This window comes from Hakea prostrata, chromosome 3, assembly GCF_041222555.1.
Source record: "Hakea prostrata isolate BN-2017 chromosome 3, UWA_Hpros_2, whole genome shotgun sequence".
Lineage (NCBI taxonomy): Eukaryota > Viridiplantae > Streptophyta > Magnoliopsida > Proteales > Proteaceae > Hakea > Hakea prostrata.
Genome location: NC_142602.1, coordinates 62,471,227 through 62,543,315, shown reverse-complemented (window position 1 = coordinate 62,543,315; position 72,089 = coordinate 62,471,227). Strand labels below are relative to the sequence as shown.

Genomic DNA, 72,089 nt, shown 5'->3' with positions numbered 1-72,089 from the left:
ACAAAGAGTATGAAATTGCAGAGGATTTTCTGAATATCGAAATATTTTTGTAATCCTCATTTCTTCTCTTCTTTTCCTTGACTCCTCACCAATGGTTGACTCATATGTTTGTTCTAGCAAAGTCGCGTCGATCTTGTATAACTTGTTAACAGTCACCTTTGATGACTTTCTTCTTTGATCAAAGATTGTATTCAACTCTTGTAATTATTTTGATACTGGCCTCTTTGGATCTTCTGAAGAAATAAGAAATTACTTTATCTTTGAACTTTGCTAGCCACTTGAATCGCCGTTGCATTAGGTCTTAGTTGTCTAAAACAATGCCTATACTTAAGGATTTCCGGAGAAATACAATAAGTCTGAGAAGGAACTCACTCGGGTTTTAAACCGATGCCTTATACTTAAGGATAATTCAAAAATTCAATAAGTCTCGAAGGAACTCACTCGGGTATCAAACCGATGCCTTGCAAAAGGAACTCACTCGGATTTTCATCCGATGCCCCGACTTAAGAAAGTTTGAAAATTTTTCCATAAGCGTTGCAGTGTTGAAGGACCCACACGAATTTTCATCCGATGCCTTATAGTTGGATCTTGTTCTTGAATGTGGTGTATGATGCCCCCCAATCAAAAGATAGTTTGTTGAAACCAAAAATTGCATTGATTGAGTTGAAAATGATTACATCACGAACAAAATCCAAATCATCCTCAAGGATAAAACTTTTTGAGATGCCTAGCATTCCACGGACGATCCAACTCTTTCTGGGAATCAATGTTCTTCAGCCTGTAAGCTCCTGAACCGACCGGTTTCACAACCATATAAGGTCCTTCCCAGGAAGGGTCTAACTTTCTTTGGTGACGTGGGTCGGAAGCTAGGGTGTTTCTCAACACCAAATCTCCGGCTAAGTACCGACGATTCTTCACTCGAGTATTATAATGAGACGCTATCCTTCTTTGATAATGTTGAGTTCGTGCTATTGCCTTTGCCCGAACTTCGTCCAACAAATCAAGACTATCAAGCAGTCCTTGTTCATTTGCTTTTTCCTCGAACTCACGATCCCTTAACGTCCCCGCCATTATCTCCACAGGTGCCAATGCTTCGGATCCATATGCCAACCTGAATGGAGTTTCTCCTGTAGGTGTTCGAACCGTAGTTCTATAAGCCCACAAGACGTTATGTAGTTCTTCGACCCAAGAAGCTTTGTCGCTTCGAGTCTTCTCTTTATTCCTTCCAAAGTAGCGTTCGGTTAGTAACCTCTACCTGGCCATTGCTTTGGGGGTATGCCACTGAGGACATACGATGCTCGATCATATATGTTCCACATAATTGCTCAAATTGTGGACAATGAACCGAATACCATGGTCGGTGACAATTATCTTTGGAATCCCAAAGCGATATATGATTGATTCAAGCACAAATTTCTCCACTTTTTCTCAGTAATTGTCGCCCCGCAGCATCGGCTTCTACCCATTTTGTGAAGTAATCAATTGCTACTATCAGATATTCCCATCCGCCTGATGCCTTGGTGAATTTGCCCATGATATCAATTCCCCACATTGCAAAGGGAATAGGATTTAGAATTGAAGTCATAATTTCCGCCGGGCGCTTCGATACTGTAGCATGAATTTGACAGTTACTACATCGACGAACGTAGTCCAGAGCAGCCTCTTGGATCTTAGGCCAATATAACCCAAGTCTTAGAATTTTGTGGGCCAGGGCTCTGCCACCCATGTGAGCGCCACAAATTCCTTCATGAACCTCAGCCAAAGCTGATTTTGCTCCTTTGGGGCCTATACATCTCATAAGGGGTCCAGCATAAGATCTTTTGTATAGTCTCCCATTCTGAATGACAAATCTAGTTGATCGAATCTTGATCAACCTTGCCTCTATTGGATCCTCGGGTAACTTGTCATCTCTTAGATATTCAATTATTGGATCCATCCAAAGAACGTTCGCTTCAATATAAGAAATTTCTTTCTCATGATAACTTGGAAAAGTTACCTCTTCAATGTAGACTGAAGGGTCTAGATTCTTTTCCTTGGCATTGGCTAGTCGGGATAGCTCATCTGCCATTGAATTTTCATTCCTCGAAATCTGAGATATCTTCAAATTCCGGAATTGGTTCTGAAATGCCTGCACTATCTCCCGATATTTTTGCAAGCGTGGTTCTTTAATGCCATACTCCCCCTGGACTTGGTTGACTATAAGCTGAGAGTCACTATAAATAGTAACATCTGCAATAGCTAATGCTTTTGACAACCGAAGTCCTGCTATCAGGGCCTCATACTCTGCTTCGTTATTACTTGCATCAAATGCGAATCTCAAAGCATATCGAATAATAAATCCTGCTGGACTTTTTAATAGAATTCCAACGCCTGCTCCATCTTTATTACTCGAACCATCCACATATACCTCCCAAGTGGTTGGTATAATGGGATCTTCAATGGTGGGTTCCACCGGTGCAAGTAGTTTCTACTACAAAGTCGGCTAATGCCCGAGCCTTGATTGCGGTTCGAGCTTAAAGCTCACTTGGAACTCACTTAGCTCAACCGACCAGGATACCATCCTTCTAGACAAATCAGGTTTGTTAAGAACTTTACTAAGAGGAAAAGTTGTAAATACCTCAATTGGATGAGCTCGAAAATATGGCCTTAGCTTCCCGGCGGCCATCATGAGAGCCGAGCTCGCTTTTCAATCTGCGAATATCTCGTCTCCGCATCTAGCAACACGTGGCTTACATAGTAAATCGGCCACTGTTTCTTATCTTTCTCCCGAACAAGTACTGCACTGACCGCGGAAAGGGATGTCGCTAGATATAGCTGTAATATTTCCCCCTTCTCTGGCCTGGACAGGATCGGTGGTTGTCCAAGTGCTTCTTTTAATTCCTCGAAAGCTTTTCGGCACTCTTCAATCCACTTTGCTTCCTTATCGCCCTTCAGGTCTTTAAGTGCCTTAAAGAAAGGCAAACATTTTTCTCCGGACTTGGAGATAAATCGATTTAAGGCAGCAACTCTCCCCGTCAAACATTGTACATCCCGAACGGTTTTGGGAGCCTCCATATCAATCAGAGCTTGTATTTTGGCAGTATTTGCCTCAATTCCCCTTTGTGATACCATGAAACCCAAGAATTTGCCCGAGGAGACTCCAAAGGCACATTTTTTGGGGTTCAACTTCATTTGATGTTTCCTCGATCTGAGAAAACCTCAATCAAATCTGCAATGTGATTTGCTTTTGTAAAGCTTTTCACCAGCATGTCGTCAACATATGCTTCAACTTTCTTTCCTATCAGCTCTTTGAAAATCTTGTTGACGGCCCTTTGATATGTTGCTCCTGCATTCTTCAGGCCAAAAGGCATGACCTTGTAATAATAGCTTTCACGATCAGTCATGAAAGCCGTATACTTCTCATCCTCCTTACTCATAAGGATCCGATTATACCTCGAGTAGGCATCCATGAAACTTAAAGTTTCATATCCTGCAGATAGCATCTATCAAGAGGTCAATCCGAGGCAACGGGTAGCAATCTTTTTGGCAAGCTTTGTTTAGATCCGTGTAGTCTGTACACATCCTCCACTTCCCATTCGCCTTTTTCACCATCACCACGTTGGCCAACCAAGTTGGGCACTCGATTGGTTCTATGAAACCAGAATTTTTAAGTTTTTCAACTTCGTTCCGAACGGCTTCATACTTTTCAATAGAGAAATTTATTCTTTTCAGTATCACTGGTTTCGCCTTAGGGTCTATCCAGAGTTTGTGCTCTGCAATGGCTCGATCGATCCCTGGCATGTCCTCAGCAGACCATGCGAATACATCTTTATTCTGTTGAAGAAATAACTTCAACTCATCTTTAAACTCTTCCAGCTGTTCGGACCCGACATAAGTAATCTTTTTCGCATCCTCGGTACCACAGCTGGATTTGCCTCCCGCTTTCTCTCGGTTCGGGCCTTTGCATCTCTCGTCTCTTCCCGATCATCTCGAACTTCTATGGGGGAGGGCAGTAACCTTCCCTCGGACCCTCCTTGTCTTTTAAATAGGCCACATAACACTACCGAGAGATCTTCCGGGTCGAGGAGACTTGACCAATTCCCATATCAGTCGGGAATTTTATCTTCAGGTGCTTTGTCGAAACAATAGCACCTATCTTGGATAAAGATGGTCGCCCGAGAATCATATTATCGGCTGGTAGTTCTCGAACCACCAAAAAGTTGATTCGGACAGTTGTTTCTTTGGGAAAACTTCCAATGGAAAGATCCAACTGAACCGATCCTTCCGCTACTGCAGATGACCCTGCAAAGCCATATAGGTGTGTAGATGAAGGTTTCATCAAGTCCTGATCCACCTTCAATTTTTGATACACTTCGTAGGAAATTAGGTCAGCTGCAGACCGTATCAATCAATACTCTATGCACTTCCCGCCGTGCAATCTCTACCTTGATGACTATCGCATCATCATGAGGTAAACAAACGTCTCTTTCGTCTTCTTTGCTAAAGGTGATAGAATCTTCACCATTCAGCTTCTTCCGCTTCTGCGCTTCTCCGGCTCCAACGAATTTGGATTTGGTTTTTAAACTCCGGAATGATTCGGGCTCTGGACCCCCGAAGATGGTAAGGATCGGTGACCGAGTAGCAGCTTCAATCACCTCCTTGCCTTTTTTGGACTTCGGGGCCTCCCTTGATCGTTCTGAACTAACCGAACGATTCCTTTTAGGGGCAGCCGCCCGTGGCCCACGTGGCTCCTCCCTTCTCTTGCTAACAAAACTGGACAGATGTCCCTGAGATATTAATCTCTCAATATCGCCTTCGATGACGACAGACCATTAGTATAATGACCATAGTCCTTGTGGAATCGGCAATACTTTTCCCGATCCCGCTGCTCTCCGGGTTTCAAAAGAATTTTAGGCGGCCACTTCAAAATATTTTTTCTTTTGAGGATATTCAAAATATCAGCCCGAGGAGCATTCAATGGAGTGTACTCACTTCTGCCGGGGGATCTTTGGCGCCAAGGTTGGGATCTTCCAACCCGATCACGAACATTCTTCTTTGGCTTTCGCTTCGCTCGGGAGCCTTTTGTTCCTTACTTGGAGACTTTATTATCTCCTTGGCGCGCATCTAGAATCTCCATGACTTCAGCCTCGCTTCGGCATCTCTCGTACCAACTCAAGCATAAGTCGTGGGTATATCCTGTAGTAATAACTCCAGGAGTTTCCGATTTGTGAGTCCTGTGAATAGAGCGGTTCTGGCTACCTGTTCATCCAAGTTTTCTATCTCCATCGTCACTTTGTTGAATCTTTTCAAAAACTCTCTGATCGATTCGTTCTTTCCTTGTTTGACAAGAAACAAGGTTTCTTCCGTTTTCTTAACCTCGTATCCCACTCGGAATCGCCCTATGAATTGACGCGCCAATTCGTCAAAGTTTACGATCCTTCCCGAGGGGAGGTTAGAAAACCACTTTTGTGCCGCTCAGTTAGAGATGAACCGAAAACCCCGCATAAAATTTCATCGAATTACCCGAAACGCCATGGTCCGTTGGTAATAGCCGATGTGAGCTGTTGGATCTCCGGAGCCATCGAATGTTGAGAAGGTAGGCAAACGAAAGTTATGGGGAAACCGATATCCCGCAATTGGCTCAGCAAAAGGAGTCTTCCGAATGACTGAGTAAATATCCTCAGTTATTCTTCCCTTAGCCAATTGCCCTAACTTCTCATTGATGTTGGCCAATTCTTGACCAATCTGGGTCGGGTGATCTTCAGCAATACGATCACGACCTCGATTAACACGATCATCACGTGCTACTCGATCATCACGAACAGCCCATCCTTCACGAACGTTTCTCTCGTCACGAACCGCTCGATCATCACGAACGGTTCTTTTCCGACAGTGGGTGAGTGAGTTCTTACCCCAGTATCCAACCTTGTATTTGAATCTGTTGTACTCTCTTGCGGTCTGTCGAACCGATTGCCTCGCCTTGGTTGATCATCAATCCTCCGAAGTTCTCGGTCTCCTTCACGGAAATTCTGATCAACATTCCGGTCTTCAGCCATTCTTTGGTCACGTGGCAATGCACGTCTCCCCGAATCGTGTTGATCGTGTTCTTGTGGTAAAACCACTGCGTCCGGTGAGCAAGCGAAGTGCTTGGCTCACCTCCAAGAGTTGAATCTTTACCTGATCCAATTGATCTTGGATTGTATCGGGAGGAAGATTACGTCCTCCCGGCCTTTATCCACCTCGATAGGATTTTGGCTTTCCGGGGAATATCTGGATTATTCACCCGTGTATCTGAACACCGGAATTGCGTTGTGCAGCAGCTGCTGATCTAGTCACCATGGCTTTTTCAAAACTTTCCCACAGACGGCGCCAATTGATGCGTCCAAAATCTGCTCAGCCCTTGGATCTCCACGTGATGTCCTCGCAAACGAAAGCGTCGGATGTGGCCCGACCGCCGGGGTCGGGAGTCCACCTCCGAAGGCTAAGTCGGTTGATGAACTTAATCACAAACGGCTCTGCTAGAAGCACGGAGCTAATGAATGAAGAAACGGGAAAGGTGATCTAGATAGCGAAACGCCGATAGTTTAGGTCTATCGGTATGTATCCGAACCCGAGTCTCGGTATAGTATTCTTTTTGATCGATTGATCCATCCCTTACCTTGTATGGTAGTGAGGTTTATATAGAGTGTACCTTCGAATCTCCTTCGTTGGATGCACTCGAGCCTTCTTCAGGTAGTCGTTAGATCTTTATCAATAAGATCCGTTGAGCGATAGACTTCTACTAGGTTGGGCTAGTAGAGGACTCCTGAGATAACCGTTAGGTTATGCGATAGCTATCCCTTTGATGATGATTATCCGCAGCCGTCAGTTTGAGTCTGCTGTCATCAGGGTGATTACCCTAATCCATAAGTAAGATTAGGGCACGCTTGCAGCCGAATAATCTTTCTTCTTCAGCAAGCCATCTTCTGGATCCGGTTCGCTCGGGAGCGATTCGGTTTTCTCCGTCTCGACCGGGGTCGAGGGTCGGACCAGGTATGAACCCGGTCAGATCATAAACTCTCCATATCAGTTGGCTATGGTAGCTTCACTGTCCAAGCATTTGGCTATCCTTCAAAGATTTATTAGTTCCCTCTTCTTCTTCTTCCCATCTAAATTATCTATCCATTTCCTCTTTCTCTACTTTTCCATCGTCATCATTAATCATCCCACTATGGCTTTGACAAACAATTTTTAAAGCAACTTTAGTTTTAGAAATATGTGTTGTATCCAATGTGATGTATCCAATATGATTCACCGGTCCACCCAGTTGAGATTGAGCATAATGTCAGGTAAGTTATAAGAAACGGGGGGTTCGACCCACCTAATCGAGAAACCAAGGTACAAATATGGAAATAGAGTGCGAGAAAGTTAACAGCCGGATGGGTAGAGTCATAACAGAATATATTGCGATGATCCCACCCCTCGCAAAATACACGAGGCATATTCGTTATCCTAGGAGGTCCTATCCCAAATAGATTAGGATTGGGAAGTTGGAAGCTAAGCTACCTTATTTGAGAAGGATATGGAATCATAGTTCTATAAGGAAACCATTACCAAACCAAGACCGAACAATCCCAAACAAAGTAGGCCGCCGTCATCCGATGACCCAAGTTGATCAGGTTAATTTTAAGAAAACCCTAAGCCTCTCTCACCTAAGGTAATTCACTCAATTCATATTCAATTAAGGCTCTATATGTCTTTAGAGTCTTCTTAATGTTGCATACGAGTAGTAACTTGATCGTTGGAGGTAGTCTCCCAACAAACCAAGGTCGTTCGCACTCATCTTCTCTATTTTGCGGGTTAACTCGTTGATCCAAGGTGACGAGGTCAAATTTGGATGTATCAATGTGAAACCTTTCTTACATCAAAATAAAATGAATTTCCATAAACTACACTATATCTTTACTGTTTTGGAAGAAAAAAAACCCTAAATTACACTATACCGATCTGCAAATTTGCGCCCACCTGCAAGGAATAGATCGCAAAGAAACAAAACTTCTTATGGCCATAATAAATAGATAGACAATCAATTCCAAACAATTTCCACTGACTCAATTGTAAAAACTCTGTATTCATCATCAGTGACAACCAAAGATCTCGATGCTTCAGACGTATGTGAACAGAGAAAAAATTGATTCTTTGGTTTTCCATGGAAGTTCGTCTTTATTTTAGATTTCCAATAGGAGCAAGAAATCAAGCCCATTCTGACTAATAGCAGAACTTCTTCTTCTTTTTTTATTTGTTTGTTTGTTTGTTTTTGTGTGTGTGTGTGGAACTATACCATTCAAGTTACTATAGTCTCCCACTATTTCTTGTTAATGCAAATTCAAAAATTAACAAATCCCACAACTGATGAGTTTTGTTGTGATTTAAAACATGGTGGCAATTTTGAGTTATAAAATCTCCACCATCTCTATTAAAATATATGTATCGAGATGGATTCAATATCACAAAAAGAGGTGTTTATTTGTGTTCTTTCAAATCTACTTGTTTTCTTGCAGTCCATTTATTTCCATGTTCCAAATCAACGAACTACAATAGAAAAGGCTAACGATCGACTTCTTTCTCAAAGAGAAGTCACAAAGAGCAAGAAAAGGGAATCCAAAATTTTCACAATTGCCTTTTTTGTATTCCTTACATCTATTTATCTTTTCTCTTTCCCTTAACCCCATCAGCTTTATAATTAGTCTTATATAGACTCAATCAAGTGAGGAAGAGTATGGGAGTCCCACTTGGACTCAACCAATTAGAGGAGGAGTTATTTAATAATACTCAACTGCTTTGTACACCCACCTTAGGCACAAAGTGTAGCAGAACCCATACCCTATACGATTAACAATCTCCATCACCCCCTTTCTATTTTAGGCTTCTGAGTTTGAATCATGAGAGGAGGAGCTGGTGGGTGGTTTTTGATAATGATAGGTGATTTCTAGCAAGGCCCCTCATTCTATGCAACCCAACTTAGCAATGAAGAAGATTGGTGAAAATATTCTCCCTTCACCCACATATGTGGTTCAACTTTAAAAATAGGGTTGGATTAGATAAAGGGTAAAATAGTAAATTCAACATACAATTTGTATTTCATTTTTATTTGTGGGTAGTCTTCCCTCCGTCGTTAACAACCAATTATTAAGTTTTGTGGATCTTTTTGTAAGGTCCACACAATTGGGGGAGTATTCATAGTTCCATTGTAAAACTGAAAAAGGGGGGGGGGGGGGGGGCATAGGTAAATAATTTGACTGGACAATTTAAGCATGTGTTCTTTGTTTCTTGCAATTTTTTGGTAAAAGGCTGATTTTTACATATGCATTGAGGTGTGGGGAGGAAATTTTTTTTTTGGGGCTAAGAATCTTGGGGTTATTACATATAGGGATAATTACTTTTGCCTCCCTGTACTTTGATTTTATTACTATTGTATCCCCTGTACTTTTCAAAATTACTAATCCAACCTTTAACTTTGTCTACAATTACTATTGCCCCCCTACCGTTAAGTTCTATTAGTTTACTGATGATGTGGCATTTTTATATTTTCTCAAAAACCCCAAAATACCCTTATACTTATCTCTTTGTTTATTTACCCATTTGTCAAGTTACATTAGTACCCTTAATTAACTGTTATCGTTTTATTCTAAAATAATAATAATAATAATAATAATAATAAAAATAAAAATAAAACTACCAAATAAAGAAAGAATGATTGAATAAAACTCAAATAGAAACCAAAGAAGAAGGAAAATCAAATTCAACTCAAATTGGAAACTGAATATGTCCTAAAATATTTTCAAAATAAATGAAGTTTAGTGAAGGTGGAAAACCAAATTGGATTTGGATTTTGCCCATTTCTTTAATTCAAAATAAATGAAGCTAAGTGAAGGCAGGAAACCAAATTAGATTTGGATTTTGCCCATATTAATTAAAAATAAATGAAGTTTAGGGTAAAATTGACATTTAATATAGTTTATATAAATGGGATAGCATCGGCTTTTGATTTCTTAATTTTAATGAAGGGCAAATTAGACATTACATATTCAAATTTAACGGCTACTTAACACCGTTATAAGGAAGGGGGCAATAGTAATTTCGTAAAGAATAGGGTTTTATTAGTAATAAAATCAAACTACAGGGAGGCAACAGTAATTATCCCTTACATATACTAATAGGGAGAGTGGAACTCTCACCCTTTTTTTTTTTTGGGGATTAAAAACATGAAAGATTAACAATTACATGGTTCATGATGGGTCATGATGGGTCAAAGATACACATTCGATCAGTAGTATTTTTAGATATGACTATATTTTGGTCTATGGTGGTTAGCCGGGATTGTGTGGTAGCACATTCGAAGGTTTCCATTTTAATGTTGCATTTTGGCACCTAACTGGAGTAATTCGGTTGCAGTAGTTACGGGCCATGACTTCTTTGTTACTGGGATCCAATCCTCGAGTAGAGCACAGTTAGTCCATATAGTTGTGATAACTGCATCTTGTGATAGTGTGATATCCTTAACCCAGCTAGCAATCCTGCAAGGATGCCTCTAGTTGCATTTTCCTCATTGATGAAGATTCCTACCATCCCCGACCAACACAATTGTTGGTTTATCAGTCCCTAGCGGCATCTGGTTTGTTTTTGTGTGGGACAAAAGACTTATGCACACATTAGAATTGTGTCACTGTCGAGAGGTAACTCACCAGATATCCTGCAAATGCATATATTATTACTGATAGGTCAACAGTCAAGAGTATAAACTCCTCCACTCCTTGGAGGGTGAGTATTTAACTCCTTCATCCATTTATTGACAACCCATTACTATCATAGAGGATTGGATTGTGTTTTTTTAAAGACCACCTCATTTCTGACCTTCCAGATATTGTAGCTAGTTATCATACAAATCGACATAAACCAAATTAACATGGGTTTATCTAGTTGTGATTGAAAAAAGTAAATGCATAGTTCGATGAGCTCCCTTTAGGGATCCTTTCCACCCTTAACCCTAATGGTCTTGAAGTCCAAATCCTCTAAGAAAATCACAATCAACAAATAAATTGCCAAGTTGATTCGTTGCTTCAACCACACAGTGTAAATAAAGAGTTAGATAGGAGGTGTAATTCAACACAGAAGGCAGCTTCCTTGGAGGATTCGTGAAGAGAAAAATGAAGATGAATATTTTAGAAGCTGAATTGCAGGTGATCTATGAAGGAATTAACGTTGCACGTGAAAAGAATTTCATGCCTTTATATGTGGAATCAGACTCTCTCAAAGCTATTGATCTGTTAAAGTCTAATGCAAGAATACAAGGGAAAGTAGTACGAGTGGTGCATGCAATAAAAGGAAGAAATGGAAAGCTATGAAGGAATTAGATTCCAACATGTGTACTGGGAGTCCAACTACACTGCTGACTGGATCACGAAGAGACCGATTTCTTTAGAGGAACCTTCGCGATTCTTTCTGGATCCACCCAAGAATTGGAGGAGATCCCTCTGGCGGATAAGATTTGCATGCTTGAATAGTTTTCCTTTTCAAGGTTGCTAAACCCCGTTTATATGTTACCAAAAAAAAAAAGAAAAAAAGAGTTAGCTCCGGTACAGTTAGCCAAGTGCTCCTTAACAAGTATCCCTGCATTAAGAAAATGCCAAAAAATTAGTTTAATTTTTGGGTGCACATTTATTTTCCAGAAAAAACTTTCCACCTTCAGCATATAACTATTAGCTGGGTGTGAAACTTTGATAGTTAACTCTCCATATGCCAATTTGGCAGAAAATTGTCTTGTTGTTGAGATACTAGAGTTCATTCTGTCTTGGTTCTCAAAAAGGTTCAACCTATTGATAGTAGCCGCAATATCACTTGGAAGAAGAGCTCTTAAACTGTGTTATAGTAGTACTAACCAATTTCCAAGCACCTTAGAGAAACTTAGGTTCCTGTGAATGAAACTGGTCAAAGCACCCCCTAACCTGGTCCATGGAGCCGTGGGCAACCAAGGATCAAACCAAAAAGAAGTTGTGCATCCATTACCAACTTTTCTAGTTACCATGGTTGCTAAAGTAGGGATAACTTTCCTTAGACTATTCCAGGCAAGAGAACTAGATTTACTGTAAGCTTTTGGTCAAAAACAGTAGTCTTAGGAAAGTATTTGGCTTTAAGGCATCTAGCCCAAATTGAATTATTCTCAGTCAAAAATCTCAACCCTGCTTGAGTAGTAAAGCCTATATGAACAACCCAAAACGGTTGGCATAGAGAATCCATTTTCTTGTAAATAGTCTTAGGAAACAAAAATATTGCATATAGAACACATGTAAAGCTTGTATTACAGATTGTAATAGAATTGCTCTCCCTGCAATGGATAGAGAATTAGCTTCAATTTCCAACCTGCTAGTCTAGTTTTGCATTTTTTTGATGATGGAATCCAAATCCCTTGACCTTGGCCTGCTGTGAAAAAGGGCAGTCCCAAAACAGAAAGCTTTCTTCTGCATTTCTTTAAGAACAAGGATACAAGTAATTTACTTTCTTGGAGATATATTTCTACAAAAGAACTCTCACCCTTTCACCATTAGAGCTTTTGGTTACCGTCAACTAAGTGAAGCCTTCGAGTCAAGTATGTCATTTTCATGCGATGACTAGAAGGCGCAAGCTGTGACACATGGATAATGACTTTGGCTGGCGGCGCAGCCTGTATTGACTGAGTCTACCAGTGTACCAGTATATGCTAAGTTCCTTCAATCCATCTGCAGGAAATCAAGAATTACCAACTTCAGTCCTACCCAAGAATTCCCACCCCATCTAAGCTTGCTGCTGCTGCTGCTGCTGCTGTTCTTTGCTAACTAAGATTAAACCAAATGGCTGATGAATTGATTATTGTCTCAGGAGCAGAAAAAGTTTTGACGAGTTTGATCTCTGTTGCTACCAATGAAATTGCTCAAGCATGGGGTGTAAAGGGAGAATTGAACCGGCTTGGGACTACCTTGACTACCATCAGAGATTTACTCAAGGATGCCGAGAACCAGAAAATGGAGAAAGAAGCTGTGAGAAACTGGCTGAGGAGGCTCAAAAGTATTGCTTATGATGCCGATGATGTGCTCGATGAATTTAACTACGAAGCTTTGAGACGCAAAATGGAAATACAGACCCGAATGACGTTGATGGGCAAGGTACGCAACTTCTTCTCACCCTCCAACCCATTTGCGTTTCAACTTATTATGGTTCATAAGCTTAAGAGCATCAATGAAGTGTTGAATGGCATCAGAAATGATGCAATTAGCATCAATCTCAGAGTACTGGAGAACTCCTCGTTAGCTGATTCCGCCACATCCGTAATGAAGAACAAACTGGAGGACCAGCTAAGCTTCTCCCTTGTGGAGGATAATGAATTACTTGGAAGAGCGGATGAAAAATTCAAACTTGTGGACATGCTTGTCAACAGTACTATCCATGATCAAATCATTTCAGTCTTTCCCATTGTAGGAATGGGGGGACTTGGGAAGACCACTTTTGCTCAGTTGCTCTACAATGATCCATTGGTTGTGAAGCAATTTGATTTAAGAATGTGGGTGTCTGTGTCTGAACCATTTGAAGTTGAGAAACTACTTAAAGAAATCAAAGAATTAGCTGGTGGAGTAGAAAGTGGTGCATCAGACTTGGATCTAATAGCACATGAGGTCCAAGAGCAGTTGAAGGGAAAACAGTTTTTGCTTGTGCTTGATAATGTTTCGGATGAAGGTGTTCAAAAATGGAATCTTTTAAAAAGCTCCTTAGAATCTGGCGGTGTATGTGGCAAAGTTATTATGACTACACATAGCATTGAAGTTGCGAAAATGATGACCCCAAAATATATTCATGAATTACGAAGATTATCGGAAGTAGATTGTTGGTCTCTGTTTAGTCGAAGAGCATTTAGCAATGGAGGGCCACAAGAAACTCCAGACTTGGTGAATATTGGAAGGAGAATTGTGAAAAAGTGTGGAGGAGTGCCTTTGGTAGTGAAGGTCTTAGGAAGTCTAATGCACTTCAAGATAGAAGAAGATGAATGGTTGTCTGTAGAACAAGGTGAATTGTGGAATTTACCAGAAGACAGCAATAGAAGAATAATGTTCGCATTAAAGTTGAGCTATGATCATCTACCATCCCATTTGAAAGGTTGTTTTGCATATTGTTCCGTGTTCCCGAAGGGTTTTGAATTCATCAAGAAAAAGTTGATACAACTATGGATGGTGGAGGGATTCCTTCCACAATCCAAAGGAACCAAACAAATGGAGGACTTAGGCGATGAATATTTCAATTTCTTATTGTGGAATTCTTTCTTTCAAGATGTGAAGAAGGACAAATATGGAGATATAGAGAAATGCAAGATGCATGATCTTGTGTATGATCTTGCACAAACTGTTGGAAAGCTTGAATATTCCACCATAAAGTCCAACAATGTGGATAACATTTCTGATGAAGTTCGAGGTTTGTTATTTTTTCCTGATTGTGAGAAAAGATCAATTGAAATTCCAAAAGCCTTGGAAAAGGCAATGAAATTGCAGACAATATTAATATTTCTTGCAGAACCTAGGGATATCCAACATACTTGCTTCATCTCAAATATTGACATGTTGATGAACTTCAAGAGCTTGCGTGTGTTGGATGTATCAAATTGCAATGTAAAGGAGGTGCCATCTTCAATAAGAAGATTGAAACATATTAGGTACCTTGACCTCTCATATAATCCGATTGAAGTGTTGCCAGACTCTATTGCTTGCCTTTATAATTTGCAAGTGCTTAAACTTAACCACTGTGGATGTCTCAGAGAGCTTCCGAAGGAAATGAGAAAGATGGTTAGCCTGAGACATATTGAAGTTGATAGGAATTGGGACTTAACTAGGATGCCGGTTGATATCGGGAGATTGACTGAACTTCAAACATTAACATATTTCATTGTGGGCAAGGATGAAGGACGGAATATTAAACAACTAAAGTGCTTGAATAATCTCAGAGGAGATTTGACAATGAGGTGTCTAGAAAATGTAATGAGTGGACGAGAAGAAGCAAAGGAGGCGAATTTGAGGGGGAAGCAAAATATTTGTTCCCTACGATTAGAGTGGAGTGAACTGTATGATGATGAAACTGAAAGGATTGTCAATGGCAAAGAAGACGAGGATGTGTTAGAAGGCCTAGATCCTCCTCCAAACTTAAAAAGGTTTGTGATCCGATGCTTTGGTGGTGCAAAATATCCTACATGGATGGCGAGTGGTTTGTTAGCATACAAAAATTTAACTGAGCTCGGAATAGAATTCTGTCGTGGTTTGGAGTATGTCCCGCCCATGCTTGGGGAGCTACCCTTTCTTAAGGTGCTTGATATAGTTGGAATGGACAATGTGAAATATATTGGTCAAGAGTTTTATTATGGAACCAACAACAGTTGTTGTACTATAGCAACTTCTTCTTCTTCTTCTTCTTTAGGGACGGTTGCATTTCCATCTCTCAAGTATCTAAGGCTAGCTAACATGTTTAATCTGGTTCACTGGTTTGAAGTTTCACCTTCATTCCCTTCTCTTGAGAAATTGTGGCTCATGCATTGCCCTGAACTGAAAAGCATGCCAAGTCAATTCCCTTCCCTCAAATGCTTGTGGTTTTTTGATACAAATGAGATGGCACTTATTTCTTTGTCAAGCAAGCTTACCAGTGTCAAGGAACTGTGCATCCAGTCCTGTGAAAACTTGAAGTCAGTGCCAGAGAGGTTACTACAGAACAATGCACATGGCCTTGAGAGGATGGACTTCTCCTTTTGTGGGAAGCTTGAAACAATTTTTCCAGGTTCTGATCAAGGACAAGAGGGATCTCCCATACTTCCACCTCTATTGTTTCCATCGCTTGAAGATTTTGAAATCAAGGAATGTCCTCTTTTAAAGTCTTTGCCAGACTTGCAGGGAATGACTTCTCTTCGACAGTTGAGTTTGGTAGGCTTTAAGGAATTGAAGTCACTACCAGAGGGGTTGCAGCAGCTGACTATGCTTCAGAGCTTAACCATTGGTCAGTTTTCGAAGGAGTCACAGCTAGATTACATAAAAGGAGAAGAGCAACTGAAGCACCTTGTCTCTCTCCGGGAACTCACACTTTATGGCTGGCCAGAGCACAAGAAAACTCTCCAAGACCAACTTAAGCACCTTCATTATCTAAGAAATGTAAATATGGATGAAGTTGAAACAATAATGTTTCGTGCATTTAGATTAGTTTACTAACCATACATATTATTACAGAGTTGCTTTTTCTTCTTTCACTAAATTTTGGAAGTCCCTGTTAAGGAGGGGATACCTGTATATTTCTATACTGTAATCTTGTATAAATCTTACATTTCTGTTACTAGTCTAATTCACATGCATAATGTATATTCTCTCATAATATACATATTGATTAACTTTTTCACAAGTCCATCAGTCCCAACTCTGCCTTGGTCAGACAGTTGGGAAAGTGGAAGTACCTGCTTTTATTTTGCTTCATGAGAGGTTTTCTCATTTGGGATGTTTGTATTTCATTTTTTTTTAATTATGTTCTGGTTTTCTTTGTGTTAAATTATCGATCAGATGATATTATTTCTGTCTAAATAATCTACAGACTCAAAAGTCTTCGTTAACATAAAAATATACCAAGGGAAGTGAAAGTTTGAAGTTCTCCATGGCCAATCCTTGCTTGTTCCCTGCATTAACCTACAATCTACTATTTCTCCAATACTTAATCCTTTTGATACTTAAGATATTTGTTTTAGCAATAGCAGCACAAGAATCCCCATTCCCTGGACCAACTTAAGCACTTCAGTAGGTTAGAAGTTTTATGAAGGCAGAAGATTATTTTGAAGGTAAATTTTATTAATGTATGACTTTTAGATTAATAATGCAAATGTTGGTTGTTATCTTGGCTTCGATCTATGGCACCCACTTTTTTTTTCCTTTTCCAGGTGAAAAAAATATTTATAAACAGCTCAAATGGGGGAAAGTGAAGCTTCTTTTTTTCTTTCTTGTTGGGGTTGGGGGGGGGGGGAAGGCAATCAGAGCCTCAAAGACAAAATGGAAGAATCTGAGCCCCAGATAATGAAAATATCTGCTCCTAAGGGAGTTCAAAGAAGAATCTAGGCCCAAGATAATGACAATATCTCTGCTCCTTAGGGAGTTCAACATAGGGGTTTCCAATCTAGAAGAGAGTTTGGAATTGACATCTTTACTTCTAAATGTTGTTATTGTATTTTGGTATATTAACTTATTTCTTGTCTTTACTGGATAATTATATTCTTGTAAAAAAGTGTGAACCAAGCACCCGAGAACATCACAGGTGAGATTTCAGCCTTTCATAATTTCTGTAAGTTGAGCAATTGGATTATCCTCTTGTTTTGCTTCGCATGAGGTTTTCCTAATTTATTAATGATAAATTGAGACTACATTGATTATAATGAATAAAGAAGACCTAACTGAACTCAATGAACTCCATGGGTCATCATCATGTAACTGAGAATATATATATATATATATATATATAGAAGTTTCTTCACCAAAGGCTTCCAGTGGGAAATGTTCTTTTACAGTAGGGATGCAACATCTCAAGCATCTGTGGTTTCGTTCACAATGTCTAATTATCCAAGACAATCTTTCTTACAATGCAGCTTTGGAGCATAAGGGGCAGCTTGCAGCCGGTGTTACAAATGAGAGCCTTGGCAGTTAGGAAAGCTCTCATTTGCGCCTCAAGACAGAAATTTATCAGGTACATTTCCTTATCAGAAAGGGACCATCCATTTCCTTGTAGACGTGTGCCATGTGTCTCAACATCATATCATATGGTTGAAATCTATTTATAAGTTACATTAAAGAGTTGATTGATGTGACTGATAAATGGATTTCAACAATTTGATATAATGTTGAGACACATGGCATACATCTACAAGGAAATGGACTTCGTATTGGTCCGCCTCAAGACTCAAGATCCTGAAGCTTATAGTAGAAGGAGAAACTCACAATTATCAACATCATTTCTCAATGGTGGAACTCAGCTTGGAGAATCAATCTTATTGTACAAGACATTTCTTTTTAATTTCAACATTTTTTTTATGGGAGGTAATGTTGTAGCAGATGTCTTGGCTAAATCTTTTTGTTCAAGATTTCCACAAATCCCCCCCCCCCTCCTGCTTTTGTTGGTCCATTTCAGTTGATAGCTTGGGCTGTACTTTTCATAGAGGTTTCAAATTTAAATACTCTTCTTTTACCAGAAGAAAATTGATTCGACCGCAAAAAGGAAAACTATATCAAGTCAGAACACTACTAACTAAAGGAAATAATACGGGTAAATATCATTTACATACCCTCTTAGTTGACCAAATGACACTTGGACCCCTCTTAATTGGATAATATCATGTACCTTCCTTTTTAGCTGGTGAAGTTATCGAACACCTCCCTTCTGTTAACTTTTTTTGTAAAGTTCTATTTTTTTTGGTTAAATATTTTTCAAAACCCCAAATTATACTGACTTAAAATTATATTTTAATTTAAATTTTAAATTACCCTCAATTAATATAGTAATTCAAATCCTATACTACCCTCAATTAATATTATTGTTAAAATCTAAAATGCCCTCAATTACTTTAGTAGTTAAAACCCTAAATTACCCCTCAATTAATTTTATTATTAAAATCTCAAAATACCTGTCTGTTCTTTAATTATATGTTTCTTTTTCATTAAAATAAAGAAAAAAAATCAATGAAAAAAATATAAATGTTCTTCTTAGGTTTCATTTTTTTTCCCTTTCTTCTTTTTTTTCCCCTAATGAAAGAAAAATACCTAGATTAAAAAGAGAGAGGGTACTTTAAGTTTTTGGAATAAAATTAATTGAGGATAATTTAAGGTTTTAACTATTAAAATAATTAAGGGTATTTTGGGATTTTAATAATAATATTAACTAAAGGTAATTTAGGATTTTAACTAATAGAGTAATGAGAATAATTTGAGCTTTTAAATTAAAATATATTTTTAATTAAGGGTAATTTAGGTTTTAGAAAAATATTTAATGGTAAACTAGAACTTAATAGAAAAAATTAACAAAAGGGAGGTGCTCGATAACTTTGCCAAGTAAAAGGGGAGGAAAATGATATTATGCAATTAAGAGGTTCGAGTGTCATTTGGTTAACTAAGAAGGGAGTGTCATTTGGTTAACTAAGGAGGTAACTCATATTTACCCAAAACAATATAACCAAAACACTAATTAAAAGGAATCTAAAAAATTTAATCATGTGGGCTCTTCCAACTTCCAAGAAGACCAACACTTAATAATTAATTATATTTATATTTAAAAATAGTCTTTTGATTTTTTCTTATGTTAAAACAATGGAGAGAGAGAGAGGGCTGTTGGGCTTTTCTAGTTATTCTGTAATGAGCTAATTTTGATGTTGATCTGGTATGATTGGGTTGGTTTAAGTTTGTCCCTAATTTTGTTTGAACTTTGTCAAGAAAATCTCAATTATATAATAAGTCTACTAAGTATGATGGATGTATTTTCTGTGAGATCTTGTATACTAATCCAATTGAGTATTTGATTTTCTGTCATCCAATAATGTTCTATGTATGGAGTTAAATGCAATATTTTGTGGGCTACAAAGGGCAGCATGTCATGGATACCCACAAATACAGGTCCAATTTTATTCACAACTTGCAATTCAAATCATCACTGGGTGCATGCAAAGCCCATGGGCAACAAGACGTATTTTTGACGACATTCTTGATATTAATATGGGATTCATCGGTGTGTATTCAAGCATCATGTAAGAAAATCCAACTTCAGACTCACCTGTGCCCTAGTGATCCACCCCCAGATTTGGCTCGACTTGTTCACTAGGATGCTGATGGGAAATGCTACCAATGCTTGTAATTATTTTCTTTTTTTCCCCCACTTTTCCCGTAATTAAGGTGTCTAGATCAACTTAGAGTGCAAATCGACTGATCCTCAGGAAAGAGATTATATATAGGGAATGATGCTTGGGTTTCATATCTTTAATGAAAAAAAGGGATTCACATCCTCTACAATTCGTATCTAGGATTGTGACACATGACAGATAACAATCCAACGTCACAATTAAAACCCAGTTAAGAATTGAATCTAATGAATCCTTAAAATTTCTCCCAATTTCTTCCCTCTTCTTTTCTTGAGGCTTAATTTTAGGGAGTTATTATTATTATTTTTTATTGCAGTCGGCGAATTTATATTGGGGGTGGGGATATTACTAATATAGGTGCCACCAGATGGGTGTGAACCCAAGACCTCTCAATGAGAATTTGGGCTTTTAACCGCTCAACTAACCCACCATTGGCAATTTAGAGAGTAATTAGAATCAGTTCCTAATTGGGTTTTAAATTTTGATCATTGGATAATTAACATCACATGTCACAATCCTAGATATGAATTACAAGGAATTGCAGGGGTGGGGAGTTGTAGAGGATGTAGATCCTGAAAAAACTACTAGCCAATCTCTATAAAACATTTCTTGTGTAGTTGATCTCAGTGAAAGAAATCACATAAATGTCATCTATCATTTTTTTTGGTATAAAGGGGCTTTATTAAGTCGGGGGAGGGGATATTAATATGCCTCAGCAGAGTAGAACCCATGACCTCTTCACTAAGAGGTGTTGGTTTCAACTACTGGAACAGCTCTGCATTGCAATGTCATCCATCATTTACTTAACATAGTTAAACTTTTCAACAAAAATTATTAGAATAAGATTGCATAGGAAAAATGCCCCTAGACTCTTTTTGTGTGAATATCACTAGTTTTCGTAAACATCATTCAGAAAATGGCAGACTCAAATAACAAACCAACAAAATCAAGTCGAAATCAAACTCTCCTAATTAAATTGGTTTCATAACACTAACACCAAAATGTATTTCGCATATTTCCTTGGAGGGGTCTCGAGTGAGTGCCTAATGAATATAAAATTCAGGTACGTGTAATATTCTAATCCAAGAACATTGTAATATTCTAATCCAAGAACACTCATTGAATTCGAATATTCCATAATCACTGAACATATAACTCATTAGAGTTCGAATCCCCTTTCGACTAGGTAAATCCCCACAACCCCTAAAAAATAAAAATAAAAAAGAAAAAAAAAAAAAAAAAGAAAAGAGAAAAGAGAAAGAAAGAACACTTGTTTATAAGTCATTGGACACTCATTGGAGAACCCTTTGTCAAGAGAATCCAAAGCCCACCAAAAGGCACATTCCAAATATGACACTCTCTTCAAACCCACAGATTTGCCCCATGGGGAGGGATTCCTGGTGTGGGCCCTATACCGAAGTGGGTCCCACACCATCGCACATGTTAACCAACGCAGGCGCATCTGAGTTCTTGCATTTCTCTTTGTCGATCTTAGATCTCTCACTCTCTCTCTCTCTCTCTCAATAGCCACCACTCCATTCACAATGATTAAACGTTAATAAGAGAAGACACTCTTGCATTATTAGCAGAAACCAGAAAAACCATGTGAGGGCGCCGCACCTATCCTTCACTAATCTAGTGAATGTTAACGATGATTGAAAGCCTAGCTCATCCCCCACGAAGCTGCCCCTTTCACATGGCCATGGCGCACACCACCATCTTTATATCTTTAAAAACCAGAAAGAGACACAAACCCATTTTTAAATGCACCGCTCCACATGTTTGCATGTGAAACTAAGCAATTTTTTTCACTAATTTACTTCTTTTCCACCAATCTGTCCACTCATTCTAGTATTCTACCAACGACACTAAACAAACTTCTGTTAATTTGATTTCTTTCTAAACACTTTAACATGAAAAGATTCTTCTTTGCTCCTTAATGCTTTCGCTTTTATGTTAACTCATCTTGATTATCCATATTCTTCCACTTAATGGAAGACTAGTGTGTTTTTAATATTATCTGACTTCAACTAATCCACATGCTCCAGTGTTAAACGCACCTCATCAACCAACAATAATTTGATCAGTACTGTTTCCAACTCTGTAAATCACCACGTTTTTGCTTCATTATGAGTGAGATTACTTAATTATTTACATGGGTTATCTTGATTACATTGGTAGTGATGTAAAATGAGATTTGCCTGCAACAATAGGTCTTTCTTGTACTTGCAGAACTATTTCTTGGCAGGGAAGCTCAGGTTTCTCCTCTGCATCATTTGACAGTTGCAGTTACTTTGGGTTCCTAACCAAAAGTATAAAAGTGTATATTGGTAATGATTATATTCAATATAGTTAAGATATTGCTCTGAGCATCTACTTGAGATAAAAATATGACATTCACAAGAACAATAATCATGAGTGGGACATAATTTATTTACAAAGATCCATCATTTATGGATCCGAGAGTGAATAATGTTCAGTAGTGGAGGTCAGATTGAAATTTACCTCTGTTATTGCTTCAGTCTTTTGAACTATAATCTAACAGATCAAAGTTCCAGTTTCATGTAGGCAAAAAAGAAGAGAAAGGAGTTTATTTCTGTTATTACCCACTTAACCATTTGGGTTGACTATGAGCATGGAAGGAGAAGAAACAGGAAAAAGATAAGATAAAAAAAAATTTAAGAAATTTTGACACATTCTCTCCATGTTTGGTGTCAGGGTGGTTTTCAATGAGTCCAAAGCTTTCCAGTCATTAGATGCAGAGTAACAGCTGTTGCAGAACCCAAGACCTCACGAGCTTATAAAAATACTAATCCCATATTTTAATTTTTAATCACACAAACTCACTATAATCTTCTCAGACCTCTTCTTGTTGTATGTCAGTCTCTCCTTTTCTCAACTGCTACCTCCTGTTCTCTCAAATCTCCTGTTTTGATTTTTGGAAGAGAATGGCTGAAAACTAAGGGTAGATAGAAGGAGGAGAAGAACATGGATATGAAGGCCAAATTTCTGTTCTTCTTCTGTTCTATTTGCCTTTCTCTTGTTTTATTCTCGGAGACGGCACCAATTGTTGTGTCGAACGATGAATTGTCAGCCTTATTATCGATAAAGAAGAGCCTTATCGATCCAATGCAACAACTCCAAGACTGGAAGCCGCCAACCAGTGTATCTGCCAATCACTCAATCCACTGCAACTGGAAAGGAGTTAAGTGCAACTCTAATGGTGCTGTTGAGAAGCTTGATCTCTCTTACATGAACATCAGTGGCAGTGTATCAGATGACATCCAATGGCTACAAAGTCTCACTGACCTCAACATATGCTGCAATGGGTTCTCATCATTCTTGTCAAAGTCGATATCCAATCTCACCCAACTCAAGTATTTTGATGCCAGTCAGAACAACTTCATGGGTGGGTTCCCAGAAGGTCTTGGCAGCCTTGCAGAACTGGCAGTTGTCAATGTATCCAGCAACAGCTTCACTGATCTGCTTCCTGAAGACCTCGGAAATGCAACGTCGCTCGAGAGCCTAGATATCAGAGGGAACTTCTTCGAAGGTTCAATCCCTGTATCTTTAAAGAATTTGAAGAAACTGAAGTTTCTTGGTCTTTCAGGTAACAACCTCACAGGTCAGATACCAGGAGAGCTTGGGGAGCTTTCATCACTAGAAACTATCATCATGGGATACAATGGTTTTGAAGGTGGAATTCCAGCAGAGTTTGGTAATCTCACCAATCTTCAGTATCTTGACATGGCAGTTGGAAGTCTCAGTGGTGAGATTCCAGCTGAATTAGGAAGGCTGAAGAAACTGAAGACACTTTTCTTGTATAATAACAACTTCATGGGAAGGATTCCTCCCCAAATTGGCAATATTACATCACTGGAGTTATTGGATCTATCTATTAACCAGTTCTCAGGAGCAATTCCAGTGGAGTTTGCTGCTCTGAAGAATTTGCAGCTACTGAATCTGATGTGCAACCAATTGACAGGCCCAGTTCCAATTGGGCTTGGAGATCTTCTACAGTTGCAGATCCTAGAGCTGTGGAACAATTCTTTGACAGGTCCTCTGCCAAAGAATCTTGGGCAGAATTCAACACTGCAATGGCTGGATGTATCATCAAACTCACTCTCTGGTGAGATTCCTCCAAGTTTATGCAATGGTAACAAACTTGCCAAGCTCATTCTCTTCAACAATGCATTCTCAGGTTCAATTCCAATTGGTCTTTCATCATGTCTCTCATTAGTCCGGCTTAGGATGCAAAACAATCTTATTTCTGGAACCATTCCACCTGGGCTAGGAAAGCTTGTGAAGCTTCAACGTTTAGAGTTAGCCAACAATAACCTCACCGGTGAAATACCGGGTGACATCTCCTCATCCATGTCGCTTTCGTTCATTGACCTCTCCCATAATCATCTACAATCCTCTCTTCCCTCCAGTATTCTTTCAATACCAAATCTTGAAAATTTCTTGGCCTCCAACAATAACTTGGAAGGTGCAATCCCAGATCAGTTCCAGGACTGCCCAAACCTTTCAGTGCTTGATCTGTCATCAAACTGTCTCACTGGAAGCATTCCAGCAAGTATTGCCTCATGTGAGAAGCTGGTAAATCTGGACCTTGGGAACAACCAGCTCACAGGAGAGATACCAGCAGAACTTGCAACGATGGCGACGTTAGCCATTCTTGATCTCTCCAACAATTCTCTAACTGGTATGTTACCAGGTAACTTTGGTAGCTCACCAGCATTAGAGATGCTCAATGTGTCTTATAACCAGCTTGAGGGTCCCATACCGACCAATGGCATTCTGCGGACAATAAGCCCAGATGACCTTACAGGCAATGCAGGTCTCTGTGGTGGAGTACTCCCACCATGCTCTCGAAGCTACCCAAAAAAATCATCTAGCCGAAGGATGGTGCGCATGAAACACATAATTACAGGATGGCTTATTGGAATTTCAGCTGTTCTCGCTATCGGATTTGCAGTTTTTGGTGGGCAAAGATTGTACAAGAGATGGTATTTCAATGGAAGCTGCTTTGGAGAAAGATTTGAAATAGGCAATGGAGAGTGGCCTTGGAGATTGATGGCATTCCAGAGACTTGGATTCACAAGTAATGACATAGTAGCATGTATCAAGGAATCAAATGTCATTGGTATGGGGGCATCTGGTATAGTCTACAAAGCAGAGATTCAACGGCCACATACAGTTGTGGCTGTTAAAAAGCTGTGGAGATCTGGAGCTGATATAGATATGGAGGGAGGAAGCACAGATGACCTAGTGAGAGAAGTGAATCTCCTAGGAAGGCTTCGTCATAGGAACATAGTGAGATTATTGGGCTATGTTCACAATGACACCAATGTGATGATGGTATATGAGTTCATGCAAAATGGCAGCCTTGGGGAGGCATTACATGGCCAACAGGCCGGCAAGTTGTTAGTTGACTGGGTGTCCAGATATAATATCGCTGTCGGTGTTGCTCATGGGCTTGCCTACCTCCATCACGACTGCCACCCTCCGGTCATCCACCGAGATGTGAAGTCTAACAACATATTGCTTGATGCAAATCTAGAGGCAAGGATTGCTGATTTTGGATTGGCAAAGATGATGGTTCAGAAGAACCAAACAGTATCAATGGTCGCGGGATCCTATGGGTACATTGCTCCTGGTAAGTTACCATGTTTGCTAACTCCATAATGAATCTTACATTTTCTATGGTTGTTCTGTTTCTGACTTTCTCATCTACCATGGCAGAATATGGATACACACTGAAGGTAGATGAAAAAAGTGACATATACAGCTATGGTGTTGTACTTTTGGAGCTTCTTACTGGAAAAAAGGCACTTGACCCTGAGTTTGGAGAATCTACTGACATTGTAGAATGGATCCGTGGGAAGATCAGAAACAACAGAGCATTAGAAGAATCATTAGACCCAAGCATAGGCAGTCAGTGCAAACATGTTCAAGAAGAGATGCTTCTAGTCCTTCGTATTGCTCTTCTATGTACTGCCAAGTCTCCAAAGGATAGACCTTCAATGAGAGATGTAATAACAATGCTCGGAGAGGCAAAGCCCAGGAGAAAAAGCAGTAGCAGTACCTCTGCAACAAATACAATCAAAGATAGGCCAATCTTTAGCACCTCACCTGTAACCACTCTGTAGAAGCATAAGCCATGTTGCCTTTGGCTTTTCTTTGGGCTTTTTCTTTTTATCTTTCTTCGTTAAAGGGCTTTTCTTTTGTTTAATTCTCCCTTTGTATGTAACTTTTCTCTTCCTTACCATTTTTCCTCCTTGTTTCCCCATTAATGTATGTATCATCAATCAGGTTGGTGTGGTCTAGGGGATGCAGGATTACAAATTTTCTTCTTCTTCCTTCAGTTGATTTCTTTAATAAAGTTCTACTTTGTGATGTCCTTAGTTTTCAGTTTTAACCATAGAACTAGGACTTCACCATGCTATCCTAGAGTACCTTTCCCATTTTGTGATGTAACTCTTTATGTTTCATTCTGGCTTCTCCATGTATTTTTGTAACAAGTTTGGACATTAAATTGAATGATAGATTCATAGCATATGTTCTATTAAAGGCTGTTTTGTTAATGAGATGTAGCATGACTATTTTGCAGGAATCCTTCTAAAAATTAATAGAAGTCTCCTCTCTTGAATTAATTTGAATTATGGTCATCCAAACATAAAACAGAGTTATTCTCTCCATTTCTCATGATCCAACTCATCAGGAATAAAAAATTGCAGAGAACATGCATTTGATCTTATGGAATCAAGATGTTCAATGTGGAATTCAATCCAAGATCCAGCTCAGATGAGCTAAAAATTATCCACACAAAAGTGCAAGCTTCAGAAACTCTTTGTTTCTATCCTTCCTCTTAAGATGGATTCCCAAATTGGCAAATGAAGAATCCTCCAATTAACCGGGCAGGAGCTCTGATTTTTCCTACATCATCTAACCTGTCAAATTCAGAGAAATAACTGCTACTATGCCTCAACCACACTACAAGAAATATGGGCTTTTGGGAGAAAATTCTTCCTCGTTAAACATTTATCCCATGCAACAAACATGAATAACCCTAAATATTTTTTGTGCATTTCTGTTAAAGAAATGGAAAAATGATCACAGTATTTGAGCTGGAACTTCTAGGTGCGTTACAACGTCGCTTTCCTTAAGACATAATTCGCCCTCACACCAAAGTGCTATGAGGTATTGCGAATCGTCTCCCAGGATACAAAGAAGCCTATCTTCGAGTTGAATCTCTTGAGTTTTGCTGAGCACTCGCAAAACTTAAGAACAGAGAGGACTTCGGAATTTTCTCTCTTGTACTGCTGTTGTGAAGCTAGACGTATATATGGGCATTGAGGTGCCTCTACTGAACAGTTCATGACTCTGTTCGTATGGGTGCACCTCTCTGTAGGGATACGAATGCTGACGTTCGGATATGAGCCGTCGGATCGTTCGGCCGTACGATCTAACGGTCCATATTGAACCATCAAAACAATATTTATGGATCTACTTCCATCGCCCTAGATCTACCGTTGATCACAACACACGGTTTAGATCTGATCTCGCTCGAAGCGATGCAAGTGCTAAGTGCGTGCGCCACAAACGCCCACAGCCCACGCCGTGCGTGCGCGCTCGGACGGTATACCGTCCTCACTCATACACTGCACACACTCGGTTTCCAATGTGGGACTATAAAATAATACACTTTCCTAAAATAAATAAAGGAAAGTTTTCCGCACTTACAGATCCAATAAAATGAAACATATTTTATTATATTAAAAATAATACAACAATTTCGACATGAAAACGAAGTCAAGCAGTGACCTATGTATCAAACTGATTCCCCCTATTTATTTCACTCATTTTCGATAATATGTATTTCGACAAACGTTTATCCTATGCAAGGAACATGAGAGGTTTGACATTGATTTCAGATTGAACAAAGATAAAAACAAAGGATTGATAGAAAAACATGAACTAAAAATTGATTAAAGTAAAAGAAAATGAATCATATTTTTTAGACAAAATCTATTATCATAATTGGTAGATTTCCAGACTTTAGTTAAAAATTGGAAAGACAATCGATCTAGATCAGAACCGAATGGGACTGGGATTGATCCGGATCTTGATTCGGTGGGCTCACTATTTATAACTGTTCTACAACCGTAATCAAGCCCGGCGTCATACTAAACCACATCACTCGACATGGGCTCTGATGGATTGCCCCAGTTAACCCGCCCCGTTTCCATTCCTAGAGTTCACGAGGTCTCAGGAATGAGGAATCGGATTGGTGAATCGGTTGTCATCGCTCCAGTTGGTCCATGGCGATTTTCTGCCCTTACAAGCCCATGGGCTAGGGGATTCGAATGTTTCAAGCCCGTCTGGCCTAAATGATTCAAATGGGCCGAAAGTTACGGGGTTAATATTTTGGATGGTTAAGACGGTACGGGTTAATGGGCTGAAGAAACTTCTTTTTGCCTTCTTTGTGGGATGTCGTGTTGATGTTTCCATGCAGACCTGTAGCCATCTCTTGTCAACTCAACTCGACGAGTGACTAAGCATTGTAATCCCAATCCAACTAAATGGGATTGGGTACGCGCGAACCTTATCGTGCTATTCAATCGTCGCTTTTAACCCTGGGCAATGGGACGGTTACTAACTATGAATTTCTCAATCAGCTCAAAGTCTCGGATTGCCCCTCCTCAGCGCATATCTTGATTCACTGGACAACAACTATTACCGTGGCGCTAACTTCGCAGCATCGGAGGCTACGATTAGAGCATCGACTAGGAGCCGAACCGCACCCGGCCCAAGCCCCTTCGACTTGGACGTGCAAGTGTCTCAGTTCCGACAGCTCCTAAGCAGATCGCAAGCAATCAGGTCGAGAGGTAATTAATTACTCGATTGAAGGCAAACTCGGTTGTTCTGGTCTGGTTCATATGAGTTGCTCATTTATTCTGTTAACCTGATAGGTTCCAATTACTCACATTTCGTACCGGAGGAAGGCTTTGTTGCTCGAGCCCTGTACACCTTCGATATGGGTCAAAATGATGTTGCTTTTGGTCTGTTCCTCAACCATCCTGTGTTTGAAGTTAATTTTCCTGAAGTAGTTGCCAAGTTGTCCGACAGGTGTTAAGGTAACAAATATTATCCAAACCGTCTTCACATCGAGAGGGCAAGTCCAAATGTCGCCCGTTTGAGCTAAGCATGGGGATGCGATTCTTAATTTGCGAGCAGTGTACGATTTGGGAGGCAGGAATTTTTGGATCCATAACACCGGTCCCATTGGTTGCTTTGCATACATCCTTACACTCTTTCCCGTGAAGAGCGAATCTGATCTAGATGCAGCTGGTTGTTCGACTACATATAATAAAATATCAGACTACTTCAATAAGCTCTTGTGGGAAGCTATCCTTGTTCTGAGAAGCGAACTTCCAGAGGCTCACATCACATACGTGGACATCTACTTAATCAAGTACGCCCTCTTCAGCCAGGGTGATAAGTATGGTAAGTCGTCTAATACCTGAGAGGTCGGGAGATTTGTTGGAATATTTTTACACATACGTAACGTGGGGTTGGGAGAGTAATGATGTTCTTCTGAATTCTCGCTTCTCGTAGGATTTCAGAAGCCGCTACTCGGAGCTTGTTGTGGCATTGGGGGCAAGTACAACTACACCCCAGGAACGCGGTGTGGGCAGACAGTTCTTGTGGGCGGCAAATCTGTATTCATCGGGTCATGCAGTGACCCCAGTGTTCGAGTTAATTGGGATGGAAGCCACATAACCGAGGCAGCTAATAAATATATATTCGAGCAGTTTCAGACAGTGGTACTTTGCTACGCACCCCCGATCACACTGCAAGATGCTTGTAAAAATAAGACCTCTCCCTTTGCACCGCAAGCAAAGTTGGTCGGGTTCCCTACTTTCGGCTAAGCTAGGATTGTTTTGTCTCCAGTCTGTAACATTCCGATAATGCTCCTTACGAATAAATAGAAGTTCTCTTTCTCTTTTCCTCTAAATTATTCCAAACAACTTTATACATCGCCATATTCTGAGCAAACGTCCTTTATTGCGTCCAATGCGGGACATAATGTTGGTTGCAAGGGAGGGAGGAGAGATATCAGCCGAATCCACGGCATACTAGGAACCCCAAAATCGACGATAGTGCTCTTATTATCTATTTCTTATCGCGGTACAGTACGACCCGTTTACCCGGTGGATCGACCCGTTAACCCGGTTGAAGTATATATATATATATATATATATATATATATATATATATATGTGTGTGTGTGTGTGCCTTACGTTCGCCCACGAGGTCACTGATAGATTTGGGATTCTTCGCCTCAGGGTTTTTGGCGGAGAGTTGTTCCAAGAGGATCCCGTGGTTTAGGCTTGTATCTTACTAGGATGGCAGGGTTCCGATTCTAGGATTTGGGTTTGTAGTTTGTTGGGACAACTGGGTAGTGATCCTTTATTGGGATCCTTTGTACCTTTTTTTTTTTTTTTTTTTCTTCTTCTGGGAAGACTGGGTCACTATCGTTTATTTGGATTCTAGGGTTTTTGGATTAGATACGGATCCAAAGGACAATGAGAATTATAGGATTTCTGGGTCAGATACAAAAAAGATTCTTCTCACGGAAGACGACTCGACGTTAGGGTTTGGGTATGTAATTCGTTGGGAGGGCTAGGGTTTCGATCTATTATTGGGAATCTAGGGAATCTGGATCAGATGTGGATTCAACGGCAATGAGAATTACAGGTCTGCGAAAATGAGATGTGATTCCCCCCGCCCCCCGCCACATCATAAATCATTTGTGTTGGCATGGTATGCCTGACGACGACAAAATACGAACACAAAAAGAATACCGGATCAACATTTCGATTTAGAAATGACGATCTACCAATAGAAGATAGCATCAATTTGGGAATGTATCGCGTTATAGATTATATTTCGCAATCAGAAAATTACAAAAGTTATTAAATCAAAAGAGTTTTTGTGGATTGCTCCGCGGAAAATCAACAAAACCTAGTACACGAAAAATTGTTGGCTCCAAAGTACGATTACATTATCCTCAAAGATTCCTAAAAAAATCAACTTGATCGGACTTTAGATAAGTAAGATCTAGAAGTGTTAAGCTTATACCTCATAAGAGGTCATCAAGAGTGTTTATTTTAAGTTGAATCAAGTTAGATCAGGCAATCCAACTCGACAGTCAAGCTTAACTAATTATTACTCAAATTTACACTTATAAGGATGTTGTCTATAAAGTGGAGAACAATTTAGTTACCCATTGTACTTGCTACTGGGATTAGATTTTTGTCTAGTTTATTATCTTTTAGAGCTACTTTTCCGCTGGTTGTAGAGTGGGATTTTTGCCTCACTTTACTTATCTGTCTGACACTCTGATTATATCTAGTACTCTGATTTATTTATGATTCAATCTTTCCGTATTGGATCTATGGTTTATCTTCCGCACTTTCATTATGATTGTTCATGATTATGTTATTGTTTATGTGGGAGGTTGATTACTCGATACCTGATCTTCGGGCTGTGGATCACACTCTCGGGTATGCCAGATGGGGTACCGGCTGGGAGGATGTGAGTGTGTGTGTGTGTGTGTGTGTGTGTAGACCTTACGTTCACCCACGAGGTCACTGATAGATTTGGGATTCTTCGCCTTAGGGTTTTTGGCGGAGAGTTGTTCCACAGGGATCCAAGGGTTTAGGCTTGTATCTTACTAGGATGGCAGGGTTCCGATTCTAGGATTTGGGTTTGTAGTTTGTTGGGACAACTGGGTAGTGATCCTTTATTGGGATCCTTTGTACCTTTTTTTTTTTTTTTTTTCTTCTTTCTGGGAAGACTGGGTCACTATCGTTTATTTGGATTCTAGGGTTTTTGGATTAGATACGGATCCAAAGGACAATGAGAATTATAGGATTTCTGGGTCAGATACAAAAAAGATTCTTCTCACGGAAGACGACTCGACGTTAGGGTTTGGGTATGTAATTCGTTGGGAGGGCTAGGGTTTCGATCTATTATTGGGAATCTAGGGAATATGGATCAGATGTGGATTCAACGGCAATGAGAATTACAGGTCTGCGAAAATGAGATGTGATTCCCCCCGCCCCCCGCCACATCATAAATCATTTGTGTTGGCATGGTATTCCTGACGACGACAAAATACGAACACAAAAAGAATACCGGATCAACATTTCGATTTAGAAATGACGATCTACCAATCGAAGATAGCATCAATTTGGAAATATATCGCGTTATAGATTATATTTCGCAATCAGAAAATTACAAAAGTTATTAAACCAAAAGAGTTTTTGTGGATTGCTCCGGCGGAAAATCAACAAAACCTAGTACACGAAAAATTGTTGGCTCCAGTACGACTACATTATCCTCAAAGATTCCTAAAAAAATCAACTTGATCGGACTTTAGATAAGTAAGATCTAGAAGTGTTAAGCTTATACCTCATAAGAGGTCATCAAGAGTGTTTATTTTAAGTTGAATCAAGTTAGATCAGGCAATCCAACTCGACAGTCAAGCTTAACTAATTATTACTCAAATTTACCGACTCCCGAATTTTGGTCTGTGACTTTCAAAATTGTCTTCTCATTCTAACAATGTGAATCACCATATATTGGATTCTAACCTTTGATATGTTTTTAGTGATTATCTACTTGGGTGGTCAAAGGAGCTTCTCCAGTCCACCGGACCACATACCTATGTCTAATCATTGACTTGACGTTTTCTACCCTTACCAAGAAGTAAAGGTTATTGAAACTAAAGAACAAACTCGTAAGAAGAAAATGGACAAAGCAGGGCAGCCTTTACCCTTCGTCATTTTGCGGGCAGTAACTACCAATTTGTCATAATGGTAGAAACTAACAAGATTTTCATATCAACTGGTGGACACTAAATCGATTAACTTATTAATTAAACAACAAAAATCTGTAAGGCTTCGGCTTTAGCTTCGAGTCGTCTAGCATCAACGAATCAAGTCAAATCAAATTTGTTGATAACTAGACAATCATTTCGGTAAAGATTGTATTTAACTCGTTAGTAAAGCGGAATAACCGTTTAAGAACGTCTCGTAGTTAACGTACTCCATTTAGCACTTTTTGGGTATCAAGCAGTTCGATGCTCTTGTTTCTCTTCTTTATAAATATTGTTTCCTTGCTACGTCTCCACATTGTATACTCTCTTCTCCTGGTTGTCATTCTCTTTCAAGTCTTTCCCTGTCTCTTCCACATGTTGCGTTTTCATGGCATTCCACTTGTGTATTATCTTCTTGTCTTCCATTCTCGATTTCGAATCTTCCGGGCTCCTTGGGTTTGGGTTGCAGCTTTCCGGCGCTCTTCAACTTTGGGGATTCAAACGGTGATACCGGTGCTTGATTCTCATTGTCTTCAACCAAATCATCGCACCGAATGGGGATACATTTTTCCGTAAGCCGTCCGGCAGGCCTTGTGATGGGAGGCTCACCATTGATTTCATAGGTAGGAGATACTTTCAAGTTCCTTTGATCCATTATTTACTTTCCTCTTTTTTTCGTTTTTTAAATTTTATTTTTTTTACTGATTTTTTTGGTCAATTCGATTTTCTCGTGAATAGTATATAATACTTTTAGATTCACAAGCAATTGAGTGGAAACCTGTGGATCCAGAGTTATAAAATTTTGCAGCACAAAGAGAAAAAGAGTGCTTTAAGATGGGATAAAAATAATAGGTAGAGGTAGATCCAGATTCCACCCGATATAACCTGGGGATGGTTTTGCGAATGGTTTAGGTCGATCTAGATCAGAACCGAATGGGACTGGGATTGATCCAGATCTTGATTCGGTGGGCTCACTATTTATAACTGTTCTACAACCGTAATCAAGCCCGGCATCATACTAAACCACATCACTCGACATGGGCTCGATGGATTGCCCCAGCTTAACCCGCCCCGTTTCCATTCCTAGAGTTCACGAGGTCTCGGGAATGAGGAATCGGATTGGTGAATCGGTTGTCATCGCTCCCAGCTTGGTCCCTGGCGATTTTCTCGCCCTTACAAGCCCATGGGCTAGGGGATTCGAATGTTTCAAGCCCGTCTGGCCTAAATGATTCAAATGGGCCGAAAGTTACGGGGTTAATATTTTGGATGGTTAAGACGGTACGGGTTAATGGGCTGAAGAAACTCCTTTTTGCCTTCTTTGTGGGATGTCGTGTTGATGTTTCCATGCGGACTGTAGCCATCTCTTGTCAACTCAACTCGACGAGTGACTAAGCGGTGTAATCCCAATCCAACTAAATGGGATTGGGTACGCGCGAACCTTATCGTGCTATTCAATCGTCGCTTTTAACCCCTGGGCAATGGGACGGTTACTAACTATGAATTTCTCAATCAGCTCAAAGTCTCGGATTGCCCCTCCTCGCCGCATATCTTGATTCACCGGACAACAACTATTACCGTGGCGCTAACTTCGCAGCATCGGAGGCTACGATTAGAGCATCGACTAGGAGCCGAACCGCACCCGGCCCAAGCCCCTTCGACTTGGACGTGCAAGTGTCTCGCCTCCGACAGCTCCTAAGCGGATCGCAAGCAATCGGGTCGAGAGGTAATTAATTACTCGATTGAAGGCAAACTCGGTTGTTCTGGTCCGGTTCATATGAGTTGCTCATTTATTCTCGTTAACCCGATAGGTTCCAATTACTCACATTTCGTACCGGAGGAAGGCTTTGTTGCTCGAGCCCCGTACACCTTCGATATGGGTCAAAATGATGTTGCTTTTGGTCTGTTCCTCAACCACTGTGTTTGAAGTTAATTTTCCTGAAGTAGTTGCCAAGTTGTCCGACAGGTGTTAAGGTAACTAATATTATCCAAACCGTCTTCGTTCATCGAGAGGGCAAGTCCAAATGTCGCCCGTTTGAGCTAAGCATGGGGATGCGATTCTTAATTTGCAGGCAGTGTACGATTTGGGAGGCAGGAATTTTTGGATCCATAACACCGGTCCCATTGGTTGCTTTGCATACATCCTTACACTCTTTCCCGTGAAGAGCGAATCTGATCTAGATGCAGCTGGTTGTTCGACTACATATAATAAAATATCGGACTACTTCAATAAGCTCTTGTGGGAAGCTATCCTTGTTCTGAGAAGCGAACTTCCAGAGGCTCACATCACATACGTGGACATCTACTTAATCAAGTACGCCCTCTTCAGCCAGGGTGATAAGTATGGTAAGTCGTCTAATACCTGAGAGGTCGGGAGATTTGTTGGAATATTTTTACACATACGTAACGTGGGGTTGGGAGAGTAATGATGTTCTTCTGAATTCTCGCTTCTTGTAGGATTTCAGAAGCCGCTACTCGGAGCTTGTTGTGGCATTGGGGGCAAGTACAACTACACCCCAGAACGCGGTGTGTGGGCGGACGAGTTCTTGTGGGCGGCAAATCTGTATTCATCGGGTCATGCAGGTGACCCCAGGTGTTCGAGTTAATTGGGATGGAAGCCACATAACCGAGGCAGCTAATAAATATATATTCGAGCAGTTTCGGACAGTGGTACTTTGCAGACCCCCCGATCACACTGCAAGATGCTTGTAAAAATAAGACCTCTCCCTTTGCACCGCAAGCAAAGTTGGTCGGGTTCCCTACTTTCGGCTAAGCTAGGATTGTTTTGTCTGCAGTCTGTAACATTCCGATAATGCTCCTTACGAATAAATAGAAGTTCTCTTTCTCTCTTTCCTCTAAATTATTCCAAACAACTTTATACATCGCCATATTCTGAGCAAACGTCCTTTATTGCGTCCAATGCGGGACATAATGTTGGTTGCAAGGGAGGGAGGAGAGATATCAGCCGAATCCACGGCATACTAGGAACCCCAAAATCGACGATAGTGCTCTTATTATCTATTTCTTATCGCGGTACAGTACGACCCGTTTACCCGGTGGATCGACCCGTTAACCCGGTTGAAGTATATATATATATATATATATGTGTGTGTGTGTGTGTGCCTTACGTTCGCCCACGAGGTCACTGATAGATTTGGGATTCTTCGCCTCAGGGTTTTTGGCGGAGAGTTGTTCCACAGGGATCCCAGTGGTTTAGGCTTGTATCTTACTAGGATGGCGGTGGTTCCGATTCTAGGATTTGGGTTTGTAGTTTGTTGGGACAACTGGGTAGTGATCCTTTATTGGGATCCTTTGTACCTTTTTTTTTTTTTTTTTTCTTCTTCGGGAAGACTGGGTCACTATCGTTTATTTGGATTCTAGGGTTTTTGGATTAGATACGGATCCAAAGGACAATGAGAATTATAGGATTTCTGGGTCAGATACAAAAAAGATTTTTCTCACGGAAGACGACTCGACGTTAGGGTTTGGGTATGTAATTCGTTGGGAGGGCTAGGTTTCGATCTATTATTGGGAATCTAGGGAATCTGGATCAGATGTGGATTCAACGGCAATGAGAATTAGAGGTCTGCGAAAATGAGATGTGATTCCCCCCGCCCCCCGCCACATCATAAATCATTTGTGTTGGCATGGTATTCTGACGACGCACAAAATACGAACACAAAAAGAATACCGGATCAACATTTCGATTTAGAAATGACGATCTACCAATCGAAGATAGCATCAATTTGGGAATGTATCGCGTTATAGATTATATTTCGCAATCAGAAAATTACAAAAGTTATTAAATCAAAAGAGTTTTTGTGGATTGCTCCGGCGGAAAATCAACAAAACCTAGTACACGAAAATTGTTGGCTCCAGTACGATTACATTATCCTCAAAGATTCCTAAAAAAATCAACTTGATCGGACTTTAGATAAGTAAGATCTAGAAGTGTTAAGCTTATACCTCATAAGAGGTCATCAAGAGTGTTTATTTTAAGTTGAATCAAGTTAGATCAGGCAATCCAACTCGACAGTCAAGCTTAACTAATTATTACTCAAATTTACACTTATAAGGATGTTGTCTATAAAGTGGAGAACAATTTAGTTACCCATTGTACTTGCTACTGGGATTAGATTTTTGTCTAGTTTATTATCTTTTAGAGCTACTTTTCCGCTGGTTGTAGAGTGGGATTTTTGCCTCACTTTACTTATCTGTCTGACACTCTGATTATATCTAGTACTCTGATTTATTTATGAATCAATCTTTCCGTATTGGATCTATGGTTTATCTTCCGCACTTTCATTATGATTGTTCATGATTATGTTATTGTTTATGTGGGAGGTTGATTACTCGATACCTGATCTTCGGGCTGTGGATCACACTCTCGGGTATGCCAGATGGGGTACCGGCTGGGAGGATGTGACAGGTGTGTGTGTGTGTGTGTGTGTGTGTGTGTAGACCTTACGTTCACCCACGAGGTCACTGATAGATTTGGGATTCTTCGCCTTAGGGTTTTTGGCGGAGAGTTGTTCCCAAGAGGATCCCGTGGTTTAGGCTTGTATCTTACTAGGATGGCAGGTGGTTCCGATTCTAGGATTTGGGTTTGTAGTTTGTTGGGACAATCGGGTAGTGATCCTTTATTGGGATCCTTTGTACCTTTTTTTTTTTTTTTTTTTTCTTCTTCTGGGAAGACTGGGTCACTATCGTTTATTTGGATTCTAGGGTTTTTGGATTAGATACGGATCCAAAGGACAATGAGAATTATAGGATTTCTGGGTCAGATACAAAAAAGATTCTTCTCACGGAAGACGACTCGACGTTAGGGTTTGGGTATGTAATTCGTTGGGAGGGCTAGGGTTTCGATCTATTATTGGGAATCTAGGGAATCTGGATCAGATGTGGATTCAACGGCAATGAGAATTACAGGTCTGCGAAAATGAGATGTGATTCCCCCCGCCCCCCGCCACATCATAAATCATTTGTGTTGGCATGGTATTCCTGACGACGACAAAATACGAACACAAAAAGAATACCGGATCAACATTTCGATTTAGAAATGACGATCTACCAATCGAAGATAGCATCAATTTGGAAATATATCGCGTTATAGATTATATTTCGCAATCAGAAAATTACAAAAGTTATTAAACCAAAAGAGTTTTTGTGGATTGCTCCGGCGGAAAATCAACAAAACCTAGTACACGAAAATTGTTGGCTCCAGTACGACTACATTATCCTCAAAGATTCCTAAAAAAATCAACTTGATCGGACTTTAGATAAGTAAGATCTAGAAGTGTTAAGCTTATACCTCATAAGAGGTCATCAAGAGTGTTTATTTTAAGTTGAATCAAGTTAGATCAGGCAATCCAACTCGACAGTCAAGCTTAACTAATTATTACTCAAATTTACCGACTCCCGAATTTTGGCTGTGACTTTCAAAATTGTCTTCTCATTCTAACAATGTGAATCACCATATATTGGATTCTAACCTTTGATATGTTTTTAGTGATTATCTACTTGGGTGGTCAAAGGAGCTTCTCCAGTCCACCAGACCACATACCTATGTCTAATCATTGACTTGACGTTTTCTACCCTTACCAAGAAGTAAAGGTTATTGAAACTAAAGAACAAACTCGTAAGAAGAAAATGGACAAAGCAGGGCAGCCTTTACCCTTCGTCATTTTGCGGGCAGTAACTACCAATTTGTCATAATGGTAGAAACTAACAAGATTTTCATATCAACTGGTGGACACTAAATCGATTAACTTATTAATTAAACAACAAAAATCCGTAAGGCTTCGGCTTTAGCTTCGAGTCGTCTAGCATCAACGAATCAAGTCAAATCAAATTTGTTGATAACTAGACAATCATTTCGGTAAAGATTGTATTTAACTCGTTAGTAAAGCGGAATAACCGTTTAAGAACGCTCCGTAGTTAACGTACTCCATTTAGCACTTTTTGGGTATCAAGCAGTTCGATGCTCTTGTTTCTCTTCTTTATAAATATTGTTTCCTTGCTACGTCTCCACATTGTATACTCTCTTCTCCTGGTTGTCATTCTCTTTCAAGTCTTTCCCTGTCTCTTCCACATGTTGCGTTTTCATGGCATTCCACCGTGTATTATCTTCTTGTCTTCCATTCGATTTCGAATCTTCCGGGCTCCTTGGGTTTGGGTTGCAGCTTTCCGGCGCTCTTCAACTTTGGGGATTCAAACGGTGATATCGGTGCCGATTCTCATTGCCTTCAACCAAATCATCGCACCGAATGGGGATACATTTTTCCGTAAGCCGTCCGGCAGGCCTTGTGATGGGAGGCTCACCATTGATTTCATAGGTAGGAGATACTTTCAAGTTCCTTTGATCCATTATTTACTTTCCTCTTTTTTTCGTTTTTTAAATTTTATTTTTTTTACCGATTTTTTTGGTCAATTCCGATTTTCTCGTGAATAGTATATAATACTTTTAGATTCACAAGCAATTGAGTGGAAACCGTGGATCCAGAGTTATAAAATTTTGCAGCACAAAGAGAAAAAGAGTGCTTTAAGATGGGATAAAAATAATAGGTAGAGGTAGATCCAGATTCCACCCGATATAACCTGGGGATGGTTTTGCGAATGGTTTAGGTCGATCTAGATCAGAACCGAATGGGACTGGGATTGATCCAGATCTTGATTCGGTGGGCTCACTATTTATAACTGTTCTACAACCGTAATCAAGCCCGGCATCATACTAAACCACATCACTCGACATGGGCTCTGATGGATTGCCCCAGTTAACCCCCCCGTTTCCATTCCTAGAGTTCACGAGGTCTCAGGAATGAGGAATCGGATTGGTGAATCGGTTGTCATCGCTCCAGCTTGGTCCCTGGCGATTTTCTGCCCTTACAAGCCCATGGGCTAGGGGATTCGAATGTTTCAAGCCCGTCTGGCCTAAATGATTCAAATGGGCCGAAAGTTACGGGGTTAATATTTTGGATGGTTAAGACGGTACGGGTTAATGGGCTGAAGAAACTCCTTTTTGCCTTCTTTGTGGGATGTCGTGTTGATGTTTCCATGCAGACCTGTAGCCATCTCTTGTCAACTCAACTCGACGAGTGACTAAGCGGTGTAATCCCAATCCAACTAAATGGGATTGGGTACGCGCGAACCTTATCGTGCTATTCAATCGTCGCTTTTAACCCTGGGCAATGGGACGGTTACTAACTATGAATTTCTCAATCAGCTCAAAGTCTCGGATTGCCCCTCCTCAGCGCATATCTTGATTCACTGGACAACAACTATTACCGTGGCGCTAACTTCGCAGCATCGGAGGCTACGATTAGAGCATCGACTAGGAGCCGAACCGCACCCGGCCCAAGCCCCTTCGACTTGGACGTGCAAGTGTCTCAGTTCCGACAGCTCCTAAGCAGATCGCAAGCAATCGGTCGAGAGGTAATTAATTACTCGATTGAAGGCAAACTCGGTTGTTCTGGTCTGGTTCATATGAGTTGCTCATTTATTCTGTTAACCTGATAGGTTCCAATTACTCACATTTCGTACCGGAGGAAGGCTTTGTTGCTCGAGCCCTGTACACCTTCGATATGGGTCAAAATGATGTTGCTTTTGGTCTGTTCCTCAACCAACCACTGTGTTTGAAGTTAATTTTCCCGAAGTAGTTGCCAAGTTGTCCGACAGTGTTAAGGTAACTAATATTATCCAAACCGTCTTCGTTACTGAGAGGGCAAGTCCAAATGTCGCCCGTTTGAGCTAAGCATGGGGATGCGATTCTTAATTTGCAGGCAGTGTACGATTTGGGAGGCAGGAATTTTTGGATCCATAACACCGGTCCCATTGGTTGCTTTGCATACATCCTTACACTCTTTCCCGTGAAGAGCGAATCTGATCTAGATGCAGCTGGTTGTTCGACTACATATAATAAAATATCAGACTACTTCAATAAGCTCTTGTGGGAAGCTATCCTTGTTCTGAGAAGCGAACTTCCAGAGGCTCACATCACATACGTGGACATCTACTTAATCAAGTACGCCCTCTTCAGCCAGGGTGATAAGTATGGTAAGTCGTCTAATACCTGAGAGGTCGGGAGATTTGTTGGAATATTTTTACACATACGTAACGTGGGGTTGGGAGAGTAATGATGTTCTTCTGAATTCTCGCTTCTTGTAGGATTTCAGAAGCCGCTACTCGGAGCTTGTTGTGGCATTGGGGGCAAGTACAACTACACCCCAGGAACGCGGTGTGGGCAGACAGTTCTTGTGGGCGGCAAATCTGTATTCATCGGGTCATGCAGTGACCCCAGTGTTCGAGTTAATTGGGATGGAAGCCACATAACCGAGGCAGCTAATAAATATATATTCGAGCAGTTTCAGACATGTGGTACTTTGCTGACACCCCCGATCACACCGCAAGATGCTTGTAAAAATAAGACCTCTCCCTTTGCACCGCAAGCAAAGTTGGTCGGGTTCCCTACTTTCGGCTAAGCTAGGATTGTTTTGTCTCGAGTCCGTAACATTCCGATAATGCTCCTTACGAATAAATAGAAGTTCTCTTTCTCTTTTCCTCTAAATTATTCCAAACAACTTTATACATCGCCATATTCTGAGCAAACGTCCTTTATTGCGTCCAATGCGGGACATAATGTTGGTTGCAAGGGAGGGAGGAGAGATATCAGCCGAATCCACGGCATACTAGGAACCCCAAAATCGACGATAGTGCTCTTATTATCTATTTCTTATCGCGGTACAAAGACGACCCGTTTACCCGGTGGATCGACCCGTTAACCCGGTTGAGAATATATATATATATATATATATGTGTGTGTGTGTGTGTGTGCCTTACGTCGCCCACGAGGTCACCGATAGATTTGGGATTCTTCGCCTCGGGGTTTTGGCGGAGAGTTGTTCCACAGGGATCCTGGGGTTTAGGCTTGTATCTTACTAGGATGGCGGTGGTTCCGATTCTAGGATTTGGGTTTGTAGTTTGTTGGGACAACTGGGTAGTGATCCTTTATTGGGATCCTTTGTACTTTTTTTTTTTTTTTCTTCTTCTTCGGGAAGACTGGGTCACTATCGTTTATTTGGATTCTAGGGTTTTTGGATTAGATACGGATCCAAAGGACAATGAGAATTATAGGATTTCTGGGTCAGATACAAAAAAGATTTTTCTCACGGAAGACGACTCGACGTTAGGGTTTGGGTATGTAATTCGTTGGGAGGGCTAGGTTTCGATCTATTATTGGGAATCTAGGGAATCTGGATCAGATGTGGATTCAACGGCAATGAGAATTACAGGCTGCGAAAATGAGATGTGATTCCCCCGCCCCCGCCACATCATAAATCATTTGTGTTGGCATGGTATTCCTGACGACGACAAAATACGAACACAAAAAGAATACCGGATCAACATTTCGATTTAGAAATGACGATCTACCAATCGAAGATAGCATCAATTTGGGAATGTATCGCGTTATAGATTATACTTCGCAATCAGAAAATTACAAAAGTTATTAAATCAAAAGAGTTTTTGTGGATTGCTCCGGCGGAAAATCAACAAAACCTAGTACACGAAAATTGTTGGCTGGCTCAAGACGATTACATTATCCTCAAAGATTCCTAAAAAATCAACTTGATCGGACTTTAGATAAGTAAGATCTAGAAGTGTTAAGCTTATACCTCATAAGAGGTCATCAAGAGTGTTTATTTTAAGTTGAATCAAGTTAGATCAGGCAATCCAACTCGACACCAAGCTTAACTAATTATTACTCAAATTTACACTTATAAGGATGTTGTCTATAAAGTGGAGAACAATTTAGTTACCCATTGTACTTGCTACCGGGATTAGATTTTTGTCTAGTTTATTATCTTTTAGAGCTACTTTTCCGCCGGTTGTAGAGTGGGATTTTTGCCTCACTTTACTTATCCTGTCTCGACACTCGATTATATCTAGTACTCGATTTATTTATGAATCAATCTTTCCGTATTGGATCTATGGTTTATCTTCCGCACTTTCATTATGATTGTTCATGATTATGTTATTGTTTATGTGGGAGGTTGATTACTCGATACCCGATCTTCGGGCCGTGGATCACACTCTCGGTATGCCGATGGGGTACCGGCTGGGAGGATGTGACATGTGTGTGTGTGTGTGTGTGTGTGTGTAGACCTTACGTTCACCCACGAGGTCACCGATAGATTTGGGATTCTTCGCCTTAGGGTTTTTGGCGGAGAGTTGTTCCACAGGATCCTGTGGTTTAGGCTTGTATCTTACTAGGATGGCGGGGTTCCGATTCTAGGATTTGGGTTTGTAGTTTGTTGGGACAACTGGGTAGTGATCCTTTATTGGGATCCTTTGTACTTTTTTTTTTTTTTTTTTTTCTTCTTCTGGGAAGACCGGGTCACTATCGTTTATTTGGATTCTAGGGTTTTTGGATTAGATACGGATCCAAAGGACAATGAGAATTATAGGATTTCGGGGTCGATACAAAAAAGATTCTTCTCACGGAAGACGACTCGACGTTAGGGTTTGGGTATGTAATTCGTTGGGAGGGCTAGGGTTTCGATCTATTATTGGGAATCTAGGGAATCTGGATCAGATGTGGATTCAACGGCAATGAGAATTACAGGTCTGCGAAAATGAGATGTGATTCCCCCCGCCCCCGCCACATCATAAATCATTTGTGTTGGCATGGTATTCCCGACGACGACAAAATACGAACACAAAAAGAATACCGGATCAACATTTCGATTTAGAAATGACGATCTACCAATCGAAGATAGCATCAATTTGGAAATATATCGCGTTATAGATTATATTTCGCAATCAGAAAATTACAAAAGTTATTAAACCAAAAGAGTTTTTGTGGATTGCTCCGGCGGAAAATCAACAAAACCTAGTACACGAAAATTGTTGGCTCCAGTACGACTACATTATCCTCAAAGATTCCTAAAAAAAATCAACTTGATCGGACTTTAGATAAGTAAGATCTAGAAGTGTTAAGCTTATACCTCATAAGAGGTCATCAAGAGTGTTTATTTTAAGTTGAATCAAGTTAGATCAGGCAATCCAACTCGACAAGTCAAGCTTAACTAATTATTACTCAAATTTACCGACCCCGAATTTTTGGTGTGACTTTCAAAATTGTCTTCTCATTCTAACAATGTGAATCACCATATATTGGATTCTAACCTTTGATATGTTTTTAGTGATTATCTACTTGGGTGGTCAAAGGAGCTTCTCCAGTCCACCGGACCACATACCTATGTCTAATCATTGACTTGACGTTTTCTACCCTTACCAAGAAGTAAAGGTTATTGAAACTAAAGAACAAACTCGTAAGAAGAAAATGGACAAAGCAGGGCAGCCTTTACCCTTCGTCATTTTGCGGGCAGTAACTACCAATTTGTCATAATGGTAGAAACTAACAAGATTTTCATATCAACTGGTGGACACTAAATCGATTAACTTATTAATTAAACAACAAAAATCAGTAAGGCTTCGGCTTTAGCTTCGAGTCGTCTAGCATCAACGAATCAAGTCAAATCAAATTTGTTGATAACTAGACAATCATTTCGGTAAAGATTGTATTTAACTCGTTAGTAAAGCAGAATAACCGTTTAAGAACGTCTGTAGTTAACGTACTCCATTTAGCACTTTTTGGGTATCAAGCAGTTCGATGCTCTTGTTTCTCTTCTTTATAAATATTGTTTCCTTGCTACGTCTCCACATTGTATACTCTCTTCTCCCTGGTTGTCATTCTCTTTCAAGTCTTTCCCTGTCTCTTCCACATGTTGCGTTTTCATGGCATTCCACTGTGTATTATCTTCTTGTCTTCCATTCGATTTCGAATCTTCCGGGCTCCTTGGGTTTGGGTTGCAGCCTTTCCGGCGCTCTTCAACTTTGGGGATTCAAACAAGTGATACCGGTGCCGATTCTCATTGCCTTCAACCAAATCATCGCACCGAATGGGGATACATTTTTCCGTAAGCCGTCCGGGGCAGGCCTTGTGATGGGAGGCTCACCATTGATTTCATAGGTAGGAGATACTTTCAAGTTCCTTTGATCCATTATTTACTTTCCTCTTTTTTTCGTTTTTTAAATTTTATTTTTTTTACCGATTTTTTTGGTCAATTCCGATTTTCTCGTGGAATAGTATATAATACTTTTAGATTCACAAGCAATTGAGTGGAAACCTGTGGATCCAGAGTTATAAAATTTTGCAGCACAAAGAGAAAAAGAGTGCTTTAAGATGGGATAAAAATAATAGGTAGAGGTAGATCCAGATTCCACCCGATATAACCTGGGGATGGTTTTGCGAATGGTTTAGGTCGATCTAGATCGGAACCGAATGGGACCGGGATTGATCCGGATCTTGATTCGGTGGGCTCACTATTTATAACTGTTCTACAACCGTAATCAAGCCCGGCATCATACTAAACCACATCACTCGACATGGGCTCTGATGGATTGCCCCAGTTAACCCGCCCCGTTTCCATTCCTAGAGTTCACGAGGTCTCAGGAATGAGGAATCGGATTGGTGAATCGGTTGTCATCGCCTCCAGCTTGGTCCCTCGGCGATTTTCTCGCCCTTACAAGCCCATGGGCTAGGGGATTCGAATGTTTCAAGCCCGTCTGGCCTAAATGATTCAAATGGGCCGAAAGTTACGGGGTTAATATTTTGGATGGTTAAGACGGTACGGGTTAATGGGCTGAAGAAACTCCTTTTTGCCTTCTTTGTGGGATGTCGTGTTGATGTTTCCATGCAGACCTGTAGCCATCTCTTGTCAACTCAACTCGACGAGTGACTAAGCGGTGTAATCCCAATCCAACTAAATGGGATTGGGTACGCGCGAACCTTATCGTGCTATTCAATCGTCGCTTTTAACCCCCGGGCAATGGGACGGTTACTAACTATGAATTTCTCAATCAGCTCAAAGTCTCGGATTGCCGCTCCTCAACGCATATCTTGATTCACTGGACAACAACTATTACCGTGGCGCTAACTTCGCAGCATCGGAGGCTACGATTAGAGCATCGACTAGGAGCCGAACCGCACCCGGCCCAAGCCCCTTCGACTTGGACGTGCAAGTGTCTCAGTTCCGACAGCTCCTAAGCAGATCGCAAGCAATCAGGTCGAGAGGTAATTAATTACTCGATTGAAGGCAAACTCGGTTGTTCTGGTCTGGTTCATATGAGTTGCTCATTTATTCTGTTAACCTGATAGGTTCCAATTACTCACATTTCGTACCGGAGGAAGGCTTTGTTGCTCGAGCCCTGTACACCTTCGATATGGGTCAAAATGATGTTGCTTTTGGTCTGTTCCTCAACCAGTCTGTGTTTGAAGTTAATTTTCCTGAAGTAGTTGCCAAGTTGTCCGACAGTGTTAAGGTAACTAATATTATCCAAACCGTCTTCGTTACTGAGAGGGCAAGTCCAAATGTCGCCCGTTTGAGCTAAGCATGGGGATGCGATTCTTAATTTGCAGGCAGTGTACGATTTGGGAGGCAGGAATTTTTGGATCCATAACACCGGTCCCATTGGTTGCTTTGCATACATCCTTACACTCTTTCCCGTGAAGAGCGAATCTGATCTAGATGCAGCTGGTTGTTCGACTACATATAATAAAATATCGACTACTTCAATAAGCTCTTGTGGGAAGCTATCCTTGTTCCGAGAAGCGAACTTCCGAGGCTCACATCACATACGTGGACATCTACTTAATCAAGTACGCCCTCTTCAGCCAGGGTGATAAGTATGGTAAGTCGTCTAATACCTGAGAGGTCGGGAGATTTGTTGGAATATTTTTACACATACGTAACGTGGGGTTGGGAGAGTAATGATGTTCTCTCCGAATTCTCGCTTCTTGTAGGATTTCGGAAGCCGCTACTCGGAGCTTGTTGTGGCATTGGGGGCAAGTACAACTACACCCCCAGAACGCGGTGTGAAGGCAGTTCTTGTGGGCGGCAAATCTGTATTCATCGGGTCATGCAAAGTGACCCCGGTGTTCGAGTTAATTGGGATGGAAGCCACATAACCGAGGCAGCTAATAAATATATATTCGAGCAGTTTCAGATGTGGTACTTTTGAGACCCCCGATCACACCGCAAGATGCTTGTAAAAATAAGACCTCTCCCTTTGCACCGCAAGCAAAGTTGGTCGGGTTCCCTACTTTCGGCTAAGCTAGGATTGTTTTGTCTGCAGATCCGTAACATTCCGATAATGCTCCTTACGAATAAATAGAAGTTCTCTTTCTCTTTTCCTCTAAATTATTCCAAACAACTTTATACATCGCCATATTCTCGAGCAAACGTCCTTTATTGCGTCCAATGCGGGACATAATGTTGGTTGCAAGGGAGGGAGGAGAGATATCAGCCGAATCCACGGCATACTAGGAACCCCAAAATCGACGATAGTGCTCTTATTATCTATTTCTTATCGCGGTACAAGACGACCCGTTTACCCGGTGGATCGACCCGTTAACCCGGTGGATCGACCGTATAACCCGGTAGATAGTATATATATATATATATATATGTGTGTGTGTGTGTGTGTGTGTGTGCCTTACGTTCGCCCACGAGGTCACCGATAGATTTGGGATTCTTCGCCTCGTGGTTTTTGGCGGAGAGTTGTTCCACGAGGATCCTGTGGTTTAGGCTTGTATCTTACTAGGATGGCAGGGGTTCCGATTCTAGGATTTGGGTTTGTAGTTTGTTGGGACAACTGGGTAGTGATCCTTTATTGGGATCCTTTGTACCTTTTTTTTTTTTTTTTTTCTTCTTCGGGAAGACTGGGTCACTATCGTTTATTTGGATTCTAGGGTTTTTGGATTAGATACGGATCCAAAGGACAATGAGAATTATAGGATTTCCCGGGTCGGATACAAAAAAGATTTTTCTCACGGAAGACGACTCGACGTTAGGGTTTGGGTATGTAATTCGTTGGGAGGGCTAGGGTTTCGATCTATTATTGGGAATCTAGGGAATCTGGATCAGATGTGGATTCAACGGCAATGAGAATTACAGGTCTGCGAAAATGAGATGTGATTCCCCCCGCCCCCCGCCACATCATAAATCATTTGTGTTGGCATGGTATTCCTGACGACGACAAAATACGAACACAAAAAGAATACCGGATCAACATTTCGATTTAGAAATGACGATCTACCAATCGAAGATAGCATCAATTTGGGAATGTATCGCGTTATAGATTATATTTCGCAATCAGAAAATTACAAAAGTTATTAAATCAAAAGAGTTTTTGTGGATTGCTCCGGCGGAAAATCAACAAAACCTAGTACACGAAAAATTGTTGGCTCCAAAGATCGATTACATTATCCTCAAAGATTCCTAAAAAAATCAACTTGATCGGACTTTAGATAAGTAAGATCTAGAAGTGTTAAGCTTATACCTCATAAGAGGTCATCAAGAGTGTTTATTTTAAGTTGAATCAAGTTAGATCAGGCAATCCAACTCGACAGTCAAGCTTAACTAATTATTACTCAAATTTACACTTATAAGGATGTTGTCTATAAAGTGGAGAACAATTTAGTTACCCATTGTACTTGCTACTGGGATTAGATTTTTGTCTAGTTTATTATCTTTTAGAGCTACTTTTCCGCTGGTTGTAGAGTGGGATTTTTGCCTCACTTTACTTATCTGTCTGACACTCTGATTATATCTAGTACTCTGATTTATTTATGATTCAATCTTTCCGTATTGGATCTATGGTTTATCTTCCGCACTTTCATTATGATTGTTCATGATTATGTTATTGTTTATGTGGGAGGTTGATTACTCGATACCTGATCTTCGGGCTATGGATCACACTCTCGGGTATGCCAGATGGGGTACCGGCTGGGAGGATGTGACAGATTGGTATCAGAGCCCAAGGTTCGAGGAAATCCTAACCACAAAAGACGATAACTGAACATTCCCGAGTCGTTGATCTGAAATGACTCTTCTACTCTTAGAAGTGAATAATAGAACACCGAATTAGAAACTTAACCTTTGAGGCATAACAACATTTCGAATACACATACCATAATTATACTTGAACAAATGTCACTAATGCAAGGAAAAGAAAGGTGCATAATATACAATAATTAAGTGAAACAAAATGAACTTCATTAATTTCAAAAGTTTTTACAACGATTACATCTGAAATGCATAAATGGAAATCCTAGGGTACAGTCTATCTAGGTGATCTTCTCTGATCTCTGTATGCTCTGAACTCCTCCGCTAGCTGAGTCACCCGATGCTCTATCCTATCCCGTCGTGACCCCATCCTCTCATACATCTGCTCTGTCCGACCTCCATCCTCTCTAGCATGGAAGTCATCGATCTCATCTCGTGCCCCAAGATCCGAAGTCTCCGGAACCGCATGTGAAGGGCCACCTACCTCGAAGTGTGATGAAGGAAACTCGTGATGCACCGGCTCAACCTCGTGCATATCCGCATCATCTCCGGCCCGATCATCACTATCGGGACCAATATCCTCTCCTCCATCCCCCGACCCCCGATCCTCATCCTCCGACTCCTCATCATCCTCACCCTCCGGACCGGGAGATCTCTCTCGACCGCCGTAGTCTCATGTGACGAATGGTCCGAGTCCCAATAAAGTATCCCCGTGAACCGGTGTCCACCGGTGTATCCTCGAAACTCACCCCGAAATGCCCGAAGATCAAAGTCCGTAGCCTCCCATAGCAAAGGTTCCGCATGCTAGGCCGCAGAACTAAGTCCAGCATGACCCGCTGAATGATGTTGGAGAGATCGATCTCGAAGCCCATGTAGATGCGGTAGATGACTAAGGCCTCCATCACCGTGACCCGATGGTGATGTCCGGCTCGGCATAATGTTTCGGCCGACTATGCGACCGATAATCCGTGCGGAATCCGTCATCCGTCCGCTGGTCCACGGAGTGAAGCATCGACGGCTATCCCATAGCGTAGAGCATATCTCGCGAAGCTCATACGGCATCAGATGGCTGTCCAGATCCGCTCCCGGCGGTATCCACACACACCGCTTGTGGATAGTAAGGAACCCGCAAGATCTCAGCCCGGTGTCCGGGTGGAGAAGCGAATCCGAGTCCGGAAGACCCCCGCTCCCGAGGACAAGTCTAAGTGGATGTCCTTGACCTCGAGCCTCCTCTGTGTAGGTAAGGTTGCTGAAGAACAACCTCACTAGCTCCGGGTATACCGGCAAATCCTCGGTGAAGAGATGAGTCCACTGCAATGTGTCGAATCTCTGCCGAATCCTAAAGGCTCTGAGCTGGCGTAAGTGAAGTAGACGTCCCATCTCGATATTGCAAGAACCGAAGTAGGCCCCGCGACAGAACTCGGCCCGAGGTGTGTCAAACATGTCCGGTCTCCTAACCTCCCGTCTAGGCTCGAAGGAACCCGACCTCTGCCCCTAAGAGCACCTACAATGCGACCGCGACCTCTACCTTGTCCTCGCCCTCCCCTCTGCATAGTGGATATCTGAAACAAGAGACAATTCCAGTTAGTGCTACCTTAAGATTTGAGCAAAAAGGGTATTTTCGTAATTTTTCGGAAAATTTCAAATTTGGGGGAAATTTGATTTGAACATACTAGCACGTGCGCAATACTTGGAATTTCATGTCTATGAAGTTTGTTTGATGAAAATCGATCGAAAACTTGGATTAAAGCGGAAAATTCAGCAAGAAGGAAATTTGGGGATTTTGCAATTTAGGTCAAAATTGGATTTTTGAAAAGTTGAAATTGGTTAAATCAAATTGTATGGACCTATCTACAATGTCATCTTGAGCATGTAGCATTTGATCTCATGCGAAAATTTCAAGCGGTTTGAGAGAAAACAAGATTTTTCTAAAGATATCGATTTCGGTATGAAAACGTTGCGAGATGAACACCAATATGTTAAAACTTGTTGTCTATGCATGGCATTGTGTTTAAAACCTAGGGAATATGTTTCTAAGCATTCCTAAGCCTGATTTCTAGCATTGGATACAAGCAAAGCATGGTTTTGTTTGAAATGCAAGCATGAGAAGATGAAAATGGAAGAAAGAATGAGAGATTTACCTTGTTTGTGAAGATTGTGGGTTGTTGTGTTGTTGTTGAAGCACCAAATCACCTCAAGAATACTTGTGAGAACCTTTGGAGACTTTCCCTAGAGCTCTCTCACCTTTGGAAGAAGTTAGAATGAGGTTGGAATGTGAAAATGAGGCTTATAATGCGAATTTTCGCATTCGCTCGCATTGGTCGACTCATTGGTCGACCCGGGTCAGCCGACCAATCACTCGACCAATGGTCACAGAGACCTCATTTGCTGTTGAATTTTTGGAAAATGTGATTTTTGCCTTATGGATTATTGTTTGATGACTATATGGATATATTTAAGCATGATTTAAGTTTTCAAATCATTTGGACTTGTGGTTTATGTTGAAACTTCGAAATTCGGTATTTTGATGTTCTCGGTTTTGCGGAATGGTTACTCCGAGAAGTGGGCGTGGTGAATCCAAGTGGTCAAGGAGGTGGTGAAATACCTCAGGGAGGTGGTGAAATACCTCATGGAGGTGGTGAGATACCTAATGTTGATCAGGGTACCCATGAGATACCTGGTGCCCCGAATGTTGGAAGTTTCCGAGATATTGCCAATATTATGGGCAATATGATGCAGCAGCAAGCAGCTCAGTTCAACCAGATGTTGGTGGGTTTCATGACTTTGCATAATGAGACCCGAGCTGGTGCTAATGTGAATCCTCATGCCGCAGTCCTGAATGCGGGAGGTTTAGCTGGAACTCCTCATACTCGCCCGATGGAGAGTTTTCTCGAAGATGCAAGTACCCACTTTCACCGGAGTTACCAAGGACCCCTTGTTCCCTAACAAGTGGCTTCGTGAGTTGGAGAAGGCTTTCCGACATCCGCAATGCTCGGAAGCTCAGAAGATTCTGTTTGCTGAACAGAAGTTACAACAAGAAGCTGATGCATGGTGGATCTCCACTCGACTTGTCTTGGAAGGTTTGCATGCAGGAGTTGTAACTTGGGAGTTGTTTAAAGAGGCTTTTTGTATGAATTACTTTCCCTAGGCGGTGAAAGATGCGAAGGAAGCTGAGTTCATGGTTCTTACTCAAGGATCTCTGTCTGTATTGGAGTACCAACGAAGTTCGAGGAGCTTCATTTCTTTGCTCCAGATTCTCTGAAGGATGACCTCGCCAAAGCAAAGAAGTTCTTCAAAGGACAGCGCCCTGCCATTAAAGCTTACCTCACAGTCCAGCCTATAGTGAGCTATGCTCAAGTGGTGCAGAACTCGAAGAAGTTGGAAGAAACAGAGAAGGAAAGTGCTCGTGTGCAAAAGCCCCGGCGATCAAGGAATTCTGGTTTGGTGGATCGTAATGACCGTCGTTTTGTGAGACCTACACCCTACCCCACTCCTACCTTCGGGCTAAGAGTGTAGGTCGAACACGGGTTTTCAGCAGCCCGGCCGGTTTAGCAAGATGGCGGAAACCGACCACCAGCAAGTGCAAGTGCAAGTGCAAGTGCAAGGCCTTTTGTTCGAAGCCCTCTGTTGCAGCCACCCCCGTTGGATCCAACAATCCTGTTTGCTTCTACCGCAAGCAAGCTGGTCATTTCGCCGTGCCGTCCGGCGGCCCGCCCAGCACAGCCCGCCCTGGTGGTGAAGAGTGCACCTGCTCCTCCCTCCGGTAGAGTTTCAGTATTTCAGGCTGAGCAGGATCCAAGCCATGAAGTGATTACAGGTACATTGTTAGTTGCTTCTATTTCGCATTTGTCTTATTTGATACGGGTGCATCTCATTCGTTCATGTCATCTCGCATTCATCAAGAAGACTAACCTAATCCCTGAGAAGTTGTCTAGTTGTTTATTGATTAGTACACCTACTGGTCCTGTTGTGAAACTAGATAAGGGGTTATCTAAATGTCCTGTGTTGATTGGTGAGAAGAACTTGGAAGCCAATTTTGTAATTCTTGACATGAAGGACTTCGATATTATTTTGGGAATTGATTGGTTAACAGCCCACAAAGCTGTGTTCCTTTGTTCCTCAAAGAAGATTCAGTTCCATATTTGTGGAAGTCCGGTCTTAGAATTTCAGGGTGAAAAGAGAAGGGTTTGTAAGAAGGTGCTGTCCGCACTGATGCAAGTCTATGCCCTAGTGGATGATGCTTCATCTGAAGGCAAGGGTAAAGTAGAGAGAAGAGTCGATGAAGTCAGAGTTGTCTGTGACTTTGTTGATGTCTTCCCTGATGATCTATCGGGAGTGCCTCCAGACAGGGATGTCGAGTTTTCTATTGATCTCGTCCCCGGTGCCGCTCCGGTATCTAAAGCTCCGTATAGGATGGCTCCTACTGAGTTGAAAGAGTTGCAAAATCAGTTGAATGAGCTCATTGATAGAGGTTTTGTACAGCCTAGTGTGTCACCTTGGGGAGCTCCGGTCTTGTTTGTCAAGAAGAAAGATGGTAGTATGCGCTTGTGCATCGACTACCGTGAGTTGAATAAGTTGACTATCAAGAATAGATACCCGCTGCCCAGAATTGATGATCTCTTCGATCAGTTGAAGGGTGCAGTTGTGTTCTCAAAGATTGACTTAAGGTCCGGATATCACCAATTGAAAGTGAAGTCTAGTGATATCTTCAAGACAGCTTTCCGAACGCGGTATGGTCACTACGAGTTTAGAGTCATGCCCTTCGGATTGACCAATGCTCCTGCGGTGTTCATAGACCTCATGAACCGAGTATTTCACGATGTGCTTGATAAGTTTGTGATTGTTTTCATTGATGACATCTTGATCTATTCGAAGAGCGAAGAAGAGCATGCGAGTCATCTAAGTTTCACTTTGCAAAGGTTGCGAGAAAAGAAGTTGTTCGCTAAGTTTAGCAAGTGTGATTTCTCGGCTTAAAAGAGTGGTATTCCTTGGTCATGTGGTTTCAGCCGAAGGTATTCGTGTCGATCCCTGAAAAGGTTCAAGCTGTGGCTGATTGGGAAAGACCGAAGTCAAGAACGGAAATAAGAAGCTTTCTTGGATTGGCGGGTTACTACAGAAGGTTTATTGAGAACTTTTCTCGGTTGGCGGCTCCTATGACTAAGTTGACCAGGAAAGAAGAAAAGTTTGTTTGGTCTGACGCTTGTGAGAAGAATTTCCAAGAGTTGAAAGATAGATTGACAAGTGCCCCGGTTTTGACTATACCTGATAGTTCCGGTGGTATGACAGTTTATACCGATGCGTCAAAGATTGGATTGGGTTGCGATCGATGCAACATGGCAAGGTCGTAGCCTATGCTTCTCGGCAATTGAAAGATTATGAGCGGAATTACCCCACTCACGATCTAGAACTTGCCGCCGTTGTCTTTGCTTTGAAGATTTGGAGACATTACCTTTACGGTGAGAAGATTGCTATTTTCACGGATCATAAGAGTTTGAAATACTTCTTTACCCAAAAGGAGTTGAACATGAGACAAAGGAGATGGTTGGAACTAGTCTTCGATTATGATTGTGATATTCAGTATCACCCTGGGAAGGCAAACGTTGGATCTGATGCTCTTTGTAGGAAGAACCAGAAGAAGACTTTGGATTTGAATGCTTTGAGTTTACCATTGTGGTCTTCTATTGAGAGTTTTGATTTGGAAATCGTTCCCGAGAATTCTGATTTTATTCTTTTCGCCATGACGGCAAGATCCGGTCTTAGAGATAAGATTGTTGCTCACAGAGTTCGATCAAGAGCTTTTGATCAAAGTTGAGAAGATTTCTTCGAATCCTGAGTCGGACCCCGACTTTGGTATATCCATGGATGGTGCTTTGTTGTTTAGAGGAAGACTGTGCGTGCCTGCAAACGATGAAATTAAGAAAGAAATATTGAAGGAAGCACACCAGACAGTCTTTACTATACACCCGGGAAGCACCAAGATGTACAAGGACTTGAAGGAACATTTTTGGTGGATTGGTCTGAAGGCTGATGTTGATGATTTTGTTGCCAAGTGTGAGACTTGCCAACGTGTGAAAGCCGTTCGACAACCTCCATCTGGATTACTTCAGCCTCTTCCTATTCCTAGTTGGAAGTGGGAGGATATCTCCATGGACTTTGTGACTAGCTTGCCTCGGACAAGTAAAGGCAATGACCACCGTGTGGGTGATTGTTGATAGGTTGACCAAATCAGCCCACTTCATTCCTATGAAGATCACTCATACTGGATAAGCTAGCAAGGCTTTATGTGGATAATGTGGTTCGTCTGCATGGTGTGCCATTGAGTATTGTTTCGGATCGTGATCCTAGGTTCACCTCAAGGTTTTGGAATAGTTTGCAGAAGGCCTTGGGAACCCAATTGAACTTGAGTACAGCTCATCATCCACAATTTGATGGACAATCTAAGCGGACAATTCAGACATTGGAAGACATGCTCAGATCTTGTGTGGTGGATATGGGTGGTAATTGGGATGAACACCTAGCTTTGGTTGAGTTTGCCTATAACAACAGTTATCAAGAAACAATAGGCATGGCTCCATTCAAAGCTTTGTATGGCAGTACTTGTAGGACACCTTTGTACTCGGATCGAGACAGTGAAAGAAAAGTCTTAGGTCCTGAAATGATTGAAGCTACGAGTGCTATGGTAGATATGATAAGAGAAAGGATTAAGTCCGCCTGACCAAGACAGAAATCTTATGCTGATAAGAGAAGGACCGATTTGGAATTTCAAGTTGGAGAGAAAGTATTTCTGAAGGTTTCACCAATGAAGGGTGTGATGAGATTCAATGTTAAGGGAAAGCTTAGCCCTCGTTACATTGGACCTTTCGAGATTTTGGAAAAGGTTGGACCTGTTGCGTATCGATTAGCATTACCTCCGCCTCTTGCTGGTGTTCACAATGTGTTTCATATTTCGATGCTCCGAAAATACATAGAGAATCCAAAACACATTTTGCAGCAAGCACCTGAAGGACTTAGTGCTGATTTGACCTACGATGAAGAACCGGCCGAAATCTTGGATAGGAAGGACAAGCAGCTGCGGAATCGCACCATCCCTTTGGTGAAGATTCGGTGGAAGAACCATACCCCTGAAGAAGCTTCTTGGGAGAAGGAAGAAGACATGAAGGAGAAGTTTCCTTACCTCTTTGGAAGCACAGGTACGCTTTCAATTTCGAGGACGAAATTTCTTTTAGGGGGGGAGAATGTAAAACCCAGCCCTAACCTTGACCCGGAAACCTTGTTATTTGTAGGTCCGATGACCCGAAGTAAAGTAAGAAGTCAGCTTTGGGCCATCCCAGTGGAGGACTTGGTGTCTGGCTTTGAATCCATGAAAGTTGATGATGAAGTTCTATTTATGGAAACTGAATCTTGATGAAGATTGGATTAGTTGATGGACTTGGAGTGCTCTCTATCTTGGTTTGAAGGCATTTCTACCTATTAGGTAAGTCACTTGACATGTGTGCAAAACCCCTTTAGGATTGGATTTGATCTGGGTCTTCAATTCCCTGTTTTGGATTTCGTTGCCAAGCATTGGTCGACCGATTGGTCGATCGGGGCGATCGACCAATCCACTCGACCAATGAGTGTCTGTCTTTGGCAATTAGGTTTTTCTTGCTCTATTTAAGTCCAATCTCGAGTCCACTTCGTATTTGCTGCCTCCAAACTCTTTGGAACGAACCAAAGACCTCTGCAAGTCATCTCCCTTGCATCCTTGGTGATTTTCTTGACGGATCTTCGTCGAAACTCTTCCTTTTCATCAAAAGGTATGTCTACACTCTCTTTTTCTCCTCTATCTCTTATTTTCTTTCCTTTTTGAGTTGAGACAGTACAGGAGATGCTGCATTCTCTGTTGCAAACATCTCTGGACTTGTCTCTCATGATCATCCTAAGGATTAGAGGCTAGAACAATGATCTTAACCATGATCATTGCAAGCTTTTGAAGGAATCATGATCAAACCATGATCTAATCTTTGTTAAACTTCTGATTTGAATTCTGATCTCCTTGGATCTTCTATATTGATCATGTTAGTAGTTAATTGCTGTGTTTTCTTTTCATGATCCATGATCTATCAATCTCTTGTTGTTCTCTTCTACCATACTATGTGTTCTTCATGAATCATGGTGGTTACATATATGGTAGGTTTTGTTTCCTTATTTAGATTTATGCTTTTAAGCCTATTTCCTTGAAGATCTAAGTATGTTTTCATGATACCTTTACCTGAAGCAATGATCCATCCACCTATTGCTCTTGTCTTTGATTTCTATTTCGAATTCATCAAGATCCATGGTTGATCTAATTATGGTAACTTTTTGTTTCCTAATTTGGATCTTGATGTCTTGATTGGATTAGTGTTTTGAGGTCCCCTATATGTTAGAATACTACTGATGTAGTTTACCCCTTGATTAGTACCCTTTTGAACCACCAAATTCGGATTTCATATCTTAAAACTCTGTTTTTTTAGGGCTATCGTCTGCATTGGTCGACTCGATTGGTCGACTGGACCAGTCGACCAATCCACTCGACCAATGAGTACAGCAACTCCAGAATTGGTCTGTGTTGGATGTTTTGGTATCTTTTCTGTTAGGGATCTTTCCTAATATGTTGAATATACTTGTTTAGGACCTTCTTCTCAAGTTTGCCAAGATCTTACTTGATTTCTTAGGATTCCTTTGCGAGTTATAAAAGGTAAGGATGGTTATTTCCTTAATTACATAGATAGCATGAATCTAGTTTCTATATTTGAATATCATTGAGTTGTTTCCTAAATTAGATTCTTACAATGATATACTACTGTTGCATAACTTTGATTACAGTAGCATTACTTATTCATATTAAATTGATTCATGTATGATTTACTTACCAATTATATACAAGTTGATTGTAATTATTGATTTCTTTCCATATATGAAGTTACCATATATGTGATGATATGAATTGATGCATGTGTATGCTTAAGTATGGTTTGGAAAGGAGAGGTGCCCTTTTGACACTTCTGTCCTTGGACTACTACGGGAATATTATGGGATGTTTCCGGAGATGCCCTCTGGACACCTTCCTAAACTGTTGGATGACATATCTAGGACTGTCTAGTAGTGTTTGGCTAGGATGTCCCGTTATGTCAGACCCTAATCGGAGGGGTATTGAGACCGAACGACCCGTGGTAGCAATGGGGATTCATGGGCGCTCAAGACCGGTAACCAACCCGTGAGAGGACAGGAATCACATTGTGGGGGCCATTTATTGGTAGGGTTGCATATGGTTAGACTTGGGCTCACGGGCGCTTAAGACCGGTAACCAACCCGTGAGAGGACGTGAGAGCTTCCCGTTTACCATATGTGGATGATCAATAGGGTTGATGAGTCCGTAGTCAGGGACTATGAGGACTCTAGTGTGAAGGATACCGGAAAGGATCGTCAGGGACGAGGAATGGACGTATCCGGATCGACTTGATGTAACTAAGTAGAAGACTTGCATTTGGCTAGGTTTTACCCTGACATGCGCCGGTACTTAGACCAATGGTGATGTGAGAGAGTGGTGACTTAACCCCCAGCCATGGAATGTCCCGAGGGATGCCGGACCCATTACCAACGATGATGAGGAGAGACCCCAAGAAGCGGCGACAACATGGCCGAAACCGACAGAGCGCGCGGAGGGCGGACAAACAGGAAGACCAGGCCCGCAGCCCGGCACCAAGGTGAGGGAGAGTGGGACTAACCCCCGCCATGGAATGTCCCGAGGGATGCCGGACCCATTACCAACTGATGATGAGTGATTGAGACCTTCCTAAAGAAGTACGGTGCTATGACTTAAAGCATGTCTGCCGATAGAAACCAGCATACATAGAGTTAGATTCATTCATTCATTGCTTGTCTCATATCATATTGCATTTATGTTTGTTCTGAATTCCTGCCATTTATGATATCATGGATTTAACTGCCTTACTAAGTTTCTTTGAAACTCATTCCTTTATTGTACAATGTTTGTTAGACTATCCTGCAGTCTTGAATACTATGACGGTTCCTATGAAGAAGCGCAAGGCGAAGAGGCATATCTCCAGGAAGGTGATTGCGGTTACCACAATTACACTGAAGATCCCGCGAGTGGTTATGCTCCGTACGATGCTTAGTCCGACCATTGAGTGGAAGTGTCCTTGTGCCATTTATGAGATTTATACTTATAAGGATGTTGTCTATAAAGTGGAGAACAATTTAGTTACCCATTGTACTTGCTACTGGGATTAGATTTTTGTCTAGTTTATTATCTTTTAGAGCTACTTTTCCGCTGGTTGTAGAGTGGGATTTTTGCCTCACTTTACTTATCTGTCTGACACTCTGATTATATCTAGTACTCTGATTTATTTATGATTCAATCTTTCCGTATTGGATCTATGGTTTATCTTCCGCACTTTCATTATGATTGTTCATGATTATGTTATTGTTTATGTGGGAGGTTGATTACTCGATACCTGATCTTCGGGCTGTGGATCACACTCTCGGGTATGCCAGATGGGGTACCGGCTGGGAGGATGTGATAGTGTGTGTGTGTGTGTGTGTGTGTAGACCTTACGTTCACCCACGAGGCACCGAAGATTTGGGATTCTTCGCCTAGGGTTTGGCGGAGAGTTGTTCCACAAGGATCCCGGGGTTAAGCTGACTTACTAGGATGGCAGGGTTCCGATTCTAGGATTTGGGTTTGTAGTTTGTTGGGACAACTGGGTAGTGATCCTTTATTGGGATCCTTTGTACCTTTTTTTTTTTTTTTTTTTTTTTCTTCTTCCGGGAAGACCGGGTCACTATCGTTATTTGGATTCTAGGGTTTTGGATTAGATACGGATCCAAAGGACAATGAGAATATAGGATTCGGGCGAACAAAAGACCGGGCGGGGGAGGGGAGGGGGCAACGGGGAGGGAGGGGGGGCGGACGGGCGAGGGGCCGCCCGGGGGGGAGGGGCCCCGGGGCCCCGGGGGCGACACGGAGCGGGTCCACCAGGATTGGGTTGAGTTGTTGGGACAACGGGAGTGATCTTTATTGGGATCCTTGTTTTTTTTTTTCTTCTTCTGGGAAGACGGGTCACTATCGTTTATTTGGATTCTAGGGTTTTTGAATTAGATACGGATCCAAAGGACAATGAGAATTATAGGATTTTCGGGTCGATACAAAAAGATTCTTCTCACGGAAGACGACTCGACGTTAGGGTTTGGGTATGTAATTCGTTGGGAGGGCTAGGGTTTCGATCTATTATTGGGAATCTAGGGAATCTGGATCAGATGTGGATTCAACGGCAATGAGAATTACAGTGTCTGCGAAAATGAGATGTGATTCCCCCCGCCCCCCGCCACATCATAAATCATTTGTGTTGGCATGGTATTCCTGACGACGACAAAATACGAACACAAAAAGAATACCGGATCAACATTTCGATTTAGAAATGACGATCTACCAATCGAAGATAGCATCAATTTGGGAATATATCGCGTTATAGATTATATTTCGCAATCAGAAAATTACAAAAGTTATTAAATCAAAAGAGTTTTTGTGGATTGCTCCGGCGGAAAATCAACAAAACCTAGTACACGAAAATTGTTGGCTCCAGTACGACTACATTATCCTCAAAGATTCCTAAAAAAATCAACTTGATCGGACTTTAGATAAGTAAGATCTAGAAGTGTTAAGCTTATACCTCATAAGAGGTCATCAAGAGTGTTTATTTTAAGTTGAATCAAGTTAGATCAGGCAATCCAACTCGACAGTCAAGCTTAACTAATTATTACTCAAATTTACCGACTCCCGAATTTTGGCTGTGACTTTCAAAATTGTCTTCTCATTCTAACAATGTGAATCACCATATATTGGATTCTAACCTTTGATATGTTTTTAGTGATTATCTACTTGGGTGGTCAAAGGAGCTTCTCCAGTCCACCAGACCACATACCTATGTCTAATCATTGACTTGACGTTTTCTACCCTTACCAAGAAGTAAAGGTTATTGAAACTAAAGAACAAACTCTTAAGAAGAAAATGGACAAAGCAGGGCAGCCTTTACCCTTCGTCATTTTGCGGGCAGTAACTACCAATTTGTCATAATGGTAGAAACTAACAAGATTTTCATATCAAATGGTGGACACTAAATCGATTAACTTATTAATTAAACAACAAAAATCTGTAAGGCTTCGGCTTTAGCTTCGAGTCGTCTAGCATCAACGAATCAAGTCAAATCAAATTTGTTGATAACTAGACAATCATTTCGGTAAAGATTGTATTTAACTCTGTTAGTAAAGCAGAATAACCGTTTAAGAACGTCTGTAGTTAACGTACTCCATTTAGCACTTTTTGGGTATCAAGCAGTTCGATGCTCTTGTTTCTCTTCTTTATAAATATTGTTTCCTTGCTACGTCTCCACATTGTATACTCTCTTCTCCTGGTTGTCATTCTCTTTCAAGTCTTTCCCTGTCTCTTCCACATGTTGCGTTTTCATGGCATTCCACTGTGTATTATCTTCTTGTCTTCCATTCTGATTTCGAATCTTCCGGGCTCCTTGGGTTTGGGTTGCAGCTTTCCGGCGCTCTTCAACTTTGGGGATTCAAACAGTGATACTGGTGCTGATTCTCATTGTCTTCAACCAAATCATCGCACCGAATGGGGATACATTTTTCCGTAAGCCGTCCGGCAGGCCTTGTGATGGGAGGCTCACCATTGATTTCATAGGTAGGAGATACTTTCAAGTTCCTTTGATCCATTATTTACTTTCCTCTTTTTTTCGTTTTTTAAATTTTATTTGTTTACCGATTTTTTTGGTCAATTCCGATTTTCTCGTGAATAGTATATAATACTTTTAGATTCACAAGCAATTGAGTGGAAACCGTGGATCCAGAGTTATAAAATTTTGCAGCACAAAGAGAAAAAGAGTGCTTTAAGATGGGATGCAATAGGTAGAGGTAGATCCAGATTCCACCCGATATAACCTGGGGATGGTTTTGCGAATGGTTTAGGTCGATCTAGATCAGAACCGAATGGGACTGGGATTGATCCAGATCTTGATTCGGTGGGCTCACTATTTATAACTGTTCTACAACCGTAATCAAGCCCGGCATCATACTAAACCACATCACTCGACATGGGCTCTGATGGATTGCCCCGTTAACCCGCCCCGTTTCCATTCCTAGAGTTCACGAGGTCTCGGGAATGAGGAATCGGATTGGTGAATCGGTTGTCATCGCTCCAGCTTGGTCCCCGGCGATTTTCTGCCCTTACAAGCCCATGGGCTAGGGGATTCGAATGTCTCAAGCCCGTCTGGCCTAAATGATTCAAATGGGCCGAAAGTTACGGGGTTAATATTTTGGATGGTTAAGACGGTACGGGTTAATGGGCTGAAGAAACTCCTTTTTGCCTTCTTTGTGGGATGTCGTGTTGATGTTTCCATGCGGACCTGTAGCCATCTCTTGTCAACTCAACTCGACGAGTGACTAAGCGGTGTAATCCCAATCCAACTAAATGGGATTGGGTACGCGCGAACCTTATCGTGCTATTCAATCGTCGCTTTTAACCCTGGGCAATGGGACGGTTACTAACTATGAATTTCTCAATCAGCTCAAAGTCTCGGATTGCCGCTCCTCAGCGCATATCTTGATTCACTGGACAACAACTATTACCGTGGCGCTAACTTCGCAGCATCGGAGGCTACGATTAGAGCATCGACTAGGAGCCGAACCGCACCCGGCCCAAGCCCCTTCGACTTGGACGTGCAAGTGTCTCAGTTCCGACAGCTCCTAAGCGGATCGCAAGCAATCGGGTCGAGAGGTAATTAATTACTCGATTGAAGGCAAACTCGGTTGTTCTGGTCTGGTTCATATGAGTTGCTCATTTATTCTGTTAACCTGATAGGTTCCAATTACTCACATTTCGTACCGGAGGAAGGCTTTGTTGCTCGAGCCCTGTACACCTTCGATATGGGTCAAAATGATGTTGCTTTTGGTCTGTTCCTCAACCGATCTGTGTTTGAAGTTAATTTTCCTGAAGTAGTTGCCAAGTTGTCCGACAGTGTTAAGGTAACTAATATTATCCAAACCGTCTTCGTTACTGAGAGGGCAAGTCCAAATGTCGCCCGTTTGAGCTAAGCATGGGGATGCGATTCTTAATTTGCAGGCAGTGTACGATTTGGGAGGCAGGAATTTTTGGATCCATAACACCGGTCCCATTGGTTGCTTTGCATACATCCTTACACTCTTTCCCGTGAAGAGCGAATCTGATCTAGATGCAGCTGGTTGTTCGACTACATATAATAAAATATCAGACTACTTCAATAAGCTCTTGTGGGAAGCTATCCTTGTTCTGAGAAGCGAACTTCCAGAGGCTCACATCACATACGTGGACATCTACTTAATCAAGTACGCCCTCTTCAGCAAGGGTGATAAGTATGGTAAGTCGTCTAATACCTGAGAGGTCGGGAGATTTGTTGGAATATTTTTACACATACGTAACGTGGGGTTGGGAGAGTAATGATGTTCTTCTGAATTCTCGCTTCTTGTAGGATTTCAGAAGCCGCTACTCGGAGCTTGTTGTGGCATTGGGGGCAAGTACAACTACACCCCCAGAACGCGGTGTGGGCAGACAGTTCTTGTGGGCGGCAAATCTGTATTCATCGGGTCATGCAGTGACCCCAGTGTTCGAGTTAATTGGGATGGAAGCCACATAACCGAGGCAGCTAATAAATATATATTCGAGCAGTTTCAGACAGGGTACTTTACAGACCCACCGATCACACTGCAAGATGCTTGTAAAAATAAGACCTCTCCCTTTGCACCGCAAGCAAAGTTGATCGGGTTCCCTACTTTCGGCTAAGCTAGGATTGTTTTGTCTGCAGTCTGTAACATTCCGATAATGCTCCTTACGAATAAATAGAAGTTCTCTTTCTCTTTTCCTCTAAATTATTCCAAACAACTTTATACATCGCCATATTCTGAGCAAACGTCCTTTATTTCGTCCAATGCGGGACATAATGTTGGTTGCAAGGGAGGGAGGAGAGATATCAGCCGAATCCACGGCATACCAGGAACCCCAAAATCGACGATAGTGCTCTTATTATCTATTTCTTATCGCGGTACGGTACGACCCGTTTACCCGGTGGATCGACCCGTTAACCCGGTTGAAGTATATATATATATATATATATATATATGTGTGTGTGTGTGTGTGTGTGTGTGCCTTACGTTCGCCCACGAGGTCACTGATAGATTTGGGATTCTTCGCCTCAGGGTTTTTGGCGGAGAGTTGTTCCATAGGGATCCCAGGGTTTAGGCTTGTATCTTACTAGGATGGCAGGGTTCCGATTCTAGGATTTGGGTTTGTAGTTTGTTGGGACAACTGGGTAGTGATCCTTTATTGGGATCCTTTGTACCTTTTTTTTTTTTTTTCTTCTTCTGGGAAGACTGGGTCACTATCGTTTATTTGGATTAGATACGGATCCAAAGGACAATGAGAATTATAGGATTTCTGGGTCGGATACAAAAAGATTTTTCTCACGGAAGACGACTCAACGTTAGGGTTTGGGTATGTAATTCGTTGGGAGGGCTAGGGTTTCGATCTATTATTGGGAATCTAGGGAATCTGGATCAGATGTGGAATCAACGGCATTGAGAATTACAGGTCTGCGAAAATGAGATGTGATTCCCCCCGCCCCCCGCCACATCATAAATCATTTGTGCTGGCATGGTATTCCTGACGACGACAAAATACGAACACAAAAAGAATACCGGATCAACATTTCGATTTAGAAATGACGATCTACCAATCGAAGATAGCATCAATTTGGAAATATATCGCGTTATAGATTATATTTCGCAATCAGAAAATTAAAAAAGTTATTAAATCAAAAGATTTTTTGTGGATTGCTCCGGTGGAAAATCAACAAAACCTAGTACACGAAAATTGTTGGCTCCAGTACGATTACATTATCCTCAAAGATTCCTAAAAAAATCAACTTGATCGGACTTTAGATAAGTAAGATCTAGAAGTGTTAAGCTTATACCTCATAAGAGGTCATCAAGAGTGTTTATTTTAAGTTGAATCAAGTTAGATCAGGCAATCCAACTCGACAGTCAAGCTTAACTCATTATTACTCAAATTTACCGACTCCCGAATTTTGGCTGTGACTTTCAAAATTGTCTTCTCATTCTAACAATGTGAATCACCATATATTGGATTCTAACCTTTGATATGTTTTTAGTGATTATCTACTTGGGTGGTCAAAGGAGCTTCTCCAGTCCACCAGACCACATACCTATGTCTAATCATTGACTTGACGTTTTCTACCCTTACCAAGAAGTAAAGGTTATTGAAACTAAAGAACAAACTCGTAAGAAGAAAATGGACAAAGCAGGGCAGCCTTTACCCTTCGTCATTTTGCGGGCAGTAACTACCAATTTTTCATAATGGTAGAAACTAACAAGATTTTCATATCAACTGGTGGACACTAAATCGATTAACTTATTAATTAAACAACAAAAATCTGTAAGGCTTCGGCTTTAGCTTCGAGTCGTCTAGCATCAATGAATCAAGTCAAATCAAATTTGTTGATAACTAGACAATCATTTCGGTAAAGATTGTATTTAACTCTGTTAGTAAAGTAGAATAACCGTTTAAGAACATCTCGTAGATTGTATTTTTACACATACGTAACGTGGGGTTGGGAGAATAATGATGTTCTTCTGAATTCTCGCTTCTTGTAGGATTTCAGAAGCCGCTACTAGGAGCTTGTTGTGGCATTGGGGGCAAGTACAACTACACCCCAGGAACGCGGTGGGGGTTGGTTCACCCAACCAACCCGAAATTCCGTTTTTGCCCTTAAACAAAAATGGGGTGGGGTTTGGTTCACCCAACCAACCGGCCCATGGTTGGACCCCCAAACGGACTTCGAATTTGGTGACTTTTGGCTTGTTGGAAAGGTCTTTCGACGATCTTCGATTTGATACCTTATTTGCATCAATCGAATTCTCCATTGTCGATCTACGCCTACGGATGTGCCAAAATCGCCTTTTAACACCATCATGATTAATCTTCTCTCTTCTTTTAAACTCCATGAGAGTTATCAAATCATCACTAGGTTCATCCACGATCATTTGCTCCTCTTATGAACCTTCAAGCTTGGCTCGAATGGTCCACGAGTTGCTGCCGACTCGAGGCCCAGGTTCACGGTCTTGAAATCATGGGCTAACGGGTTTGAAATCTGTGGGATTTCACATGTCTTGTTCATAATAACTTTCCCTTGAAGCCAAAGCGTCGAAACGTGAGGATCTTTAATCTAAAAGAATCTAAGACGTCGCTTTTGGATCCAAAAAACCTTTATAAGTTGAATCTTTTAACTTTTTCCTCTCATTGTTCGTTTTGCAAGCTCGCAACTTCCTACTTGAATCAGCGTACTGCAAAAGCTCGCAAACCTTCTCCTTTTTGTAAGTTTCTCCTGATCTAATGGTGCAACAAGTAGGAAAACAACAAGGAAAACCAATCTATTCACCAAATCTAGCACTAGAAACTCACCAAACCTCCAAAATGAAGTGAAAGATAACGAAGACACCTTAGATAGTGCAGGTAGTCTCCCCTCTCCATCCTCCTCTCCCGGCGTCGCCACTAATTCGTCTCATGCGCCAATAGTGCCGTAGCGTAAGAACGTTGCATCTAGTCATCTTGCTAAAGAGGAAATGGCCTCCGAGGCATCGTGTCACATCCACCCAGCCGGTACCCTACCTGGCATACCCGAGTGTGTGATCCACAGCCCCGAAGATCAAGTATCGAGGTAATCAACCTCCCACATAGACAATAACATAATCACGAACATAAATAATCAATGTGCAAAAGATAAAAAAAAAGATCCAAATAAGGAAGGAATAAATCATATATCATTTGAGTACTAAAGACAATCAAAATGTCTAAATCAATAAGTAAAGTGAAGCGGAATCCCACTCTACAACCAGCGGAAAGTAGATCGCAAGTCAAAAGAAAGATTACATCTGGTTCTAAGAAAAGAAAGAAAGATATAACAATCTAAACTAAGGTCTATTCTATCTTATAAAGAGCGTCTTCATAAACATAGACTTCATCAATGACGCTCAGACGTTCCCACTCCACAGTAGGGCTAATCCTGGTAACAAGCAAAACCACTTGAGGGATCCTTAGAGTAATCTTCATGGTTGCCAGCACCTTGCGTGAAGTACACCTCTTTAGTTTGCGCTTCCTCATATTGACCTTCGTAGTCATCAGTACCTGTAGAGTAGTCTAACAAAAGATATTGTACAAAAGGAGTGAGTTTAAAAAGAAACCTAGTAAGGCAGTTAATCCATAACAACATAAATAGCAGGATTTCAAAGCAAAGTAAAATGCTTATATAATATGAAACACATGATGCAATATGATTCTAACTCTAATGTATGCTGGTCTCTATTGGCAGACACGCTTTAAGTCATAGCACCGTTCTTCTTTAGGAAGGTCTCATCACACAACGCCTTTTGGTAGTGGGTCCGGCATCCCTCGAGACATTCCATGGCTAGGGTTTAGGTCACCGCTCTCTCACATCACCATTGGTCTAAGTACTAGCGCATGTCAGGGTCAAAGCCTAGCCAAATGCAAGTCTCCTACTTAGTTACATCAAGTCAGATCTAGATATGTCCATTCCTCGCCCCTGGCGATCCTTTCCGGCATCCTTCACACTAGAGTCCTCATAGTCCCTGACTACGGACTCATCAACCCTATTGGTTATCCACATATGGTAAACGGTAAACTCTCATGTCCCCTCACGGGTTGGTTACCGGTCTTGAGCGCCCATGAGCCCAAGTCTATCCATATGCAACCCTATCAATAAATGGCCCCCACAATGTGATTCCTGTCCTCTCACGGGTTGGTTACTGGTCTTGAGCGCCCATGAATCCCCATTGCTACCACGGGTCGTTCGGTCTCAATACCCCTCCGATTAGGGTTTGACATAACGGGACATCCTAGCCAAACACTACTAGACAGCCCTAAATATGCCATCCAACAGTTTAGGAAGGTGTCCAAAGGGCATCTCCGGAAACATCCCATAATATTCCCGTAATTGTCCAAGGACAGAAGTGTCAAAAGGACACCTCTCCTTTCCAAACCATACTTAATCATTCACAAACATAAATCCATAACATCACATATATGATAACTTCTTATATGGAAAGAAATCAATAATAACATCCAACTTGCATATATTTGGTAAGTAAATCGTACATGAATCAATTTAGTATAAACAAGTAATGCTACTGTAATCATGGTAGTTGCATCAGTAGTATATCAGTGTAAGAATCTAATTAAGGAAATAAATCAAAGAGATTCAAATATAGAAACTAGAATATGCAATCTATGTAGTTAAGGAAATAACCATCCTTACCTTATATAACTCGCAAAGGATCTTAGGGAATCAATTAAGACCTTGACTAAACTTGGGAAGAAAGTCCTAAACAAGTGTATATAACATATTAGGAAAGATACTTAAAAGGAAAGATATCAAAACATCCAAAATAGACCAAATATGAGGTTGTTGTACTCATTGGTCGATTGAATTGGTCTATTGCCTCAGTCGACCAATGAGTCGACCAACAGAGACAGTGGCCTTAAAAAATCAGAGTTTTTAGAATATAAAACCGAATTTGGTGGTTCAAAAGGGTACTAAACAAGGAGGAAACTACAATGGCAGTATACTAGTATATAGAGGACTTCAAAACACTAATCATATCAAGTCTTCAAGTCACAGATTAGGAAACAAAAAGTTACCATAATTAGATCAATCATGGTTCTTGAAGAATTCATAGTAAAAATCATGGACAAGAACAATAGGATGATGGATCACTAATTGTGATAAAAAAAATCATGAAAAGCATGCATAGATCTTCAAGAAAAATAGATCTAAGACTGAAGAACATCAATCTAAATATGGTAAGTAAATGAATACATGCTTTCCTTCAAAAGCGAGTGATGATCTTGATGAAGATCATCCACCAAGCTTTAGATCCTTAGGAAAAGAGAGGGAAAGAGTATAGTGATGGTTGCAACAGAGATACAACATCACTACTACTGTCCTCAATCAGAAAAGGAAAGAAAAGTAATGAAGAATCAATGATGAAACATAGAAGAGGATGATCACATACCTTTTTGTGTAAATGCAAGAGGTTTGACGAAGATCCGTCAAAAAAATCACCAAGGATGCAAGGGAGATGACTTGCAGAGGGCCTCCGGTATGTTCCAAAGAGTTTGGAGGCAGAAAATACGAAGTAGACTCGAGATTGGACTTAAATAGAGCAAGCAAAGACCTAATCAGCAAAATCAGATCTCATTGGTTGATTGATTGGTCGATTGGCCCAGTCGAACAATGAGTCGACCAATCAGGACAGTAAGTCCAAAACGAGGGAAATGAAGGCTCAGATCAAATCCAAACATAAAGGGGTTTTGCACACACATTAAGTGACTTACCTAGTAGGTAGAAATGCCTTCGAACCAAGCTAGAGAGTACTCCAAGTCTATCAACTAATCCATCATCGTCAGGGTGCAATTTCCATAAATGGAACACCTGTCATCAACACCCATGGATTCTAAGCCAGCCACCAAGTCTTCCACTAGGATGGTGTAATATCCAGCCCTATTCTAACCCTGACCCTAACCCGGATCCACTATTGTATTTAGGCTCGAAGACCCGAAGCGGTGGTAGAAGAGATTTGTGGACCCTTTTGATTGATAACTATGATGTGGAGACCGAGCCCATGGATATTGACGATGATACCCCTTGCTTAAATGCATTGTCAGTGTTTAAGGAAAGTCAGCGCATCAGAGAAGATTGATTTAGTTGAACTACTTAATGACCTCCCGTGCACAATCCGAAGGTATTCCCCGAAACTAGACTTCTTGATTGAATTGTAGAAGAAAACCTCACTCAATTTGACCTTGTATAACCTTTCAAAACCCCACTTGAAGTTGTTGAACTAAACCTGTTTTTCTGCTGAAAAATATTTTGGTCGATCCTCTTTGGTCGATGCCATCGACCAAAGTTTCCCATCAGCCAAGTTAATGATTCCATGGAATATTCTCTTTTCTAATTATTATAACCTCAAGCCTTGAGCCCTATTGCAATCGTTTTCACTCCTGAAAACGTGGGGAGAGCTTCCTAAAGCAACTCCTAGGTATATGTGAAGGGTACTCCACCAAAAACACATTGTTTATCATTGATTATTGCCTCCATCTTCAACATCAAGGTATGAATCATCATTCCACTTTCTATTCTACCTTTTTCTATTCTTTTCTATTCCTCTCTTGCTATTGAGACATTGGAGATGGTGCTGCAACCTTGCAACCATCACTCCAAGTGTCCACTCATGCTTAAACCATGATTTCCTTAGCCATTTATTGATGCTATGCCCCCATCTCAAGCCTAGCATATGTATTTCTTGATTTTCCTCTCAACATCATGTCATTTTGTACAAAACTGAGTTCTATGGTATGCTATGTTCATGTTTATCACTATTATTTGATTCCAAACGAATTTCTATAAGTTCCCCTAGCTATTTCATGCCATTTCTATGTCAATGCAATCAATCCCAAACCATGCCATAATGCTTGTCACTTGAACTTGATAGCTCAAATTGGGGCTTTCTATTTAGACCATTGGATTATGTTGTTTTCTTGATTTATAGTACCCTCATACTATTCTTAAGCATTCCTCCAAGTTTCAAATTGATCCAAACACCGGAAAACCAATTTCGGATGAAAACCCCCAAAATCCACTATTCTATCCCGAAGAGAATTTTGGTCGATCCTCTTTGGTCGATGCCATCGACCAAAGACCATCGACCAAAGTTGTTGCTGACAACAACTTTAGCCAGTTTAGACCCATTTCACATCCGATGTTTCCGATTTCTTCTCTAACTTATTATTGATGTTTGTTTAGGGTTTTAACAATTCTTTTGGACCATTTCTTGGTATTCTCAATTCATCATCAACTCAACCCAAGGTAAGGATGGTTATCTCCATAAACAATATAGGCCATCAACTTATGAATTGTGTTCTTACTTAAAGAATAGAATCTCTTGAGTTCTTTTAATTATCATAAGACTGTTATACATATGTTAGGACAGTAGCATTGGAATTCTTATACTCTTCTCATGTTAAATTATTATTGATTACTTATGTCTATGATGATTCATTTCAATATCATGATTTAACTTTTATTATGAAGATGTATTGGATGCATGAGAAATGATGAATTTGAATATGTGATTGCCTACGTATAACTTGGGATTGGGGAGTGTCCTATTGACACTTCTGTCCTTGGGCATCGGAGGGAATAGTATGGGATGTTCTCCGAAGGTGCCTATCGACACTTTCCCTGGTTATTGGATGACATACATAGGATTGTCTAGTTGAGTGGCTAGGATTGTCCTTGTCGTGTCAGACCCGAATCGGAAGGGCATTGAGATCGAACGACCCGTGGTAGTGTATGGTTTGATGGGCGCTCTCGGCTAGTAACCAATCCGGTAGGGGACATAAACCATGCTACGGATACCCGAAAGGGGCCATTTATTGGTAGGGTTGCAAATGGCTAGACTTGGGCTCACGGGCGCTCAAGACCAGTAACCAATCCGTGAGAGGACGTGAGAGCTTCCCGTTTACTATTTGTGGATGACCAATAGGGTTGATGAGTCTGAAATCTAGGATTTCGCTGACTCTAGTGTGAAGGATATTGGAAAGGATCACCGGGGGCGAAGAATGGACGTATATGGATCTGACTTGATACGACTGAGTAGATGACTTGCATTGGGCTAGGCTTTACTGTGACATGCGCCAGTACTTATACCAAATGGTGATGTGAGAGAGCGGTGACCGATTCCCTTACCATGGTTTTTGAGATGACTTTATCTAACTTCCCTGGCAGACCCAAGATATCTTGTATGATTGAGGGGGAGTGACTGACCACCCAAAGAAGTATGGTGCTATGACTTAAAGCATGTCTACCATAGAGACTAGCATTCATAGAGTTAGAATCATATTTGCATCATATGTTCCATATCACATCGCATTATGTTATGTTTGTATATGTATGATTTTAATTATGGAATAACTGCCTTGTTGAGTTCTTCGAACTTATTCCTTTTGTACAAATGTTTTTAGATTATCCTACAGGTACCGAAGATTATGATGGCACCCCCTTCGAGATGGACTTTGATCCCGCATACTACCCTTCGGGTGGTATCTTCGGTGAAGATCAGAGTGTTGGTGCCGAGGAGGATTACTATTCGCACCAGGGTTAGCCCCACGATAGTGCGGGAGTGGCAGAGCTGGGCTTTCTTCATCCACACCATTGAGGAGACC

General features: G+C 41.2%; 3 protein-coding genes and 1 pseudogene across 3 annotated transcripts; all 4 read left to right on the top strand.

Moving 5' to 3' along the window:
- The first annotated feature begins 12,666 nt into the window (after positions 1-12,666).
- Positions 12,667-16,357, top strand: LOC149022707 (putative disease resistance protein RGA3). The gene has a single exon (XM_089147337.1). The coding sequence runs from the start codon at positions 12,846-12,848 to the stop codon at positions 16,224-16,226; it is 3,381 nt and encodes a 1,126-aa protein (XP_089003463.1). The 5' UTR covers positions 12,667-12,845; the 3' UTR covers positions 16,227-16,357.
- A 6,209-nt stretch (positions 16,358-22,566) lies between these two features.
- LOC149022706 (uncharacterized) lies at positions 22,567-26,477 on the top strand. Its single transcript, XM_089150673.1, has 2 exons — positions 22,567-25,553; positions 25,640-26,477. Exons 1-2 carry the CDS (start codon positions 22,883-22,885, stop codon positions 26,044-26,046), a joined length of 3,078 nt encoding a protein of 1,025 aa, XP_089006799.1. The 5' UTR covers positions 22,567-22,882; the 3' UTR covers positions 26,047-26,477.
- A 1,625-nt stretch (positions 26,478-28,102) lies between these two features.
- On the top strand, positions 28,103-46,806 carry LOC149022705 (uncharacterized). Its single transcript, XM_089147683.1, is given in 18 exon segments — positions 28,103-28,265; positions 28,576-28,785; positions 28,870-29,003; positions 29,224-29,404; positions 29,516-29,724; positions 34,853-35,126; positions 35,238-35,373; positions 38,963-39,017; positions 39,019-39,115; positions 40,003-40,203; positions 40,296-40,406; positions 40,409-40,461; positions 40,559-40,832; positions 40,944-41,192; positions 45,703-45,912; positions 45,997-46,160; positions 46,258-46,497; positions 46,642-46,806. Coding segments are annotated over 18 exon segments (3,126 nt in total).
- A 14,373-nt stretch (positions 46,807-61,179) lies between these two features.
- LOC149022704 (esterase-like) lies at positions 61,180-63,557 on the top strand (annotated as a pseudogene).
- The last annotated feature ends 8,532 nt before the right edge of the window (positions 63,558-72,089 follow it).

What these genes read in the sequence shown, in the direction of transcription:
- LOC149022706 (XM_089150673.1), top strand. Translation starts at nt 22,883, where the DNA reads ATGGATATGAAGGCCAAATTTCTGTTCTTCTTCTGTTCTATTTGCCTT. An exon ending in CTATGGGTACATTGCTCCTG is followed by an intron (nt 25,554 to 25,639) that starts GTAAGTTACCAT and finishes CTACCATGGCAG; the next exon opens with AATATGGATACACACTGAAG.
- LOC149022707 (XM_089147337.1), top strand. Translation starts at nt 12,846, where the DNA reads ATGGCTGATGAATTGATTATTGTCTCAGGAGCAGAAAAAGTTTTGACG.